The sequence below is a fragment of the Sprattus sprattus genome (genome assembly GCF_963457725.1).
Source record: "Sprattus sprattus genome assembly, chromosome: 8".
NCBI lineage: Eukaryota > Metazoa > Chordata > Actinopteri > Clupeiformes > Clupeidae > Sprattus > Sprattus sprattus.
Genome location: NC_137927.1, coordinates 22,311,021 through 22,382,249, shown reverse-complemented (window position 1 = coordinate 22,382,249; position 71,229 = coordinate 22,311,021). Strand labels below are relative to the sequence as shown.

General features: G+C 43.1%; 4 protein-coding genes across 7 annotated transcripts in view; 3 read left to right on the top strand and 1 right to left on the bottom strand.

Moving 5' to 3' along the window:
* The window catches only part of myo5aa (myosin VAa), a 51,500-nt gene extending 29,092 nt beyond the window's left edge, over positions 1-22,408 (top strand). Inside the window, exons 20-42 of the mRNA XM_080843126.1 lie at positions 604-760; positions 1,880-2,119; positions 3,013-3,261; positions 4,531-4,624; positions 5,364-5,506; positions 5,831-5,944; positions 6,197-6,331; positions 6,455-6,511; positions 6,886-7,113; positions 8,346-8,446; positions 8,877-8,933; positions 9,791-9,871; positions 11,986-12,184; positions 12,587-12,655; positions 13,438-13,531; positions 15,000-15,146; positions 15,488-15,642; positions 15,769-15,858; positions 16,177-16,327; positions 17,169-17,451; positions 18,089-18,263; positions 18,930-19,010; positions 19,104-22,408. Of these exons, the coding sequence (XP_080699252.1) occupies positions 604-760; positions 1,880-2,119; positions 3,013-3,261; positions 4,531-4,624; positions 5,364-5,506; positions 5,831-5,944; positions 6,197-6,331; positions 6,455-6,511; positions 6,886-7,113; positions 8,346-8,446; positions 8,877-8,933; positions 9,791-9,871; positions 11,986-12,184; positions 12,587-12,655; positions 13,438-13,531; positions 15,000-15,146; positions 15,488-15,642; positions 15,769-15,858; positions 16,177-16,327; positions 17,169-17,451; positions 18,089-18,263; positions 18,930-19,010; positions 19,104-19,256 (3,253 nt within the window). The 3' untranslated portion in view covers positions 19,257-22,408. The remainder of the gene's footprint in view (positions 1-603; positions 761-1,879; positions 2,120-3,012; positions 3,262-4,530; positions 4,625-5,363; positions 5,507-5,830; positions 5,945-6,196; positions 6,332-6,454; positions 6,512-6,885; positions 7,114-8,345; positions 8,447-8,876; positions 8,934-9,790; positions 9,872-11,985; positions 12,185-12,586; positions 12,656-13,437; positions 13,532-14,999; positions 15,147-15,487; positions 15,643-15,768; positions 15,859-16,176; positions 16,328-17,168; positions 17,452-18,088; positions 18,264-18,929; positions 19,011-19,103) is intronic.
* gnb5b (guanine nucleotide binding protein (G protein), beta 5b) lies at positions 19,141-31,683 on the top strand. Its single transcript, XM_080843125.1, has 13 exons — positions 19,141-19,252; positions 24,914-25,063; positions 25,830-25,941; positions 26,468-26,604; positions 26,881-26,922; positions 27,204-27,280; positions 27,567-27,699; positions 29,262-29,405; positions 29,609-29,700; positions 29,949-29,997; positions 30,308-30,404; positions 31,215-31,381; positions 31,609-31,683. The coding sequence occupies exons 2-13, from the start codon at positions 24,938-24,940 to the stop codon at positions 31,618-31,620; spliced, it is 1,188 nt and encodes a 395-aa protein (XP_080699251.1). The 5' UTR covers positions 19,141-19,252; positions 24,914-24,937; the 3' UTR covers positions 31,621-31,683.
* A 1,073-nt stretch (positions 31,684-32,756) lies between these two features.
* Positions 32,757-36,603, top strand: bcl2l10 (BCL2 like 10; the record flags this gene model as incomplete). The annotated part of the gene is made up of 3 exons (XM_080844177.1): positions 32,757-32,816; positions 33,761-34,171; positions 35,797-36,603. The coding sequence occupies 3 exons, from the start codon at positions 32,757-32,759 to the stop codon at positions 35,917-35,919; spliced, it is 594 nt and encodes a 197-aa protein (XP_080700303.1). The 3' UTR covers positions 35,920-36,603.
* Positions 36,604-51,160: 14,557 nt separating this feature from the next.
* Positions 51,161-66,086, bottom strand: mapk6 (mitogen-activated protein kinase 6). Of its 4 annotated transcripts, none has more exons than XM_080843807.1 (6): positions 65,983-66,086; positions 59,657-60,843; positions 55,465-55,609; positions 54,835-54,999; positions 54,518-54,719; positions 51,161-53,570 (listed from the first exon to the last, which is right to left on the bottom strand). In XM_080843807.1, exons 2-6 carry the CDS (start codon positions 60,209-60,211, stop codon positions 52,457-52,459), a joined length of 2,181 nt encoding a protein of 726 aa, XP_080699933.1. In that variant the 5' UTR covers positions 60,212-60,843; positions 65,983-66,086; the 3' UTR covers positions 51,161-52,456. The 4 variants fall into 4 exon arrangements, with proteins under 4 accessions (XP_080699933.1, XP_080699934.1, XP_080699932.1 ...); XM_080843808.1 differs by lacking the exon at positions 65,983-66,086 and adding an exon at positions 65,122-65,151; XM_080843806.1 differs by lacking the exon at positions 65,983-66,086 and adding an exon at positions 63,026-63,122.
* Positions 66,087-71,229: the final 5,143 nt, after the last annotated feature.

Below are 71,229 nucleotides of genomic sequence, written 5' to 3'. Positions count from 1 at the left end.
GAGTACAGGGTTAGACACTCACAGGGTTAGTACAGGGTTAGACACTTACAGGGTTAAACAGTCACGGGGTTAGACACTTACAGGGTGAGTACAGGGTTAGACACTCACAGGGTTAGTACAGGGTTAGACACTTACAGGGTTAAACAGTCACGGGGTTAGACACTTACAGGGTGAGTACAGGGTTAGACACTCATAGGGTTAGTACAGGGCTAGTACAGGGTTAGACACTTCTGCAGGGCCCACAGGGGCCTCAACTATTTGCATGAATACAGGTGACGATATGACATCATCCTAGGTTCAATTCTGTCCTATTTTTAAAAATGTCCAGAAATATCACACATTGGAAGAACTGCATTCGGATAACTTTAATAATAAAGATGATTAATCTATCTAATGCATCATGGCATAACGGGGCCATAAACCAAACAGTCCTCATACTTATACTCATACACTTCCATAAGGAACTCACTGCAGTATGAACACAGTTCTCCATGGGTACGTGTCAGAGGGAGAGAGATAATGGGTTCTAAGGACTGATATGCATTTGCAGCATGTAGGTTAAGCTGGCTTCCTATTTCTCTGCGTTTCTCCGGCTTTCTGTAGGCTGGTCAAGTTCATGCGCAGGACTCGTTCAGCCATCATCATTCAGAAGTACCAGCGCATGTACGCCGAGAGGACGCGATTCAAGCGCAAGAAGGCCGCTGCTCTTGCCATGCAGTGCATCCTCAGGGCCTACATGGCCCGCCAGCTCTACAGACGGGTGAGCAGGTCCACACACATACACTACATACATGCATTCTATACTCACACAGTGTCTATGCACACGGAGAGAGACACGTGTGTGTATCCTAAGGGACTCCTTCGCCCACAAGTATATAAAGGGTTAAGAAAATCCACTCTGAGTCACTGTGAGAGTGTCAGAGCCTCCTAGGGATGATTTTGAATGTTTCACAATATTTTAACCAATGTATGTGAATATTATGCTGATTCTGACACAGCCATTGGGTTTATTTGTTATGCCGATGAAGAATATCCCGTCAGGTTCTTTTGAGTAAAGCTAGCTTGTCTTACCCTGAATAGGAATGATCAACTCCAGTGAAATTATTTGGAAGATTTTCTTAGTTTGATTTGACCCATTAAACAGTGGGAAGCATAAAACATGGCAGCCTCATTACCCGTGTTATTATATTAACACCATATAGCCCCTTGATTCATTTCAGGGATGAGTTGAATGAATCAGACCCAAAACCACCCTCATCCTCAGAACTATGGGTGTGTGGTCATTTTTTGCCTAATTTTGGGAACGGTTAGAGTAAACTAGAGTGGTTAGTAAAATGAAATTTACGGACATACGGATCAGATTTCTGACCATGTTTGCCTGGTCTTTCATGGTTCCCTCTGTGCATGACCTGATCTGCACTAAATGGTCATGTGAGCAGGCCCAGGCCAGGTTGTGAGCTTAGGGACTCTCCCACTGACAGACTGAAGCAGCTGCCCCCCCCCCCCCCCCCCCCCCCCCCCCAGTCCTGCCACCAACACTCCCTTTCCCCCTCTCTCTCTCTCTCTCTTTCTCTCTCTCTCTCTCTCTATCTCTCTCACTCTCCCTCCCTCTCCCTCTCTCTCTCTCTATCTCTCTCTCTCTCCCTCCCTCTCCCTCTCTTTTTTCTCTCTTGAGCCCTCCCTCCTTTTCTCTGTTATTTGGGCTGTAGTCTGAACAGAATGAGGATTAGAAGAAAGGTTTGCTACGATCATCTTTTTTACTGTTTTGGTCGCTTGACCAGTTGATCACACTCATGTCTCCTTCTCTTTGTCTGTCCGTCTGTCTGTGTCTGTGTCTGTGTCTGTGTCTGTGTCTGTGTGTGTGTATGTGTGTGTATAGCTTCTGCGGGAGAACAAGGCGGTGCTGATCCAGAAGATGGTGCGAGGCTGGCTGGCCCGGCAGTGGTACAAGCGCTCACTGGAGGCCCTGGTGTACCTGCAGTGCTGCGTGCGGCGCATGCGGGCCCGGCGCGAGCTGAAGAAGCTGAAGATCGAGGCGCGCTCAGTGGAGCACTTCAAGAAGCTCAACGTGGGCATGGAGAACAAGATCATGCAGCTGCAGCGACGCGTCGACGAGCAGGTGAGGCCATGCACACCTGGAGTCAGATGTTCTGCGCTGAGGGAAGCCATAGCTTCAGGTTACATGTTTAGGGTTCTTTTGTGGACACAGGAAGATATACCCTATTATACCCCACTTAAGCTAGAGATCTTGTCAGTCAGTGCGGACACATGTGTCCAGTTTCCGAGCGTAGTCCGATTTCAATCGAAGATCCAATTCATGTAACTCCCCAAATCTAGATTTCCTGTGTCCGACTGAAGAAGTTTTGGTCTCTGATTGCTGGTCATTTGGCAGACTGTATCGGCTCCAAACACTGCGTCTGTGTTGTGGCGATGCGGGTCATATGCCCACAGAGTGATGACTGCTTGACTGAGGCAGTCTGTCAGCTCTGTGTCAGGTGCTCTGGGTAGCGGGTGAGCTCACTCTGTACTGGGGAGTCTCCCCCTCTGCCCCTCCACTCCCCTCCCCTCCTGCTCCGCTCGCTGTGGGAGGACCGGTGTGATGCCAACCCAGTGGGAGCTCGACCCATGACCTTTGGTTGGCCAGAGATAGTGCTGGAGAGGGGAGACATCAGTGTGTCTAGACGCTCACGGCTTGCCCTCTGCTAACTGGGCATTGTCACATATGGGGCAGCATACAGCCCACTCGGTACTGTTCAGATAACACACTCTAGGGGCTGAGTAGGGACCACATGCTGTCCCATTAGTGCTGTCAGCTTGTCAGAATACAAATGCCACTGATGTATCAGAATAAACTAAACTAAACTAAAATAAATTAGAGTTCTGCTACAGAATTTGTATTTGTGTGTGTGTGTGTGTGTGTGTGTGTGTGTGTGTGTGTGTGTGTGTGTGTGTGTGTGTCTGTGTGTGTGTCTTACTTGTGTGGTTAACTTGTGTCTCTGCACGTCTGGTCAGAACAAAGACAACCGTGCGGTCAACGAGCGGCTGGCGGGCCTGGAGAACTCTCACGCAATCGAGAGCGAAAAGATGCGCAAAGAGGTGACTCGCCTGCGCACGGCCGAGGAGGACGCCAAGAACAACTCCAACAAGGTGACCTCCCTGCTGGAGGAGCTGGCCCGCCTTCGCCAGGAGCTGAAGACCACCCAGAGCGAGAAGAAGGTGATCGAGGACTGGGCCGAGACCTACCGCGACGAGATGGAGAAGGTACGACAGGAGGGCGGCCCTCAGCACACACATTTGGTTATATGGACCAATGCTAAGGAAAATGCCAGTCGCCAAACATTGCTATGTTATGCTAGAGACTGCATACTTTACTGTATGCAAAAAGAAATCACACACATTTCAAGGGGAGACATGTCCTGCAATGTGCAACACATGAACGCAGAGCTTTTAAACATGTCTCACACTACAATCATTCAGAACAATATAACAACACACATAAAACAAAGACATGCCATCAGTTTGGATGTATGTGTTGTGCATGTGAGTATGTGGTGTGTCTGTCTGTCTGTCTGTCTGCCTTTGTGTCTGTGTGTGTGTGTGTCAGTGTGTGCACGCGTGTGTGCGTGCGTGTGTGTGTGTGAGAGAGAGAGAGAGTTTGAATACTTCATGTGTTGTACTTAGTTGAGTCATTAGTCACATAGCATCCAGCCCCCAAGAGTCCCACTTTAGATGAAGATCCCTCTTCTAGACGTCCTGAGCTAGATCCTTTCATTCATTCTTCATTCAGAAATATCAGAGCATATGTGTCATGATTTAGGGCCCATGGAAGTCCAATGGGGGGCTGTGGCGTATATGGCCCAGAAACCATGTCTCTGTCACAGGTGAGGAGGAGATGTGCTGTAGTTTAGGTAGACGTAGCCCATATGTAGACCACAGTAGGCTGTGTAGATCTCTGCTCAGAAACAGCGCTCTTGTTTTCAGGCAGCTAGTCATGTGGCATTGATGCTAGTGGAGTTGAATATAATATGGAGGTACACAGATGCCACTACTTTAATTTAACTTTATTATCACTAGGTGGCAGCATTTTCCATTTCTTAAGGATTTGTTGCTACTGTGCTCCTAGTATTGTGTTATTTCTGCTCTAATCTGTCTAATGCTTTCCTATAAACAATAATGAATAATATAATGCAGTCTGAAGTACTTACTCACTTTACTCAAACCTCATTTTTTAGATCTGTTTAACTAGTGTTGTATTGTTTCCTTTTTGTAACTTCAGTGCTGTTAAGAAGTTAAAGAAATCTAAATAATTAAGGAAAAACTTTCCACTTCAAAATTCCTTAAGGTCTATCATCATACAACCTCTTGATTCTAACGTTTTGCAAAGCATAGAGAACTATACCAAAACGTATACTGTATATTATAACACCCCATGTAGGTAAGACAAGCAGATTGGCTTCCTTAGCGAAATTGAAATCTAGTTTCTGTTCATATGTTTTACACTTAAGCTGTGTGTGTGTGTGGCACTTTCAGATGGTGGCAGAGCTAAAAGAACAGAATGGGCTGCTGAAAACCGAAAAAGACGACCTGAACCGCATGATCAAGGAGCAGAGCCAGCAGATGACAGGTTCCTCCACTCATATTTCTCCTCATCACTTAGATTGACTTTATTTACTTCAGTCTTTAAAGCTCAGTACTTGTTCGCACTCAGATCTTCATGTAACTGTCACGACTGCCTGGCTCAAGGCAGCCCTGACATAGAATGGGTAGACCACACTGTAGTGATTTAAATAGTAAAAGGTTTATTTACAAAGAGAAACAATAAGTATAATGAATTAAAAGGAAAGTGTAGTGCAATATGTCCAGAGGGCAGTAAGGTAATCAAACAAAAGTGAAGAACACGACGAGGACGGAGGAAGTATCCATATGGAGTTCGGCGGTCAGGCAGGCTCTCCCCAGGCCCTCACCACTGGATCAAAACCATTCTGAACCAGATCAGCAACACACACACAAAGTGTCAGCCAGACGAGATACGAGAGAGGCTGTCCATTACCAATCCCAGCTCTTATATAGGCCCGCCCATTATCTCCTAGGCACCACCCCTGCAGGAGAGACAAAACGGGCAACACCGTAGCACAGGGGAGCCCCACCGGAGCCCCAGGCCGGATTAGTACGGTCATAACGTAACTAAATCCCATGTGTGTGTCTTCAAACTGTTCATTGTACCGACTAAAGAATCTCATCTAAATGTATTTAAGTGGCTGAATGACCTTTACTGTATGATTCCTGGTGTACTACGTAACCCACCTAGACTAGGCTCTCTCCTATTGATGCTAACGACTTGTGTCTATGCATTCACCCTACAGAGAAGATGCAGCGCGCGCTGCAGGAAGAGACCCACCAGCTGGAGACCGACTTGAACGAGGAGCGTTCACGCTACCAGAACCTCCTGACCGAGCACCTTCGCCTGGAGGAACGCCACGACGACCTGAAAGAGTCCCTCAGCGTGGTGAGTAGCAACGCAATACACCGCCAAAACAACTCACTTCCCAAGGATTTAAATAATTTTTTACAGTTAAAGTGTAGAACCAAATGCAAGTGTTGCTGTCTCCCTGGCTAGATGAACAAATATGGTTGCATGTATGTTACCATGCCAGCAAGGGTGATCTGAAGCTCTGTGTACTTGTAGACTGCTCATAACACTGCTGAGTTCCTCAGAAAGCCTCATGTGATGTTCAAGCTGGGTCTGTGATGATGGAGCCATCAGAGTCCACAGAGCTGGTACTCAGCCTCCATAAATGCCTCTCTCACCTTGTCCCTCCTGCTCCCTCAGAACGTGCCCAAGCCAGGCCACAGGAGAACAGACTCCACTCACAGCAGCAACGAATCCGAGAGCACCTACATCTCGGAGTTTGCAGAGTCCGAGGAAGGATCCCGTGGCGGGGAGGTGAGGGGAGCAACACCACTTCCTGCTCATACTCTTTGTTGAGACATTCAAGTGGCTCATGAGAACAAACCCGTCCTACGTCTCAGCTGAAGAGCCCACTGAAGAGTGTAGTGCTCACAGATATTACCCCAGTGTGGAGAAGATCCGGAAACAGGAACCAGTAGATTATAATATACACTGAGTGTAGTCAAACAGTGTTACCTTTTTAGCGTGTTTGTGTCTCACTGTTATGTGTGTCTTCTCCATGCTCAGGACATGACCAGGGGGGGAGACATGTCCACCTTCTTGAAGATGCAGAAGAGAGTCACAGAGCTGGAAGGGGAAAAGCATGGGCTGCAAAACGAGCTGGACCGCCGGGAGGAGCAGTTTCAGCGGGCTAGAGCTAGGGTGAGTCAGCAACTCACTGTTTCCTTCTACACAGTGTAAGTTGGGAATGTAATAACCTTATTCACATGCACTTGGGTCATTTTACTCTCTCTCTCTTCCTTCCCTCGTCTCCCTTGTCTTTAGGATGATGAGGAACACAAGAAGGCTCGCGGTGCTGAGCTGGAGTACGAGTCTCTTAAGGTAGGAGCAATCACTTCATCCAAACACCTCGTCCACTACTGACTGCGCCCCACCCTCATCTGTGCTCTATGCTGTCTCTGGGCACCTTGACCCTTTGTCACCGCCCATCCTGTCCCATTTGACCGCTTTGAGTTCCTCATCCCTCCATGGGGGTCTTGATACTCATGGGAAAGGGTTGTTCTCCCTTAAGCACATTTTCCTGATATCTAAGAATAGATCATGCAGACACACAGTTTAGAGTGTTTGATCCGTTTGATCACAGCAAAATATGACATGGGAGTAACACTTAAGTGTGTGTGTGTGTGTGTGTGTGTGTGTGTGCGTGTGTGTGTGTGTGTGTGTGTGTGTGTGTGTGTGTGTTTCCCCCCCCTCAGCGCCAGGAGCTGGATTCGGAGAACAAGAAGCTGAAGCACGACCTGAACGAGATGCGCCAGCTGCTGGGTGGCAACGCTGGGGCCAACACGTCAGCGCCAGGCTCGCCCGCCTACAAGGTGCTGCTGGACCAGCTCAACTCCTCCAACGAGGAGCTGGAGGTGCGCAAGGAGGAGGTGCTGATCCTGCGCTCGCAGCTGGTCAGCCAGAAGGAGGCCATGCAGCACAAGGTAGGAAGCCTCCTATCCCCAGAACCTATAACTCCACCAATGGGAAGCCTCCTATCCCCAGAACCTATACCTCCACCAATGGGAAGCCTCCTATCCCCAGAACCTATACCTCTACCAATGGGAAGCCTCCTATCCCCAGAACCTATACCTCCACCAATGGGAAGCCTCCTAGCCCCAGAGCCTATACCTCCACCAATGGGAAGCCTCCTATCCCCAGAACCTATGCCTCCACCAATGGGAAGAGAATAGATAAACCAGTCACTGCAGAAAGACGTTAGATGTTAGTTGTCTGGATGGACACCTGTGACGTTTGACAGAAGGAATAATGAGTTTTTAAATGCTTTGCAACTTTGTTGTCATTCTAATAACATCATGTGTGTGTGTGACGTCTGTCTCTTCACTCCCCTTTCACGCTATGCCTGTGATGCCAGGATGAGAAGGTACTAGTTCTCCTCTCTCAGCACGCTTGTCAGCACGTGTTCACCTTGTCTCCTCTTGCTCTCCTTTCTCACGCTTTCTCCTTCACTCACTTTTAACAATCTCTGTGCTCTGTCAATATCAACCTATCAGTCTGTGTCTGTGTCTATCTCTACCGCTCTCTGCCTCTCTTTCTGTCAATCTGTTTATTTCCCCCCCCTCCCCCATACTTCTGTATGGTCTTACCAGCGTCAGTTTTCCTACATGATAGCCACTCACTGTGGAATGGTTACATGATGCTGATCTTGGGTTGGATCAGGGCTGCATCTTTCCCAAGTTCAGTTATTGTGTGTGTGCAACAGACTGAAGGTGCCATCTGTAAAAAAATAAATAAAAAAAAAAAAAACCTCACAGGATCTGTGTTTTGGAATGGCGATGTTTGTGTGTGTCACCTATGAGTCACTGCCCATCAGATGGCATCTCTGTGGGCATCGTCGCCCACTCTGGCACTACCCCACAGCTCTGGCACCATCAGCTTGTTGCGTGTGTGTATGAGTGTATTTAGCCAACATTGTGTTTCTATACACAATATGAATATGAGGAATATGTTTTAATAGAATGTACCTAGATAAAGCTCTGTCTGTCTGTCTGTGTGTGTGTGTGTGTGTGTGTGTGTGTGTGTGTGTGTGTGTGTGTGTGTGTGTGTGTGTGTGTGTGTGTGTGTGTGTGTGTGTGTGTGTGTGTGTGTGTGTGCTGTTACCATGACTACTTGTGGAATGGCTCTCTGAGTGCTGTGGTTTGCTGTGTCCCCACAGGAGACGATGACCGAACCAGTGGCCTACGCAGTGGACATCCATAAGATGAAGGACGCTGGAGAAATAACTCAGGCTTACATGGGCCTCAAAGACACCAACAGGTACAGGGCCCGTTTTCCACTCTCACTCACTCTTTCACTGAATACACTGACATGGTTTTGATTCAGAGTCAGACCTCTATGTGAAGCTTTTATGCAGAATGCAGCATGACAGACCAACACATGACAGACCAATGCAGGTGCTGGGCAGTTGGTGTGTGGTCTGTTCCTCTGATGGTCACCTCCTACCTCTGAGATGGTCACTTACTGCCCGGAAGTGTCTTCAGTGGCGTGACAGGAGAGAACATAGAGCTCTCTGTCTGTCTGTCTGTCCAGGGGACGCAACTCTTCATCTCCACAACAATATGTTTGCATACACACACACCGATATGCTCAACCACACACACTTGCGTTCTAATGAGCCACTTCTGGTTCTTTGGTTCTGTGGTTGGTTCTGTGGTTCAACATTAAGTGTGCCCCTCTGTCTGTCCAGATCACCCAGGTTTTTACACAAACCGCTCGAAGTGAATGAGCTGGTGAATAGGCTGAGGTAACTCAACCCTGGGCATCTTGCATGACCATGCTGCCCCTGCCGAGAATGTTCCAGCGTGCATGAACAGCACCCTGTATGCTCACCACAGCCAGTCAGAAGGTCAAGGGTCAGCAGCCAGAAGCTTAGGAAGACCCACTAACATGCATGCAGATACACTGCTACTGGCGGAAGCTTTAACCTATTGTACTTATAGGGGGGGAAACAGTGGATAAAACGTGATATTCCCATTAGCTTAAGTAGTTTATTGTGGTTCAGTGATATCATGCATGCTGTGTGCTTACTGAATGGAAAGGTGTAGAAGGTTCTGAACATATGAGGATTAAAAACATGGGCATGGGTGAAACACACAGGGTGGGCTGCAGATTGATGAGTTTTGCCTGCTGAGAGTGAGCTATCTTAGATGGGGACGTCAGTCAGGCGTTGGACTGTCGGGCTAACAGAAGCTTATAGGTGTGTGAAGGCTTGCAGACTGATGGTCTGTATGAACTTCATCAAAGGTGATTGAGCTGTGGGACTGCAGAGCACTAATAAGAGATGTGGTTACCTGTTGGTCCTGTGGGTTTCTATCTTGTTGCCTCACTGCATTGAAAAGCATTTCATGAATATCATTGGATTTATCATTGGACCCATAAACTGAAATCAAGTCATTGTTGCCAACCTTTCATCGCTTTTGTATAACTTTTTAAATGTTGCATTTTCAGAATTATTGTTATATGTTATATTGTCATATTTATTTTCTTATTATTTTCCTGCAGTGTCTGTCAATCCTCAACTACCACACCATCCCACTTCCCTCATCTGTCCTCTTTATTATTTTGCTTTATTTGTCCCGCTCTGTTTGTCCCTCCCATCAGATCCCCTGCACCAGACTACCATAAGATGAATGAGGATGGAGAGCTCTGGCTGGTTTATGAGGGGTTAAAGGAAACCAACAGGTTAAACCTGAAGCGCGCTAGCATGTGTATGTGTGGGATTCTGAGAGAGAGGAGGAGAATGAGGGTGTGTCGTAGCATGTGTGTGTGTGTGGGTATGAGAGAGAGGAGGAGAATGAGGGTGTGTGTCGTAGCATGTGTGTGTGTGTGTGTGTGTGTATGAGAGAGATGAGGAGAATGAGGGTGTGTGTCGTAGCATGTGTGTGTGTGTGTGTGTGTGTGTATGAGAGAGATGAGGAGAATGAGGGTGTGTGTCGTAGCATGTGTGTGTGTGTGTATGAGGGAGAGGAGGAGAATGAGGGTGTGTGTCATAGCATGTGTGTGTGTGTGTGTGTGTGTGTGTATGAGAGAGATGAGGAGAATGAGGGTGTGTGTCGTAGCATGTGTGTGTGTGTATGAGGGAGAGGAGGAGAATGAGGGTGTGTATCGTAGCATGTGTGTGTGTGTGTATGAGGGAGAGGAGGAGAATGAGGGTGTGTGTCGTAGCATGTGTGTGTGTGTGTGTGTGTGTATGAGGGAGAGGAGGAGAATGAGGGTGTGTGTCATAGCATAGGGGCAGCCGTGGCCTACTGGTTAGGGTTTCAGGCTGGGAACCGTAGGGTGGCCAGTTGATCCCCGACCAGTAGGAAAAATGTGTGCGGGGGAAGTGGTAGACCACTGCTCTCCCATGCCCACATCCACGGCTGAATTGCCCTTGAGTGTGTGTGTGTGGGTATGAGAGAGAGAAGGAGAATGACGGTGTGTTTTGTGGCAGGGAGGACAGCGTGTGTGTGTGTGTGTATGAGAGAGAGGAGGAGAATGAAGGTGTGTGTCGTAGCATGTGTGTGTGTATGGGAATGAGAGAGGAGGAGAATGAGGGTGTCTGCCGTAGCATGTGTGTGTGTGTGTGTGTGTGTGTGTGTGTGTATGAGAGAGAGGAGAATGAGGGTGTGTGTCGTAGCATGTGTGTGTGTGTGTGTGTGGGTATGAGAGAGATGAGGAGAATGAGGGTGTGTGTCGTAGCATGTGTGTGTGTGTGTGTGTGTATGAGAGAGAGGAGGAGAATGAGGGGTGTGTCGTAGCATGTGTGTGTGTGTGTATGAGAGAGAGGAGGAGAATGAGGGTGTGTGTCGTAGCATGTGTATGTGTGTGTGTGTATGAGAGAGAGGAGGAGAATGAGGGTGTGTATCGTAGCATGTGTGTGTGTGTGTGTGTGTGCGGGTATGAGAGAGAGGAGGAGAATGAGGGTGTGTGTCGTAGCATGTGTGTGTGTGTGTGTGTATGAGAGAGATGAGGAGAATGAGGTGTGTGTGTGTGTGTGTGTGTGTGTATGAGAGAGAGGAGGAGAATGAGGTTGTGTGTCGTAGCAGGGAGGAGCGCCTCATTTCCATTCCCTCACCCCTATTTTTCAGATGTGTGGTACTAACCATTCCTCCTTTCTCTCTCTAAGCTTTGCCTCTCTAGACTTTTATGCTGCTGCCTCTGCATTATATTTCACTGTAGTGTCATGAAATTAACCCATGAGCTCTCATACTAGAGCCTGTTCTGTCTCCACTCCCAAGCCGTAACGCATACAGTGAAGGTTCACAGTTTATTCAACAATCTTCTGCATTATACTGTGTTGCTTATTCTGTAAGAGTTGGACTTAACTTATACTGCATTTACAGTGCATGTCATGTGCAGTTCCAGAAAGGGTTGATATCTTTCACCAGTCTATAGATATCCCATTCAATATCTTATATCTTTTTGCATGTGTAAGTTGGCTCAATTTGAAGGGTGCACTAGTTTGACTCAACTTGACCTGCTGTAGTCATGGTTACCTCAGCCCTACTCTGTGCTTTTATTAGTCTGTTATAGTAAGTGTGCCTGGACTCCTGACACATGGCTACATGGCTGCTGGTGTGCAGCCACCTATAGTGTGTGTCAAGTGTGAGCGCAATAGTGGCTGGGGTGGATGGTGGCCGCCTCCTTGGGCTGTGGCTTTGACTGGCGTAGAAACCCAGTGATGACTGCCGCCGATATCTCTAAAGGTCACTCTTCACTGCCCTCATTACTGACAGAATCTATACCCTCTCTCTTTTCTTCCTCTGTCTCTCTCGCTCTCTCTCTCGCTCTCTCTTTCTCTCTCTCTCTCTCAGGCTGCTGGAGTCTCAGCTGCAGACGCAGCGGCATAGCCACGATAACGAGGTGGAGGCTCTGCGTGGGGAGCTGCAGGGCATGAAGGAGGAGAACAACCGGCAGCAGCAACTGCTGGCCCAGAACCTGCAGCTGCCCCCCGAGGCCCGCATCGAGGCCAGCCTGCAGCACGAGATCACCCGTCTCACCAACGAGAACCTGGTGGGTACAGCCACAGCCCACCGGCCATGGGGAGGCTTCCTGTGTTCTTCGTTATCAAGCAGTTGGAGCATACACTTACATCAATTATTAAATCCGCCATTAATCTTTAGTTACGTGTTTTTTATTTGATTATCAAAGGTCATTGAATATGTACTGTGTGTGGAAGAAGTTATGAGTATCTCTGTGAATGATGAAAAGTTCTGATAGTATTATAAAAAGTATTGTAAATACTAATACTAATTCATTCTAAAATTAGTATTTTTTGTTGTTGTTTTCATTTGTGTTCAAGAGATTTAATCATTCAGGTAACTTTGTAGAAGTATTCTGTAATGTTTGCCTCATCTAGTACAGGCACTGAGACTCCCTTTGGAGTTCCTCACAGCTGTGGCTCTTACCTCACAGGAAATGCAAAATACAGATGACCCAGCCAAATTTCGGGAGTATCGAATCAACGTTATACGGCGGATGATTGTATGTAGGGAGGACGAAGAAGTCCTGTGTGTGTCTGTGTGTGTGTGTGTGTGTGTACACATGCCTATGCAGGCGTGTGTGTGTGTGAATACTAATACTACAGCGTCGTGTGTGTTGCACAGAGCGATCCTGAATCTGAACTCAGCTCTAACCCTTCACAGCAGTGTGTGCCCTAACCCACAAATGGTCAAATTGAGTGCACTCTCTTTCCCTCTAATACCACAGCACGGGGTGATGGAAGCACAGTTGTACACAGAGGTTGCCACAGTACTAGCCAACTGCACTCTCTTATAGCAAAACAGTAGATGCTCTTAGTGAACCTTGTTTCATTAGCAGCCTCCAGGAGAGGGGGTTTAAAAACCATACATGGATCCATCAACCGCGCTGTAAATAAGCCGATTTGATCCTATATGCTTTTCTAAAACCATCAACTCTGTAATCCCTGTGCAGTTGTTGTTAATGCATATGTGATTAGTTTTTTTACAGTTAGGCAAACAGAATCTATTGCACAGTGATTTTAGTCATTCTACTTTGGGTCTTGTAGACTTTGTTTCCATCAACATCCATATTATTCCCAGATTCCCAGATTCCTCAGAGCGAAGATTGCGGCTAACATGCGTCTGTCCACAAGGCTGATGTGTTCAACTAAAAACCTCTTCTGTTTGTCCCTATTCCAATGCAATCCCCCAAGTGTGAATCAGTTTCTCCACAGTTGCCTTGCTAATGGGTTGTTCTCTTTTCTCGTCCTTTTTCTCTCTCTCCTCATCACCCTCTCCCTGCAGGATCTCATGGAACAGCTGGAGAAACAGGATAAGACTGTCCGCAAGCTGAAAAAGCAGCTCAAGGTCTTTGCCAAGAAGATTGGTGAACTGGAAGGTAATGCTGGAGGAATTGTTTTAACAGGACCAGTTTTGTGGTATAAAAGCGTCTCAGCCCAGCTTTTCACTATGCGTTCACATTAAAAAGATGAATACTTATCGCTACTCCGTTAACTGAACACCAGTTATCTCATAGGCTGGACCAAAATGATAAACCTGATAAATAGCCAATCATGAGGCAGTAGTAAAGGCTCATCAGTATACAGTGCACATTAATCCTTAAAAGAAGTGTTTCATGTTGTGTGTAGAAAGTGTGAAAAAGCCTAACCTGGATCTGGATTCCCCGTCTAATTATAGATCTTTATACTTACACTTTTCGATGCTAACCCAATCGATACATTCTTGAGAAGCATCTTCAAATCAAAATGAATGCTGCCTTTGATACAGTGGACCACAGAGTGTTACTTGAGAGGCTGGAGCATTGCGTTGAGTGGTTTGCCTCACATTTATCAGATAGGACCCTTGTGGTCAGTACTAATGGTGTTCTCCTGAAAGTTGAGTTCTCCAGGGTTTGATTTTTGGTCCTCTTCTGTTTTGTACTCTATTTATTGCCCCTTGGGCAGATATTCAGGAGGCATGGGTTTTTCTGTCATTGATTTGATGATACCCAGATTTATTTCCCTGTAAAGACTGTACGTGACCAGAGCTTACAACCTTATTGGCTGCTTAGACGAGTTTAATGAAAACAGGGCAGAAGTTATTATCTTTGGTTTCCCTACCAATTATTAGTAGATATTAGTACTTTGCTTGGACCACTCGCACCAGACCAAAAGCCTGTCATAAAGAACTTTAGGGTGTTCTTTGACTCAGAATTACAATGTGACAGACAAATAAATGATGTGGTTAGTGCTTCATTTTACCAACTGAGAACAATGCTTCTATTCTTCTGTTTCTATTATTTATATTTCTAATTATTTTCTTCATGGACTATTGTAATGCATAATTTTCAGACATTAGCCAGGTGTCACTTCATAAACTGCAAGTAATCCAGAATGCATCAGCTAGACTTTAAACAATGACCAAGAAGTTTTATAAAATCACACCTCTGTGAAGTTTAGGATTGGTTTTAAGATCTAATTGTTTGTTTTTAAGGCTGTGAATGGTCTAGCTCCTGCTTTATATCAAATCATACTGACCTCTTATGCTCCTACAAGGGCCCCACGATCCTCCAATAAACTTCTACTAGTTTTACTGTGGTCTACATTTAAATCTAAGGGTGAAGCTTTTACTGTGGCTGGTCCTGAGATATGGAATAGTCTGTTTTAGTTGTTTATTTCCTTTAATTCATGTCTATAGTTATTATCAATCTATTCACTTCGACTGGAAAGGACTTTCCCTGTTTGTTTGTTTTATTTTTATGTGCTATACAAATAAAGTTGACTAGACTTGATGAATCATGGCGGATGAGGTGTGTTTGTGCTGAGTAAGAAAGCGCCTGAGCCTCTGTGGTTCTCTGTCCCTCTCAGGGGGCCAGGTGGAGAGCGTGTCCCCGGGGCAGACGGTCGACGAGCCCATCCGGCCGGTCAACATCCCCCGCAGGGAGAAGGACTTCCAGGGCATGCTGGAGTACAAGAAGGAGGATGAGCTGAAGCTGGTCAAGAACCTCATCCTGGGTGAGTCTCAAGGATGGGCCTAAAGGCCTCCCTCTAAAACATATGCAAAACGTGAGGATAGCAGAGGAACCTTTCCACTCTCAATTCAGCCAAACTCCTCTTTAGTTCTCCACAAGTGAATATTTTACAGTTGCTGCCACTGCTAGCCAACCTTTTAGGTTTAATAAATATATGAAGCAACAAAGCATACCAAACATGCATTTAAACTCTTCACCATTCATACGTGTATATTTCTGCATGGAGGTGATTGTTTTGTTAAATCTTTGAACTAAGATTGTAATGAACAGAGAATGTAATGCTCCTGTGTGTGTTTGTGTGTGTGTTTGTGTGCGCTCATACAGAGCTGAAGCCACGAGGTGTGGCTGTGAACCTGATCCCAGGCCTGCCGGCCTACATCCTCTTCATGTGTCTGCGACATGCTGACTATGTGAACGATGACCAGAGGGTCCGCTCCCTGCTCACCTGCACTATCAACAGCATCAAGAAGATTCTGAAGGTGCTTGCCAATGGCAAGATGGGCTGCAGAAGACACTTTTTTCATAAGACACGTTTTTTTTCTATCTAATAAATGCTTGAGAAGTGTGGTGTTGGCTCTGACTATGCTTTAAACCTTCTGTTACAGAAACGAGGAGATGACTTTGAGACGGTTTCATTTTGGCTCTCTAACACATGCCGCTTCCTACACTGCTTGAAGCAGTACAGTGGTGATGATGTAAGTCTGGAACCACACTCACACTCACACTCACACTCACACTCACACTCACACTCACACTCACACTCACACTCACACTCACTCACTCACGCTCACACGCACACACACACACACACACACACACACACACACACACACACACACACACACACACACACACACACACACACACACACACACACACACACACACACACACACACACACTCACACACACACACTGTGAATCTGCTTCTGGTAAAAGAAAAAACACACACACAGATAGCTAATAACCTCCAAACCCCTAAACCCTCTCCTCTTTTGAAATCTCTCACATCAGCAATTCATGAAGCATAACTCAACTAAGCAGAATGACCACTGCCTGTCCAACTTTGATCTGGCGGAGTACCGGCAGGTGCTGAGTGACCTGGCCATCCAGATCTACCAGCAGCTCATCAAGTGCATGGAGAACATTCTGCAGCCCATGATCGGTTAGTGCCACTCCCCACGGTCACTACCCCCTACCCTGCCCTGCAGCCTTAGCCTGGCCATTACCAGCCTGTGACTCCATTTCTTTTCGTCAGTCAGTCTGGCACAACCCCATGCATTTTCGTTTCCGAGATGGGCGGGTGCTTAGCTTGAGGTTTAAAATCATTGGAGTTCCCTTAACCAATCAGCAACGTTTGGTAAGCATTCGGTCTGTCTCTCCATTACTAACGGGGCCATCTGTTAGATTAAACTCTTCCCAAAGCCAGTTGGGAGAAGAGCTACGACATCCTTTCCAATCATAAAACTTACAAGACAATCCTCTTGTTCTCCTTTTAATTTTCTGATGTTCTCGAGAGTTGAGACAATGCTGGTAAACTACAAACTCCGCAGGACTACATGCACCTCGGCAAGGCGAGTTTTGCGTCACAGCTCTGAACTGTTCGCTGATTGGTGCGGTTGTAGGGTGAAGCCTGGAAACGATGTTAGGTGGGGTTAGGCCAGACTGAGTATGAGCTTGAAATCAATTCAGGCGGAAATACGTAGGCTGGTGTCACCAGGCTACTGCAGCCTCATTGGTTTGTCGAAATGCAGTGACTTTGTTTGGTCACTTTACTGTCAGTGATAAGAGCCACATGGACAAGAGAGCAATAACTTTAATGTAATGTCATTATTTTGTTTGTGATTTGTTGTTATGCTTGCGTTCAAGCCCTACAGTATATCTACTGAAGATGGTAGCAAGTGGATATGTAGACTGAATCTGTCATTGGGTTCACAAATCCTTTTTGTGTGCATGTGCGTGTGTGTGCGCGTGCGTGCGTGTGTCTCTCTGTGTACCCACGTCAGTCTCTGGTATGTTGGAGCATGAGACCATCCAGGGTGTATCGGGGGTGAAGCCCACTGGTCTGCGCAAGCGCACCTCCAGCATCGCGGACGAGGGCACCTACACGCTGGAATCCATCCTGCGGCAGCTCAACGCGTTTCACTCCATCATGTGCCAGCACGGCACAGACCCCGAGCTCATCAAGCAGGTGGTCAAGCAGCAGTTCTACATCATCGGCGCCGTCACCCTCAACAACCTGCTGCTGCGCAAGGACATGTGCTCCTGGAGCAAGGGCATGCAGATCAGGTGCGCTACCCCAACACCACACCAACACAGCACCAAACAGCACCAACACAGCACCAACACAGCACCAATTAGCACCAACACAGCACCAGCACAGCACCAAACAGCACCAACACTGCACACCGAGTGCGTTTCCCGAAAGTGTAGTTGAGTAACTACTGTAGTTAAATGATAGAGAGACTATAGTATTTAACACTCTCTCTCTATAGTTACCACAGTGGTTGCTCCACGATGCGTTCGGGAAACACTGCGTCCAGGCTGCAACAATAAACCAATTTGAATTTAAAATCCTGCCTATGATTGTAGATAGACAGAGAGATTGATTTAAAATCTTTTAAATTCATTATACATTTAGAAGATAAATAGAGTGGTCCTACATCGATGCCTTTGTCTGATGACTATTAGATCTGTTCATTGCTTTTGTTTGATTTCATTCTGGGTTCTCATTGCATCCTAGGGGTGGGTGGTATATACCTCTATATTTTTAAAAAGCAAGAAATTAAGCATAAAGGTGGGTTTTGGTGGTAGAACTACATTTTTTCAGCGACAGTTAGTATGGTGGTATAGCTTAGTGGGCTAAACAGCAGCTGCTGTATTATTTCATCATTGAAGAGTTCTGCTGTGTTGTGACGTGCTTTAGGTATAATGTGAGTCAGCTGGAGGAGTGGCTCCGGGAGAAGAACCTGATGAACTGTGGGGCCAAGGAGACCCTGGAGCCTCTGATCCAGGCAGCTCAGCTCCTGCAGGTCAAGAAGAAGACGGACGAGGACGCCGAGGCCATCTGCTCCATGTGCAAGGCTCTCAGCACTGCACAGGTGCGCTGACATCTCACACACACACTCAAGGCTCTCAGCACTGCACAGGTGCGCTGACATCTCACACACACACTCAAGGCTCTCAGCACTGCACAGGTGCGCTGACATCTCACACACACTCAATGCTCTCAGCACTGCACAGGTGCGCTGACATCTCACACACACACTCAATGCTCTCAGCACTGCACAGGTGCGCTGACATCTCACACACACTCAATGCTCTCACGACTGCACAGGTGCGCTGACATCTCACACACACTCAATGCTCTCACGACTGCACAGGTGCACTGACATCTCACACACACTCAACGCTCTCAGCACTGCACAGGTGCACTGACATCTCACACACACTCAATGCTCTCACGACTGCACAGGTGCACTGACATCTCACACACACTCAATGCTCTCACCACTGCACAGGTGCGCTGACATCTCACACACACTCAATGCTCTCAGCACTGCACAGGTGCACTGACATCTCACACACACTTAGGGCTCTCAGCACTGCACAGGTGCGCTGACATTTCACACACATTCTAACACAGAAACACAGGTCACACAATTTTGAAGTCGTTATCCAACTGTCTTGATGTTGTAGGTTTGGGTAACCAGGCTGGGTTAATGAGGTTCTGATGAGTAAGTTTATTTTCCTCTTCCCTTCCACAGATTGTGAAGGTACTCAACCTGTACACTCCTCTCAATGAGTTTGAGGAGAGAGTGTCTGTGACCTTCATACGAACCATTCAGGTAAGCCCCTTGTCAAAGCCTTGACCACTGAATGGCAAACAGGTTGCACCAATTCACTCTTTTTTTTCCTCACATGCTCTCCTTCTTCCACAGACCCGTTTACGAGACCGCATGGAGTCGCCGCAGCTCCTGATGGACACCAAGATGATCTACCCGGTCACATTCCCCTTCAACCCGTCCTCCCTGGCCCTGGAGACCATCCAGATCCCTACCAGCCTGAACCTGAACTTCCTGACCCGCGTGTAAGAGCTCCCCCATGGCCCCCACACCCCCACGCCTCAGCCACACCTCACACACACACCCCAGCACAGCTACTGTCCTCCCCATCCAGCCAAATAAATTCTCATTTATTTAGCTTCTGTCTTTTTTTTTTTTAATCTTTTTTTTCTTTTACCAGAAGCAGATTCAGATGTGTGTGTGTGTGTGTGTGTGTGTGTGTGTGTGTGTGTGCGTGTGAGTCCTCAGTGGAGGTGTGGTTGTTGCGCTCTGGATTTTTATCTTGTTTCTGGAATGTATCGATCCAGCAGTGCAGGTCTTCGATCTCTCTCTTTCTCTCTCTTGCTCACTCAATGTTAGCATCATGCTCTAGTGCCCATGGTCTGTATCATAATTAATTGCATAGAAATATATATCATGCTTTGTTTTATTTATTGCTTCTAATCTTTCCCTCTGGATATTATTCTCAGAGCACTGATATAAATAGAAATATCCAGGACCACAATGTCACTTTTCAATGACTGGAGAGAAGCCATGTCATTTGCAGAACTGAATTAGGCGTAATGTTCATATCAAACAAAGGATGTGCTTTCAAATCCTCTCCTTGCAGTCAGTAATTTACTGTAGTCGTTTTTTTGTTAGTAAGTGTATTGTGATTGGAAAGTAGCATATTTAGCTAGATGTGACATGTGCAACTGGCATACTGAAGGAGGTCCCCTGCTCAAAGGCTGCAATGCTTCCTCTTCTCAATATCAATATTGTTTACAGCTCCAGAGCTTGGTTGTCACAGGTGACACTGAAGTAGCACTCTTGAGCTCTTGTAGTTCTATGGACAAGGCACAGGCCATGGTAAAATCCCTGCTTTGGGTGTAGTGTTTGTGAAGGCTATGATTGTGTATGATTGTGTGCATATGGAGGGCATAAACACTCCTGCCCAAGTTCATGCCCTTTTAAAAGGAGTGGCATGCTAGACAGGGTATTGGGGTTGATCATCTGATTGATGCCACACATACAGTCTATGGTCTTGATCTCTGGTTGCTCTGGGGACCTCCGCTGAACTTTTGTGTATGCACAAAAGCACACTGGATATTCCATGTATTCTACTGACTACAGTCTCTCTGCAGATAGCATAGATTATGTTTGTAAGCAGCAGGTAGCTTTATGAATTTCAGTATTAAAGCTTTCCAACCCCAAGACTGACATTGGTTAAGAGAATGTTCCGTTAGCAGACTGTTTTCTTTTTTTTTTTTTGGCTTTTTCTTTTGGTTTATTTTGCTCATCATCTTGCAGATGATGTATGTCATGCAGTTTGTATCAGTGTGTTGACAGCTTTATCCCAAGACTCTTAAGTATCATAAGCCAATATACCCTAACCTCACCCGTCCACACCCAAAGCTCTAGATGCTACTTCACAACTTTGACAATTGTAAAAATACATCTTCACAGAAAGGTCTGTGGTTGCTTGTGCTTTTCTTCTTCTTACCAACCAAAAATCCAGCTATCAGTGGGTAGCGGCCATCTGCATGTATAGCGCTGTCCCTTCTCAAGTTGACCTGCATGCAAGCTCTGGGTGTCAATGGGTAGTAACACAACAACCGCACCTGTGGCCTGGACACAAGATAGCGCGCTAGCTGTTCCATGGAAACCCCACGTGTCCACATGCCTTACTCCTAGTACTCGTACTTCTAGCAGGATAGAATCCAACATGCATCACTGCTATGGTAGAACTTCTCTCTTCCCCACGCCCAACATGACCTTGATCTCAACCAATCATCTCACTGTTTAAACATGCCCATGGAGCTTCATGTAGACTTCACCCATACGAATGAGCAGTTGAGAACAGACACACAACAGCTAGTGAAGTTGCCATGTCTCAGGTTGTTTCTTGGAACTGTTTTGTGTTCTGAATCCAGGGTGATTCCAAATTCATTTCCATTTTACTGGGACCATAACTTTTATGTTTTATGTACGTCTGCCTTCTAAATTGTCATGATCAACATTTGTGTTGTGTTGAAAACTAATACATTTTACATTTAAAAGTGTATAAAATAATATATGAAGTGAAATGGATTAGATGATGCATAACTGGAAAAGTTTATTCTACATCTGTAGCATTTGATTTGGTTATGTTTATATGCCACAGAATTGGATTAAGCCTTACTTGAAAAATAAATATATTGTGCCCAATATAAGCATGATTTGGTTTTTCCATCCAGTATATTTTTGTTTTGTTTTGCCCCTATTCTGGACTTAATATATACATGTAGAACAGGTTGTATTGTAACTTATTGTGTTCTTGCACTTTTTCAGTATCACTGAATCATATTCATAAACATAAACCAGGATGACGGCCCACGCATGTTATTTGCCATACATTTTGAAGAGAGCATTCATGTTCATCTGGGTACAGGTTTCATAAATCACAGGTGTACCATAGTGCTGGTGCTGGGAGGTGTAATGTATTCTGGTTGTGTAATGTGTCTTGGTCACCGCATGGCCCGCGAGCCATAGTATGAGAAGCTAAGCTATTTTCAGGATGTCCTATAGCTGTTATTCATCACAGATACAGTCAGGAAGAGTGTGACAAAGAATACAGTATGTATAGCAGTAGATATGATAACTTCAAATACGAGTCATGTTGAAACATGCTGTTTTCTTTTGTTTTTATCCTGGGATATCCTTTGCTTCTTATTCAACATTACAAATGTGTTGCACTATGAAGAACTTGTTGTTCTTTAACTTACCGTGAGATGAAATAATCATGTTTGGGTATCTTAGTCAGGAGGTTTTCTGTGGTGTTAAGCATATCGGTTGTATCATTTTACTTGAAGGATTAGAATAAAGCCATTTCATCTCTTCCACGCTCTGTGGACAGCGGCTTGCTGTACGGTCTCCATTTCTGCTTGTCACTGTTTGATGATGCTGTTCCCTCATCTGTTTTTGTAACACTGCAAAAATACTGGAAAGTTACTTTGTTTGAATACTGTTCCCTCACTTAGGTCAGATGAAAATGCTGTTCATGTTTGAAACGGAATCATCCAAAGGTCCAGTATGTAAATTTGAAAAGATCTCAACTGTTTGTAGTCCCTGTTAGCTATAATTATTATATGTCCTTACCATTGGAAAAACAACATGGAGTAAGGTTCAAATGTCATACTTGTAAAAGATTATGAATAAATTAATTCAGCACCATCCGTTCAAGCTGTTGTGTGGTTGATGTGTGGTTGCTGGTGAATTGATATATACACTGCTTAAAATGTCTTTGCCCTCAAGGTCTGTTTTCTTATTTGAGTTAATTTCAGAACTTCAAGTATGAGTTGCCCAAATCCCCCTCAGATTCTCAGGCATTCTAGTACAAAAATAAATCAAATTAATTGATTTGTCATCATCTCATTATTTGGGGGGAGGCATTACACTTGGGAGAACACTATAAACTTTAAACAGTGCTATATTTATACACTACACCTTCATCACTCTTGAACCTAGGGTCTGGAGGCCTTTGTCTTCTGATTCAGGATTCAGAGAGCTCCCTCTTGTGGATCCGGAGGTTCCTCCATTTTTACACGTATCCAACAAACAGGATTATAGGCTGCTATGAAATGAAAAGCACCTTCCTGCTCCTCGGTGATTAAGTCCCTTTCCATCCATACAAATGAGTAAATAGTAAACTTCTACATCCTGAAGGCTCTTGAAGGCACTTACCTGTTGGGACCAATGGTTAGCCCTTACACTTGACTCTTGTCTGTGAGTGGGCCGTCCACCTTAAACTAATACCTAGGGCGGTGTAAAAACGTTAATGCTGTTAAGAAGCTTAGTGCAGCCCTTCAGGTTAAATCCTCTTGTGCCTGAGGAGAGTGAGCACAGTACTTCCGTCGCTGAACACCTTGTGAAAACTTCTTTCATAGGTAAGCGCTGCCTTTTATTGTATTTTGTTCAGTTATGTATTGAGTTGTATGTTTGTATTGTAATTGATGGCGCTATGGCATGAAAAAATACACCGGATGGCACAATAACTTTGCCTTGGATGACTAGATGAAAACATTTGGTGGACCATTTGAAACACTGTGACTTATTGTCACTTATTAAATCATTTTTAGACACTGGTCTAATTTTGTGTGAATTGTGTTGTATAATAATAGTATAGTAGTTAAATATTCATAATAATCCATTACCTTGTAGAGTGTAGTATTCATTTTAAAAGTATAAGTTCACCCCCAGCTCTGAGCCTAACCCATCCGCTGCATAATTTTGAAAAATTGTAAAAAAGCGAGCAAGGGCCTGAGAGTTTACTAGACTGATAGTCTATGAGTTTCATGATGTAGAGAAGTCCCGAAAGGTTTACTCTTCTACTACTACTACTACTACTACTCTGTCTGCATCGGCTTTGCAAGGTTCAAGATTACTTTAAACAGTGGATGGTATGCTGAGCCAGTTTCATCCCATAACATACATATTTTTAAAATCTAATAATTTAATATTTGTGTTTGCAAGCAAACTGTACTGCAATGATTCATTAATTGCAAGCCAATCAACATAGAATGGAGAGCATATTGTATTAATTGCGATACATACATTCCTGTGTTATGAGTGCTAAAACATTGACTGACGGTTCAACTGAAGTTTGACTAGTCCTGAGGTTGCTCACATGAAACAGGTTAAGTGTCTTTAATCATCTAGTATGTTTACAGACCTTCAATTGTCAGGTGGCCATGTTAATACACATTCCCCAGAAATAGATATGACTGTGGGTTTGTGTGCTTCTTACTGGATCAGTGTGAGGAAGATTACTCACTGCTTATCCTTCACACAGCTGGTAGTGCACCTTCAGGACAGCAGGTGCCAATGCAAGCCACACAGTAACACAAAATGGCTCCTGCGGAAATAAAATGTGTTGAACGTGATAGTTAGACATTAGACCATTCTAGCAGAGATGGGTATGTTTAGTCATGGCAGTGCTCCGTCTTATTCTCAACTGACTGATCCTGTCAAATGTGAGGAGACCAATGCTGTACGTGGGTCATGGTAGGGCCCTGGTTGTATGACTGAAAGGACTAAAGAACTGCACATTTCCAAAGCTATCTAGGTTTTACTGTTAAAGGCACCCAGTGCAACTTTATGTAAACATTCAATGAAAAATAAACATTCAATTTCTAGTCTTTTTTACACGTAGTAAGTTTCAATAACTCCATACCATTACATATCGACATTCAAGGAGCAAAGATGAGACGTCGTTGTGTGGTGAGAACTGATAGAAAATCGTAAACAACAACAATCGCCGGTGAGGAGAGGCCATTTTTCCATTGACTGGAATCCTGCTTTATTTATTGTAGGTAACAAAAAATAAAGAAAATGGCGGCGATTGTTGTTGTTATCGATTTTCTATCAGTTCTCACCACACAACGACGTCTCATCTTTGCTCCTTGAATGTCGATATGTAATGGTATGGAGTTATTGAAACTTACTACGTGTAAAAAAGACTAGAAATTGAATGTTTATTTTTAAGCCTCGAAAGTTGCACTGGGTGCCTTTAATGATTTGCTATGTTTTTGATTTAAATGTTTTTATTTTGCACATTGCACATTTTAAAAAGCATCGTTTTGTACAATGCATATTTACATCAAGTATGGACAACCAATTATGTGAGTTTTAGGGTTTACCTAAATTCTATGTTTTTCTCTCATTTATAGGCTTATCTTTAATCATTTGCCAAGATGTGTGACCAGACTTTTGTGGCCATCACTTTTGGCCCCTGTGACAACTGCACCAAGACAAAGCCTCTGATGAACATCTACCTGAACAATGAGGCCATCAACTACTGCTCGCTTTGTGTGGAGCTGGTAGGAGACAATGCCTATCACACCATACAACCGCCACACTATTCAGTTCCAATGCCAATCACACCATACAACCGCTACACTATTCAGTTCCAATGCCTATCACACCATACAACCGCCACACTATTCAGTTCCAATGCCAAATCCACCACAGTGCCACTTAAAATTGGTGTTCACGGGTGAAATGTTGAGAACTGTTCATGGATGCGAGTAAATGAAGTCTCTCCAACCGAAGTCAATGATCAGATGTGCTGCAGTATAAGTGAAGTACTTTGCTTTCTAGAGGTGGCCATTATTGATTTGAAGGGTTGTCATCAGTGGACTACAATAAGTCTCCAGAGCCCTCTTTAACAAGGCCCAAATGTACTGATAGTAGTTGTGGGTGAAATTCCAGATTAAAGTGTTATGGTTGCTTTGGCAGTTTTCACTTGTGCAGTAGGAACAGTAGGTTGCTCAGAAGTTCTCTATTTTGGGAATCACTGCTGTGTATCTGAAATCAAACTAAACAAAAAGGCTATATTGCTCCGTGTGTTAATGTATTACACAATATCTAGGTACAATGAAATTCAGATGTATTCAAACTATGTTTCCTGATTTTTTTAAATTAATTTGTATAAGTTTGTGTTGGTATGCTATCGTGTTCATAAAAGGCATTTTAGGCGTGACGTCACGGAAGCTGGATCAGCTGTGAGGGCTGGATAGTTTCTCTCCATGCGCAGGGGAAGACCACCATCTGATATTTGTTTTGTCCCCTTACCGTCTTTTAAAGATGGCCTGTCAGGGACTGGAGAAGGGAGAGACCGTGGCCAAACTGAAGAAGGAAACGGAGGCTCTGAAGGTCAAGCTCGAGGTGGAGAGAGCCAAACTCCACGACACTGAATGTGAGTGTAGTAGTGGATGAAAGAGGGGCATCGTAAAACAGAACGTGCTATCGATGCTTTGCAGAGTAGTAGGCCTGTGGAGGATCTTAACTGACAATTCTTATGCTAAACACCGTTGTTCACATGGTTGTTAAATTCCACCATAAATTCTGATTGTGTCCATTTTTCAAGTAGCCGAAGCGCTGTCGTAAATCGATAAATTCAGATAGTAGATGGGTTACTCGTTTTTTCGGCGATATATTTTTATTTAATAAGCTACACATTCTTCGGTTGTTTAGAAATAATCAAGACAGCTTGCATCTCTATTTTCTATGTCTATTTATGTAAACCATTTGTGGCAAATGTCGTTGTGCACACTGTTGCATTCGGTTACTTTCTGTTCGGATGGGAAAATGTGCGCTTCTAATCTGTCTTTTCTTCAATGTTGTTATTCCGAATAAGTGTATCAAATATTATTATCGTGTTATAGCCTAGCCTACTATATCTATCCACGCTTGCGGTTGAGATGCAATTTCACTTTCAACAGTGCACAAGCTTGCAGAGAAGGTCGAAGCTGTGGGACAGCTCAACATAAAAGCAAGAAGAGTTCTGAAGGGCCATGCGAACAAAGTGTTGTGCATGGATTGGTGCACAGACAAGCGCAGGCTGGTTAGCTCTTCGCAGGTATGAGGTTGTATGTATCCTACAAACACCAACTTTCTCAATTGCTTGGTAGTACAGTAAAGACGTGGTTGCGTTTTTGTTTTTAGTGCATTCATTAAAATGTAGGCAAAGACTGTCATTTAAGCTTCCCTAAAAGAGCGGGTGTAACCTCTCAACTGAGCACAATACCCGATATATGTTTGATTGGATACTGAACAGTCTTCGTAAATAATAAATAATCAAGTCACAACGGTCAATACTGTTTGCACCCCCCTAATGGGAAATTCTCTCCTTCAGGATGGCAAGCTCATTGTTTGGGACGCATTCACAACTAACAAGGTAAGTGAAATATCGAACACTCAAATGAGAAGGAACTCTACGCCTTTAAGTAGATTCATGCTGTTATCAGTTGACATAAACATTAAGAGGATATTCGTTTGCAAAAGCCTAATGGAAGCTGGACTCAGTGGTGTGCTAAGCCTTTCTGCTAGTAAAAATTAACCACATTTTAATGGCAGCTTCCATTTACTGGCTCAGCTTGTTTCCTTAATAGCATCCTCTCTCTCTCTCTCTCTTACACACACTCTTTGTCTTTCTATCCCTTTCTGTATATTTCCCAGGAGCATGCGGTGTCTATGCCTTCCACCTGGGTTATGGCGTGTGCCTATTCCCCCTCAGGCTGTGCCGTGGCCGCAGGGTGAGTCCTGTTCCAAACTTCCACAGCCTCGTTCAGTGCAGAACCAGCCAGCCAACTCTCTAGAGAGATTACAGAAAGCTGCAGATAAGGAACTTTCTCTAATGACTAAAGCCCAAAAGTCACTCCCCCAGATTGTCCTGACTTAAAGGACAGGCTTTAATAAACAACAGTGGGTATCCATAACAGACCATGTTTACTATAATCTCATGAGCTACCTCACTTCCTTGCATTATTATGTTTGGAAAAAATACACACTGAATATGACATGTGTTTCTACTCTTCATAGTGGCTTGGACAACAAGTGCTCGGTATACCCACTATCCCTGGATAAGAATGAAAACCTTGCCGCTAAGAGGAAGCCGGTGGCGATGCACACCAACTATGTTTCTCACTGCACCTTCACCAACTCCGACTTGCAGGTGGGTGCATGACTAGTTGTATGAGATGTGGTGAAGTGTTATGTTGCCATATTGTTCATATAAGCTATTAAACACGTCATTTTTTTCTTCGAACAAGCAAACTAGCATATCAGTGCCTTGCATTATATCAGTCATACATCTGGAATCTGTCTGCCGTAGTTTTTGCTCTAGCATAATAAGCTCCATTGTCATGGTTTTTAAATGGCCCAGGCAGAGAAAGTCAATAGAAATACTGTATTATGGACAACGTTACACAGTGTTATACCAGTTATACTGGTGTCTGCTGTAGCCAAGGAAGAGATAGCGGTGCTTTAATAATTCACATGCACCCCCCTACACCTCTCCTCTCAGGCAGGCAGCAGTAGGGGGGTATGTAATGGACTACTATTAAGCATCTATTTATAGTCTAAACAGCCTTTATCAGCTGAAGGGGCTGGAGATGGGGATGTGGCTGAAAGTGCAGACCTCCAACGTAAGGACTGATATAGAATCCCTTTCTCTTCTCTCCCCTTAAGGGTGATGTATGCTCTGTTTTAGTCGCAACGCGTAAGCACGTAAGATACACAAGAGCCCCTTGCGCAGTAAAATACCCCCCCTTACGTGCTTAAGTGCGTCGCCCAAAATTTCTGACTATCCGACAAAAACACTCCGGCCTTACGCAGCTCGCAAAGACAGAGATTGGACGGCTAACCACAGCCTTTCACAGAGTCTCACGTTTTCGGTTTCATAGCATACTACAGTCTTTTTTAGACCCAGAATTTTTTTTAATCATGAATACCCTGCAGACCGTCTCACAAGCCCTTTCTTGTGGAATATGAACAAACATAACAGAAGAGGTCCGAAGACATGAACTCCTTTACAAACCCTCTTTAAACACTTATAAGGACGCTCAAATGACCGCGAATTTATGGAGAGAATATCCCATTCTCACCCGCGATTGTTTGGAGAGAATGTGCTAATTCACCAAACAAATACTTTCATATTAATTTTGCACCACTTGTGAGTCATGGTGATATCATTCATTGAGTTCATATTGACGTGAATCAATCAATTGCACCCGCGAGTTTGATAGAATGAGCCCGGTCTGCTCATAAACAAAAGCTACACCTGGCGATTCTCTCGCTGTTAACCTCTCTTCTTTGAATAATGTTACTCATAAACACATAATTTTAAAGTGCTGCGGCCGTCATTAAAGATGTGTCACTAATATGTGTAAATAACATAAATATGGTATCATAATCTACTCTCTGCTCAGTGATGTGGAAGAGACTACGTCAAGCCTCAAACTATGACCAGAATGTTAATACCAATGTGAAACAGAAGGTGGATTTGTGTGTAAAAACTAAATGTCTGTCAGATCCTCTGGTGAGATCTCCAAATGTCATGTTTGATAATTCTGTGTTCTTTTCTGTAGCCTCACAAGCTTACCACTAGGGAGCAGTAACACCATCACATTGACTCCTGCTCCTGAACTTCCTCTATTCAGTGTGTTTAACACTCTGTGTGTGTGTCTGTGTGTGTGTGTGTGTGTGTGTGTGTGTGTTTGTGTGTGTGTGTATCAGGTCTTGACCTCCAGTGGTGATGGTACCTGTGCCCTGTGGGACGTGGAGAGTGCACAACTGCTGATGAGTTTCCATAGTCACACAGCAGATGTGCTCAGCTTGGATATGGGCCCCTCTGAGACCAGCAACACTTTTGTGTCAGGGGTAAAGTCTCTTCCACAGCGCCTCCCTAAAGCTCTATCATTTAGAATGGAGATAGTACGGCACTGAATCCACTGCTTAATGCTTTACATATATTATCATGTCTTTCAGTCTTAATAAATAATAAATAAAGTCAACTAAATGGTAAATTATATATATACTGAATTGTACTATGTGGGCCTGCTTTTTTGGTTGATGTTATCTAGGGTTGTGACAAGAAGGCCAAGCTGTGGGATATGCGCTCAGGACAGAACGTCCAGTCCTTTGAGACTCATGAATCAGATATCAATTGTGTTAAGTGAGTCCATCACAAAGTGTATAACACCTCCTTCATTGAATAGGATGTGGCAAGACACTATCTGTTTCAATTTTAGATGTGCCACAACCACATGCATGAAGTGCTTCAATATTACCACTTTGTTCTCTTACAATTACATTCCTATAGTTCCTCATAATACACACTAAAATAAGTCATCAGTCAAATATTCTACACAGAGCACTGCTGGGCTGAATTACGCTACATTATTTTTAACCTCTTGTTCTCAGGTTCTATCCCAATGGGGACGCATTTGCCACAGCCTCGGATGATGCCTCAGTAAGTACAATATTCAGAGCACATTTGAATAATACACAATGTTGGCACTGTTTTGCTAAAGCAATCATTACCTGTTGGGAGAAAATTGATTCAATTGATTGGGTCAATGGGTCAATGACTCATCAAACCTAATATCACAGAGCAAAGAACATGTCGGTGTCTCTGCATGGCCTGTCCCAATCATTCAGAAGTGATTAAATATAAACACAAGACACATAGATATTTAAACACGTCTATCATGCATGAGTGTCGATTTCTGAATAATAGTGATTTCTGCACATGAGTGTTTTTGTCTGTGTTTCGTTTGCAGTGTCGGTTTTATGATTTGCGAGCTGATCGTGAGGTGGCTGTGTTTACCAAAGATAGTGTCATGTTTGGCGCATCCAGTGTGGACTTCTCTATGAGTGGTAAGCTTTCCACCAGCCTTTATTTCATTGGAACACTAAACTGAACCCAAAGACTTCAGAAGAGCTGTAATCATTTCAGGTCAAAGTTCATGTTGTGTTGGATGAGCTATCACATCACACACATGTCATGTGTCTGGATAGAAGTAGCTCTTGTTTCTGAGATAGACAGTAGCGCACAGTCATCAGCACACCAAAAGACATGGTGAGGAAGAGAGGGAGTGAGGAGAGGAGGGGAGGGGAGGGAGAGCCACATGTGCACATGACTTTTGGGGCAGTGAGGATATGATGATGTTATACACCACTTCCTCTTCCTGTGTGTTATGTGCATGGAGCTGCTATGAGCTCATGCAGGCATGTAAAGGACTTCATTAAAAGCTTGTAAGAATTTGTTTTACTGTATGGGCTTGTGCTGGACCATTATCCCATGTAACAACAATTACATATTTGTGTACATGTTTGTTTATACCTAATTACTAACCTAATTTCATTAAAAGATCAGGCACAAAACTAATAGTCTATGCAAAAAACAGAAGTCCTGTCCAGCTTTTATCTGACCAAAGGAGTATTATGCCACATCACCATTCCATCAGGATTGACATGGTGTTTTTCACATTATAATTCAAGCCGCCTTACGTGGTTAATGGTCAGTTAGTTCCATCAACTTTTAAAGTAATTGTGATTGTAGTACAGAGGAAACACCAATAAAGTGTTTGGAAGGGAAGGTGATTCACGTATACGTACAATATATGACTAAGTGGCACAATGTCATGTGGTGTTTGTGGTGATGTCCCAACCTTTCCTTCTCTGCAGGCCGCTTGCTGTTTGCCGGCTATAATGACTACACCGTCAACATCTGGGATGTGCTGAAAGCTGAAAGAGTGTCTATCCTCTTCGGACATGAGAATCGTGTCAGTAGAGTGCGTGTGTCTCCCGACGGTTCAGCCTTCTGCTCAGCATCATGGGACAACACACTGAGGGTGAGAGATCTGGGGCGTGCCCATACCAACCACTGGACCTTTCCCTCTGGGCCGCATCCCTGGAAAGCACCAAAGTTTCATCTAGAGCCCTGCCCTTCTAGTTTAAGACAACAATTTGTCCAATTTGACATCATGCGGAAATACATTTTCCCTCTTTTGTTTCACATCCTCATGCTATGAGTTTATATTTTTTTTACAATGAGAATTCTTTTTTTCTTGTGTTTCAGGTGTGGGCCTAAAGCGTCATTCACCCTCAGCGTGATAAAGGAGATGAATTTAATGGAAGAGAGTGCGGCCACTTCCATGGCCATCACAGTGCACGTGTTTGAGGATCTCTGGACCTTGTGACACGTTAAATCAATGGGTCTGGGGTGGAGACTGTTTAGAGCTCTGGCATTCAGGAGTTACATACAGCACTGTTACAGTTAGCAGCACACAGGAGTCAATCTGTTTCAGCTTCTCTCCCTACCTCAACTGACTATCATTACACCATTATAAGTGTATTCATAAAGTAATACAAAAGGTAGTGTTGTTGCTGCCACTGTTAATAGGAATAAGTAAATAAATACATAATACATTATGTATTTTCCCTTTTCAACAACATGAATAAGCATATTGACATTTCCCAGACATAGAGAGACTGTAACCACACTATAACTTGTGCCATGTATTTTAAGGCTCTGACACAGTTTTTATTCCCAGTATTAACATTCAATACACCACTTACATATTCCTTTGCTAAAATGTAGACTAGAATATGTTGTCATACATTTTGCCAGTTGTAAACTATATATATTTTTTCAGCTATAGCAGTAAAGTTACTTGGCAAGAATTGTAGGCCTAATTCTCAGGACCCCTTTCAGATGATAAGCACAACCCAACTGTGATTTATTACTTAGCCAGTTTTAAAAGTGTAAGGGAAAGTTAAAACACTTGCAATGTTGGGGTTATTGATGAAATTTCAACGTTCAGTATTTCAAATTACTACTACCTACCAACTTTGTAATTTCTGTACACAGACAGTCCAATTTAAATAAAATCTATTTAACTAATGACTCGTTTTACTGTTGAAAGTTATCCGAAATAGCCACACTCTTAAAGGTTTTCTTAGCTTTGCCATTGACTGCTTAATTCTGGGCCCTGTCTCTCTCACCTTTGTCGTCTTATTCAGATGTGCATGCTCTTTACTCGTCTTTACATTTTTAACAACATCAGCCTTATCTTGCGGCAAGAAATATGTTGTACGTTGTTTTCTAATGTATAACAGCTAGAGACGTATGTCACATATGCTAATGTTTGATGACGCATGGCTGGGAGGAGTCAAAAATGAATAAAGTGACAAAAATGGGTAACGTTGAAGAACGGGAAGTGCTTTATGAAGAGGCTGTCCATTCGCTCGTCCGTACGTGGAGAGAAGTCTGACGTCGCTGGGAGGGTGAGATTTTATGTTGTAATAAAAAATATATTTCGTTTTTATTGGTATTTAGTATTTGAGGTTTCGTTACTACGTTGGGGGAGTCTAATGGACATTTTAAATGCAAAAAACACTCAAGTCCTCGTCTTATAAAACCTTTCTTTGTAGGTATCTTTTCTTTGTGTCTGGCTTGGCGGAGGCCTGTAGCTAGAATTCATTGATAGATTCAGTGTAACATATCCTTGTTAGCGAGTTAGCCTTAATTTTTGTTGAGGTTAGCTAGCTACATTGCTTGAGACTAGAGCGCACATATTTTTATAACAACATTGCATACCACTTCAGGAATAGCAAATCATCTTTGTGTGCGACCAAGCATTTCCTTCTATGCCATTCAAACATTTCCTTCTATTGGTGGGTAGCTGAGAAAGCTACACCCGTTGACAGGTTGGTGAATGAGACCAGACGTTTGCTAACGTTAGGAAAGCTAACGGTCGCTAGTTAGCTGACGTTATCTAGCCAAGGATGGTTGCTATCAACGATTGTATACTCTATATACAGTAAATAGTTGGTATCATATATGATATTGGACTGACAGATAGCGCACACCAGTTTATACAAGATGATTCAAGATTACATGTCAATGTTAATTGAAAGCCAGAGATGGGACATAGCCATTAGAGACATGAAGACTACACAATAATATATATGAACCGGTCTATTCTTGTTTGAAGTAGTATAGCTAAATATTAAGTATTAACGTTTTGTTTTTTGCAAACACTCTGCCTTCCAAGATGGTCTGTGAATTGATATTTAAACTCGTATAACAGAAACGGATATCCCCCCCTAGTGCATAGTCACAACCCTTAACGTTATGTAGCTAGAAATACTTGGATAAAACCTGCTCCTTTTGACAGCATATTTTTGGACAGAGGACAACGCACCAAATTGTATTTATGTTGTTACAGAAAATGTCCTGTTGGTTGTGGAATGAAACTCTGGAGCTGGCAGAAGATTACATCGGTTTCTGCAGCGGAATCCAACGGACACCTCCCAGCGAGTCAGCTGTAGCGATGAGACATCTAGCCAAAGAGCTTGAGCAGCAGCACCGCTCTAAATTCCAGTCCCTATCCCAAACATTCCTGAGTTCCTGCGGATCCGACCCAAGCAACAGTCTGAGGAGTGTGATGGAAGAGCTTGTTGGGGATGGAAAATTGAACTGGGGAAGGGTGGTTTCCTTATTCACATTTACGGGAGTGCTGGCCACTGAACTGTATACCAGAGAAGAGGGCAGAGACTGTTGCCAGAGATTAGCACACACTATAGCCGACTACCTGGGAGAGGAAAAGCGCGATTGGCTGATGGAGAATAAAGGCTGGGTAAGGACCAAATCGTTGACAGTAACTGACATGAGATGTAAACTTTGTACATCAGTTGTTGATCGTTTTTTGAAATAATGCCCTCTGATCCTCATCAGTCGCCCATTTTCCCTCTCACATCACTTGAAATTCAGAAAAGGGACTTTACACACTCATTTGACAAAGCATTCACTGTTGATTTAAGCATCTGAAACTTTGAAGAGTTAGTCTGTCATCGTTTACCACATGTTATATTGTGGAATATGTTAGTTGTTGCTCTTTTTGAGACTTCTGAACATCTTCAAAGTTTGTAATGCTTTTCATTCTTAATACTTACTTGCAGCTCCACCTAAATTAATACCCTGCCAGAGAACAGAGAGGAGCTTTGCAGATACCTTCTTGTGGCTTCTGTGTTTGAGTCAATTAGAGAGTGATGGAAGCAAAGAATCTAAGGAATGTCTGTGGTTCCCAGATGCTCTGAGCATTGAATTTGACAGTTTGGGACGTTGAATGCTAACAGAATAGGGCTGTCCCAAACAAAGGAAAAGTAAAAGCTTTGCCACCATATATTAAGGAGGAATTATGTGTTAACAAATAAAGTCAGTGTATTCCCAACAAAGCCTATTTGTCAATTAGCACTAACAGGGAATTTAACACAAATTAGTTTCTTCAGCTGAAACTCCAACATAGCCATACCTGATTTTTGGTATAGCCCATCCTTGGATTTGAGAGAAATATGGTTACAGATGAGAAACACCATTGTTGGTGACCTGGATGTTTTACAGATTTCACTAAAGACACAATCAATGGGTTGTTTGCTATAGTTGATGGAGTGCAGGATGACTTATGTGCTAGCAACCGTAGAGCTCATGCCCACTTAGCAGCTGTTCAAGAAAATTCACCACGGCACAATTGGCCATGAGATGTTTGTTTTTTTGTGATGTTGACACACTGTTGATTTTCATGGTTCATGCGTGAAGCTTCCGTGAATACTGGCCCAAGAGCTTTGTCTTAAGGCAGAAAACAATAATAATGCAACACCTGGTCCTTTCAGGCCGATGTAGCAGGTGGCCTTCCAGAGGCAGCTGCTTCAGTACTGAACCAGAGTGGGGTGGAGTTCCCATTGTGCTCTTGGTTGAGCTTGAACAGCACTCTTATTCTGATCTCTTGAAAGATGAGCTAATTGATGAAGTAAAACTGCTGAACTTTCTAAACCTGTATGAGCGAATTCATTCATGTATGTAGAGAATCGCTTGGTTAATAGCTTTTGGCTATCAGTGATATTCACTGCATTAACTTAGTGAGGGGAAGTGCTGTTGTGTAGTGTCTGCTCTACATGGAACGATGTCATGTAGGGGCGATGTTCATAACTGAACCTACCCAGTATATTTCAAGCACAAAGCCAACTATTACCTGGGTAAATCCCCTGAGCACATTGGTGTTTCATGTCATGGACCACTCGTCCATGAACATCAAAGGTGCCAAAGGACCATGTGACTCAAAGCCTGATGATTACACTCCTGTGTTTTTCTTGACACATACCCAAGGTGTCTTGAAATTTGCCAAGTACAGTTCTAACAGTTTTGGGAAAAAAGACATGACATTGTGAGTAAAGGATTTTTCAACTGCTTTTCTGTCCCTTACAGGAAGGTTTCTGCAAATTCTCTCGCACTGCCAGAGAGGTCAACCAGGAGTCGTCCATGAAGACAGCGTTGTTTGCAGCCGCTGGTGTGGGCATCGCAGGGCTAACCTTTCTGCTTGTGCGCTGAACGAGGTCCAGATAGCATTTCTCATCTGCCATTAAACTTTCATCCCTCCCAGTAGGGGTCATCTTAAAAAGGACCTTATCTCATCAGGTGAATGTTTCATATGACTATTTTACCTTTACTTTTAAATTATGACAGAAAATTAATTTTACTAGATGGTGATTGTAAAATTGACACATGGCCTTCTGAAATATTTGAAATTTTACATATCTTTACATATCTACTGTCAAAGTATATTTTGTAATTGACACACTTGATGTAGCACAGGTTTCAGTTGTCACCCATTCACCTCTGTGTTGTGTACTATCTTAATGGTCTTGTTTTGGGGTGGGGTTTTCTTTGGATCATGTGATCACAACAGAAAGAAGCAGCCTCAGTTCTATTTTCCTTTATTGACTACCATTGTTTAAGGGAATGGAACCATAGAGAATTTGAAAAGTAATATATTTATATGAATCGCAAACTGTATTCAATTAGCAGACATCATAACGTTTTGTTTTGTTTGCCCATTTCGACTGAAACACTCTTTTATAAATCATTTCAAGTTTGTCCATTCTTTCGAAGAGCATAAAAAAAACTCTGTAAGGTGCTAGCTTGCCAGCATTAATTCTCTATTCCACTAAACTCTTAAGTGACCAACATTTCAAATGTATTTATTTAGCATTTAAGAACAAAACATTTCAATGTCCCAACATTTGCAAAAAAGTCATTATATTTTTACATCATTTTATTTATTTAACACTTTCTTAATAAAAAAGGTACATAAAAATTGATCAATGTGGTATGACTGTATGTGGTATGGAGTACAAGTATTAAGAAATAGTATAATCTTGAAAAGTATTTGACTCTAATCCAATATCTTTCGATTCATGGACACCTGAATAGGTCGAATGAAAATACCTCCATTCAATCCTAACCAGTGTGAAAAGCCAATTATGCCACCCCCTCAAATTAAGTCCTTAAAGGGGCTTTACGTCTTTTCCTCTTTTCTGTTTCCAGTTCTAGTGAACCTTGACATTTTGATGCTGTTTTGGTTCCACTTCTATCTTTGCACTTTCAATCGAATGGGAAAATACCCAATATGCCCTCTAAGTCTCAGGTGACGACATGCTAAGCATGCCTGAAATCACCTAATAGTTCTGTGGAACATCTAGTGTCATTACATGTCCCCTAACACGATGAGTCCCAGGCCCACACAGCAGGTCTCCTCTGTAGTGTGCATACATTCTTCTGTCATTCTGTTATTTATTTGTAACCTTTTTAGTTTTGTGGGTGTGCAATGACCGTACATAAGCCATGGAAGGGAAACTGACCCACTGACCTGGAAACACGAAGACGTGGACACTGACGTGGCCACAGCGCACACCACTTCACTTTATGTGGTCTTGGTTTCCCCAGTCTCTGCCTTGCTGACGCTCAAGCTCAGCCGCTTGCGTCTAAAAGAGTAGGGAACATGCTAAGAGGCCGTATCAGTGCCAGCACGTGTGCGGTAATGGAGCCTTTGTGGAAGGTTTCTTGTGACGAGCTTTCTGTAGGAAAATGCTTGTGGTGTGTCATCATGAGATAGCTTGGTCAGCAGGACACAACAGGTGTCAACAGGTAACTCGGGTATACATCAATGCCATTTTGCATGTAGATAATAGATGAGAACTTAATTTGATTAACTACATATTCTACAGAATATGATCCTTACAGTAAAAAAAATATTTTTTGATCAGCAGTCAGCAGCAATGTTTAACCTTTATTCAATCAAACGCTTTTAATGCGTTTCACCTTGGATCTGCCCAATCAAAAATATCATGGTGATCCAATTTCCTTCTTCCTACTCCTGTCATGGCAATATTCATCACAGCAATCGCTAATTTCATCTCCTTATCTCATTCCCGGCCATTTTACATATCAGATTGTAAAATCTCACTTTTTAGTGGTTTGAACTGTGTTAGGTCCATTCAAAAACAAGAGAAACATAGCATGGTCTGAGCTGTGTTGGGTCATTTAAAAAATAAGAGAAACATAGCATGGTCTGATGTAATGTGCTGGGTCCTTTGAAAAACAAGAGAAACATAGCATGGTCTGATCTGTGTTGGGTCCTTTGCTTGTGGCAAGTGAAGCCCTTAATAACCACTGGTGTTTTCTGCAGGTCTTGTCTGTCAGCTGCTTTTGCTCTCTGAATCTACAGCAGCAGCCTTTAGCGCTGGCATAGAGACTGGCCTGTTGAGGCAAGCCTCTCTACTCTGTTTCCTCTTGGCCTTTTTATACATTTCTGAGAATTGATATCAACAAAAAACGCTGACTTATATCCTGCCACGCTCCCACAGAAGCGGCTCTATTTTGCCATGTAGACAAAGTTTTTTTTCGCTCCTCAGAGCAGAAGAGAAGATGAGTCTTTCTTTTTTTGGCCACAACCGAATAGCCTTACCAGCAAACACAGAGAAAAAAATACCTGCCAAACTTGTCAGTGTATTTCAGGGTCTTAGCGTAATGTTCTGTGAGAACTGTTTGTTTTACGCTGGTAGTGCCGCCCGTGGCAGGTTTGTGTAATGTAACTTCTAAGAATGTTAACTCTTAATGTAACATCTGCTTCTACTCCGTCTTGTATATCCTCATTTTTGTGTTTGTTTAGAATTTGCATGGTAACCAACGGAGAATGACTCACTTGGACAATGCGCACCATTCTGCAGTGGAGCCAGTCTGTAAATAAACCATGTAAAGTGAGGCTCAAACAACATGCAGCAGGAAGTACTAAAAACAAACATGGCTGATATGATTGTCCCTCTAATGCTTAAAGCTTAAGAATAGAAACACCAATAGGGAGATTCAACAGCTAGCTCCCAAAGGGGGATAAGAGTCCCCACTAACACAATGGAGCAAAGACCAGCAGCATCAATGTCTGCTCAGAATCCAAGCTTTAGCAGTGTTCACACCAAAGTCTGGAAGTGGGCAGGGGACTCCTCCCTGACATTCCTGGTTTCTATCTGAAAAAGCCTCTGTTCCCATGCCATTCAAACGCCCATTTATGGCTGTTATCGTGTGTGTGGGCTTCAGTTTAGCCTCTTCTGGGAACAGAGGAAGCCAGTGGCTGGGTGATTGGCTCTGGTGGAAGTACACCATTTGTATTCATGTGTTGCATTACTGATACATATTGAAGTGTTGTGATAGATTTCCCATTAGGTGGGGGTTAATTACTGAATAGGACAGTGGGAACGGCCTGTGCTCAGGTGAGGTTGGCCATCTTGTCCGCCTTGCCCTGTGATACTTCCTCTCGTAAGGAAAGCACAGTCACTAGCTTGTGTTTCTCTCCGAGGGTGGCTTCTGTTGACCTCCATGTCAGTCACAGGCTCACTCCTTGCCTGTGCCATGAGAGAGATATGGAGCTGCAATTATTAATCCTCCGCAGGGCAGATTGTAATCTCTGCCCCTCTTCAAGCGGCAGGACTGATATAGCCTTGGCATATTTGAACAGACATTTGAATCTGAGTGACAGGCTGATGCTGCCTTGAACGTCACTGGTGCTGGAGGCCTCTCCCCCTGAGGCATGATGTCACCTTGCATTGAATACCCCCCCCCCCCCACACACACACACACACACACACACGCACACACACACACACACACACACCTGTCGGACACAGCTTTACATCCATGTGTACTATGAGGTAAGATGTCCACAATGTGGACACTTTGAAAGCAAGAAATGTAATGGATATTTTATTAAAGGAATAGCCCTTCTCTGAACAAAGGATTCAACAATAGCAGACGCATCAGATTAACAATCTGCATACACAGCCTCTGGAGATTATGTCTTTGACCTCAATCCCATTATCAAAAGCAGCAGATGCCATGTTTTGGGAGACACTACTGCTCTAATTTTGTCTCTGTTGTTTATTTTAGATCTCTGTTTCTTTGTGTGTGTTAGAGAGAAAGAGAGAGGGGTAAAGTGAGAGAAAGAGAATGCTTCTACCCTGTGTTTTCAGATATCATGAGGTCTGGGAGTGAGTGTAAGAGATGACTATTGACCTGAGCAATGTTGCAAAACAAGTGGGGTTTTTTAAAACCAAGGCTCATATAGCAGTGCAGTGATAAGGGCAAGGGATTTGCTGAATCAATGCTGAGACTAGCTGACTTGGAGGGGGAAAATGCTGGCCTACGCAGAGGAGGATGAAATAACACCTGGCGATACGGTCAGCTTGCTGAGCCTATTCCCATCTTTTATGAGACTGGAAGAAGCACACGTGTTGTGCGGCCCAGCCATCAGCACTTGATTCACGCCCAAATAAAGGCTTGCCTAAAGGCTGGCTCAGATCCTTTACATGTATGTGCTGACCGCCTGTGGCTTCCACTGGCAAGGGAGTTTAGGTTCAACCAGTATTGATCCAGATCTGCTCAGTCAAGTGATTTACTTGTTTATCAGTTAAGACATTTTCTTGTCATAAACAAAATCAGTTTCAAAGATTAAATTAAATTCTCTAACTAATACACCAAAACAAGTGAAAGCTTGAGTGTTTGTTCGCCACACTGAGTTAAACTATCTGTCATTAGTACTGAAGGCACTAAGAGCATAGGTGCTTTTAAAACTGCCTATTGCGATTATGATTACATTTTTGTGTGATAATTTATACAATGAAGTCTAATATTAAAGATTACACAATATAGGAAAAATACATACGGAGTATGCTCAATGTCCCAAACAGCAATTGGACACCACAAGGTGTTTGGAATGATTGGTGACTGAAGACAGTCTGTTTGCTAGACATTTATAATTTGGAACTACCAGAGAGACCATGTTCCGTTGGGCAGATAAGACTTAAACTGATCTTTTGCCAACAATTGGCAGACATGAGTTGAATTTAAAGGTGAGTGTTTCAATTAAGTATTCCATCCACATGTTTGGGACTAGATGGCTAATGTGTCCTCCAAAGACCTCGGACAACCTCTACATTGCACCAAAGGTCGCCAGCAATTACGAAATCTAAATCTTCGCTGAATAAAATTAAAAGTTATCAATAATTCACGTTAAGAATGAATTCATTCAAGCACCCAAAGGTTGAATAAATCTAAATCTAAAAAAGATCTAAATGAAAGATAAAGAATATGGCCAAGGAAGGCAGTACAATGGTAGGGAACTGTACCTGCCTGGTGGTACAGGAAAGGCTTCATCCCATCTCTGTATCAATAAAGTGTCTGCTTCTGCTTCTTCTCTTCACACAGTCTGACTCGAAGGATAGCCTTATTTGTACCAAGACACCACTTTTCTCAGCCTGAGGAATAGTTCATGAGTGAATGGCCAGTGTCATACTATTGTTTGTAAGAACACAATAGCTTGCAAACAAAGGGTCCATGTTGGACACTCACAAAGGCCATCACAGAATAAGACTGACCTCATTTCCTTACGTGGTGGATTCCAGGCTAAGGCCATATATTGTCTGACATTATATTCTTAACGTAGCCTTATTTTCTATGGACCATTTCCTGTTGACATACAGTATTTATTCTCATGAAAATAACATCAAAATATCAGGCATGTTTCTAATTGTGCTTAAACTGGGCCTGTTTTTGTCGTGGATTATGGAGATTACTAAAATAGGGGAATTTGTGGACTCCAAAAGCCGGTCCCACTCAGTCTCATAGCCATGCTGGATATGAGAAGTCAACAGCTGCCTTAATTATGTTTTAAGCTGATTTACATCCTGCCCGAGACATCCGACCAAAGTATGCCTGTGTTTTAATATGACAGTCAGCTGTTGGAACTGGTGGTGGTTGGCAGAACGGGGGTAGACCTGACATGAAAAGGGTAACACGTGGGGTGGGGGGTAAGGTACTCCAGATGGAATAAGCAAAGACTGACGCTCATAAAAAAACAAGCCTGTGCAGGACCAGTCTGGTCCCAGTGACATCACTCATCCCACAGTGCTTGTGAGGTCACTCCTTCAACTCATCTTGTTTTCCCGGCATCAGCTGAAAGCTGCCCAACAACACCCCCACATGCCCTGTGGTCACTGGATCATGGAACTGGGTTCACATACACTCAAGACAACAAACCGTCTGGGATTGGAATGTAAAGGCATGTGAAAACATAATCATGAGGTTGCTTCATTGGACTGCACTTTGGGTTGTGTTTTTTGACAGTGACTGTTGTTGTTGACACAGTTAGCAGCCTTAAACTGAGTCTGTCGACTTTTACAGTTAAATAAAAATATATCCAAAGCAGTCCCCTATAAAGTAAAACTCATATTTATCTGTCCTGTTCTGACAGGTGACAATTAATGGTTACCTGTCAGATAGTTTCATTGACACAGAGGAATCATGGTACACTGTATTATGTAAAATGATGTATCAGTGTGTTTTTGTTGATTCTAATGACTTAATGTGAGGCTAAAGGACACAATATGTGCTATGAATGGAACATGTAGTGTGTGTCTGTTAGCCAAGGGATTTACATATCTAAGTGCTATTTATATTTTGATCCTTTGATGCGACAGTGTTTTATCTTCAGTCAGGATATAACTAGATTGAAATCTGGACGGGACATTTTCTTAATGATTGCCTGCTCAGATGGCGAGCCCTGCGTGATGCTATCAGTTTGATGTGCACACACTATGTTCTCTGCAGCGCTCACCAGATGTTCATGCTGCCTTTAACGCCAAGGGTGTCACCTGGTACCTGCTAACTACCTCTCTAAAAAAAAAACCCACTTCTCCCTCTTTCATTTCTCTCTCTCTCTTTACTCTTATCAATCTCTCGTTCTCTCTCTCTCTCTCTCTCTTTCTAAGTCTTACTCTCCCTGGGTAGATCATTGTCTTTGTCTCTCTACATCCTCCATTTCTGCTAGCCTTATTTTCTGATCTGATCTAATTTTTCTAATTTTATATAATTCTGTTAGTTTCTCAGCATTTTAATAGCATATAAATGGCAGCCAGTTTTGTTGACTACAACAATGGATTTTCTTTTTGTTGTTTAAATCATGTAGTTCTGTTTTATGGCACTAGGGGGTGCAAAAGTCAAAAAGGTGCACTGTTCTTTCCCCTCTGCCTCCATGGAAGAGAGCTTGTGAGGTTGTCTCGAAGGTCTCGAAGCAATAGGTCCGTGTGTCAATGAGATTTTTTCATACTGTATGTATAATGTACTACAATCTAATTAGCAGCCTGTGGTGAAGTCACACAGCATTTCAGCCAACTTTATTATAGAAATATATTCCCGTCACATGGCCGGTTGTTTTTGTAGCTGAAACCACTGAAATGATTCCTCTGTTAATGACATAAGACTACTATTGATGCATTCCTAGTGACTGAGCTTACCAGGAGCAGTTCAGATAGGACTTCAGGTATTTTACTGGCTCCAGGGCCATTATACTTCACATGCGAAGCCAATCTAACTAAATATATAAGAAATATTCTCATGCCTTATGACTGTTTGGCAGGTGTTGTTCTTTACAGTGTGTTGGTTGATCACTCATTATCACTTTGTAAAAAGTGAAGGTAGGGGAAACACGAGCACGAGACATGAATGAGAGTTCTCATTGTCTAATGCAATGTGCTGACCCAGACTTCACTCACTGGGTGGATTCAGCCAGCGGCCACAGGCTCATTAAAGCATCCGCACAAAGGATTGTGAGGTAGTGTTCTAATAAAAGCTCTGTGTGTGGTTTAATTTTCCTTGGCCACAGAAGGGCTGGTATGTGTGGGTTGCCAGGTCTCCCGTTACATGACATCGAACATAGAATGTTGCCAGGTTTCCCGTTACATGACATCTCACATAGAATGGCCCAGATCTCTCCTCATGTCTAGACAGGTCCATCACGAGAGTGAAAGCACTTTTTTAGGTGTCGTCATGCTAACTCAACTCAATTGAACTACTTCTGTTGTCTGTTCACCTGTAACATTGAGAGGAGGGCTGAGAGTGCTGTCCGTGGAGTGAAGACAGGCACTGCACGCTGACACGTGTGGGGGCGTCTGCTTCTGGCGTGCCCTGTGTTATGTGCAGAGGCCTGTGGCTATACTTGGGTGCAGCTCACTTGACCAGAAACTGAAAACGTGCAGTGAAGCGGGGGGAGGGGTCGTGTGCTCTCTCACCTTCCCCATCCACCACTCTTATCCATATGCACACACACACACACACACACACACACACACACACACACACACACACACACACACACACACACACACACACACACACACACACACACACGCCACTGATGTCACCCTCTCATGAAGAGGAGTGATGCTGTGTGCATTTGCACAGCCACCATGGATTTGGCATTTCCCTTTTAATATTACAGCGAGCTGATTGGCTAAAAATACAGCTTGGCCTTCCTCCCTGGCATGATGCTAGATGATTTACTCAAGCCTGGTAATGGAGAGTGGGCGACTGCAGAGGATGCGTGACAGTTTTTTTTACCCCTAATATAAATTCTCACATGGCTTAAATCCGCTGAGTGCTTCATATGCTGAGCATTTGAATGCTAAGCAGGTTGAGGGTATGTTTAATATTCAATAGGTTTTTTTTCAGCCATTCATGCTGTCCTCCTCACTTCAGAAATCCCGTAAGGGGTTAATTCTCTGAACCTTTGGTTGTTTTGCCTGCTGGAGGTGGAATAAACAACACGGACATCATGGAATGAAAAAGCAGTGAGTCAGGCCTCAGAGTATCTGGTGTATGAGGACCCTGTCACAAGGTTGAGATAGAGAGACTGAGAGAATAACAGAGAGAGAGAGAGAGAGAGAGAGAGAGAAAGCAATTATAACAGAAAAAGGATTTGAGAGACAAGGGAAAAAAAGAAAAGGGGTAATGAAAGAAAACTCTGAGAAAAATGCAGCTTTTCAGCCTGTGTGGTTCAAACGTGAGAGACACATTTATGTGAATGGATCAAGAAATAAATCTCCCATAATCCGTTTTTTTTTCTAAATGGATATTGAAAATTCTCAAAGGAGCACACTGCTGGCCTTTGATGTCAGGGTCCGTCACATGGCATGGAAACACAGCCTCAGTCATGAGGCAGCCATGGAGCAGGCACATGCTTCCTCCACCTGCTGCCACAGAGTAGGACTCAAGCCACCAAGCTCTCTCTCTCTCTCTTTTAGAGGAAAGGTTGCAAAAGAGCCGGCTTTTTGACAATGAGGAGAACAGTTCATAACACCTGTTGTGTCCAGTTAGTCACTATTCTGCTGACCTTTGATTCAATGTATATGTGTGTAACTAAGGAAGAAAATGGTTCAAATATACAATGGTTTTCTGTGTATTTGTTCAAGCTTAAGATTTCATAGTGTGCTTCACACAGACAGTGGTAATCTTGCTATTATAACCCTTTTATGAAGAGGCTCTTCTTCAGTAAACAAAAGTTGACAGTATGGAGCCATCTTCCCAAACTTGATGTACAAAAAACAGTTAAATACTTATTTTAAAAATTGTAACGGTGTTATTTACTTGAGCCTTGGCCTTCAGAGTCAGCCCATCTACAACAGGAGTGAATGGTTACCTGATAGGCCAATCTTTGTGTCCGGCCCACCCCCACCCCCACCCCCAGCCACACCCACACACATACACTTTATGGTCTGAATTCTAGGTCAAGCTTGTAGTAATATAATTGTCCAAAACTGCTGTATTATGCGCTCTGTCTTCCAAAAGACACTGTCGTGTCTCTTTCTATCCAGCTCTATAGGTATTTGAGGGAGATTTGAGATACCTAATTGGGTCTGACATTGGATTTATGCTCTATGGAAAATAAGTCTCCTGTGACCAGCCGGTTATGGAAAAAGGTGTTCCATCAACAGCAGCAGTCTCATACTGTGTCAGCGGTGTCAATGTCAGCATCTCGGTATCTCAGAGATCTCATGAACAACAGAGAAGAACTCGTCTACAACTTTCAGTGAGACAAAGCCAACAGCAGAGAAACCTTATATAAGAAAAAGACATTGAGACATCAGGGAAAGCAATCAAATACAGAGAAGGATTTGGTTTTACTGGTGAAACCTGGTGGAAACTTGACTATAGTGTATTATGAGTACCATGATTACAGTTTTTTACAATTGCTAAAACACATTCTTGAAACAGTCACTCATTTTCTCTAAACTCTAAACACAAAACCTCATCTTCAAGCACTATTTACAAAACCCCTGAATTCTCTTGCAAAATGAAACTTTCGCCTCAAAACAGTTTTACCTGTGCTCAAAATCAAACACTGCTGTCAAATCATGAACAAAGTGTTCAAAATTGTATACACTTTCAAGCAGTCAGTAAACAATACACAAAAAAATAGAAAACACACTGTTCAAAACATATAGTTCTCAGGGAGAAGTACATTTTTTTTTTTACCTCAAAACAAATTTCATATTTATCTATCATTGACTTTTGATGAATGAAAACATGTTCTCTCATAGTAGCTATACAAATGTATCAGAAATTACTTCTTTGCTTTGCTCTAATTTGTGTTGGTTCTTTCTCCTTCTTGTACCCCTATAGTACTGTACCCTGCATCTCACTACTCACAACTCACTCTTGTTCTTTGTTGATATGAACCTGCAACCAGTCAAAATCTATTGAGCAATCAGTACTGTTACTGTACCAAATAGAAAGCACAATGTTCAGGGCCATACAACATGTTTACGTATTGTCCTTATACAGCCTACAATGCACTGTAGGCCTACTACAATATACACTACCACAGTAAAAGGGACACAAATCAAAGGAGTCACTGTGGTGTTTACTTGTCCTCCTCCCCTCACATTGATATTGGACACATGTGACTCCCCAGAACTAGATTCATTGTGTCCAGCTTGAGTCCGACTGGACTCCGATGTAAACCCCTGGACACACGATTCGATTCCGCTGGGAATTGGACTGGGCGCGCATGTGTCTCTCGAAACTAGATTGAAATTGGACAACAACAACTTTTGCACGTGCTTGAGATCGTGCCCACAGACATATACATGCATCATATATGTCTATGATATGATAATCGCTGCTAGACGCTCAGTTCTTGTGCTCCCTCTCATTCACGTTGAAATACTGAAAGCGAAACTGAAACTTATAAACTGCAACGCAACTGTTTGGGACAGAATGCGCTAATTCAGTGAACAAATATTTTCATATTACTTTTTCACCAGTTGTTAGTCATGTAATCCTTTCATATCGATGTGAATCAATCAATACTAATACAAATTTAACTGTGGTGTGTTTTTGTTTCATTTCACAACGTATTTACTGTATAATCAACGGTAGCAGATGTAAACATTCCGCATTTGATTTGAACTGACACGGCCAAGAACTAGTTGTGTCACTGCCATGTGCTTAGAGATAGAGCAGTTAACCCCCCATGGAGACCCCATGGAGAGAATTGAATGGGATCGAAGTGCTGCCATCATGTGCCCGCACTGATTGTTTCTTCTATTCATTCTCAGACTTTCTCCTTCCCACCTTCAACAACCTGTTTGCTCCCTAAACTGGCTCATATTGGTTGTGTCACATCATTTGATACAAGTTAAATCAATTTTGAGTGGTTGTGTTCAATCAATGACGTTTGTTCTCTATTTGTATTTGATTGTTGCAACTTGTGTTTACCAGTATGGATGACATGTGAATTAGAGTGCAGAATGTGTTTTAAGACTGAGAATGTGTTTAGAGTTTTGCTGAAAAGTCTAAGTGAGACCCGAAAAATTGTGTTTTACCATGAGAAATAGTTTAAGGTATTGACAACAGACTGCACAATTAGCTTCATGAGTTCAGGCAACTGAGAACTTTGTTCAGCCAGTGGGTTTTAGTGTTTTAGCAATTGTAAAAAACTGTAAAAAGAACATTATAAGACAAAGATAGAAAATCGTTGCAATTTTGCTTACAAATACCAATTCCAATGAAACTTGCAAAAATACCTTAGAAGTATGACTTCGGTTACCTTTAAAGTAATTTGTATAGTTTGTAAGTTTTGTATACCACAGACTTACAGTAAAAAAAAAAAAGACAAGCAACTGCGGTGTGTCTGTAAGTGTAACAGAACAGAAAACAATGAAACCCATTGTGACACACTCTGAATGTCAGTGTTAGTATTCCACCGCCTCTGTGAATGATGGTCCTCAGTGGTGTTGCTGAGAGTGTTGAAATTCACCCTCACAGAGCCCACATGAGACGCATCAGTCACTGTCTTAGAGCCAGACGGCTCAAGTTTTTTCACTAATTAGCTGAATGACATCCACTGTCATCATTGATGTCATCAGTGATGTCCACCTGTTTCATAGGACAAAACTAACCAGCCCTGGGTAAAAACAATGACTGTAATGCAATCAGTGGAAGTTGAGGGACTCATTTGACAATTTGGCTGTATATTACCCATATTTTCTTTTTGGAGAGTGAATGTGTTAAATGTTGATGTAAACTGCTAAGTGATGAGAATGATCATACTTAAGAGTCTGTGATACGTTTTAAATGTTGACGTAAACTGCTTGATGATGAGAATGATCATACTAAAGAGTCTGTGATGTGCTTTGGCAGCCCACATAGGAAGCTCTGACGTCTGTTGCTCTGGCCTGTTTGATTGATGTCGTAATAAGTTGATTATGAGCCCTTTGAAGAAATATTAACCAGGTGGACATGGTGTAATGTTGGTGTGGTACGATGTGTATCTAAGTACACAGTGATTTGGAGTCCAGACCCCGTGTCCCCAGCTCACTGGGACATTGCTTTTAATACCAGGGCTGTCTGCTTTTTATCAACACCTTTCAGCTCAGACCTGCTGTATGAGCACAGAATGACACTCCTGCTGTTTTCAAATAGCACAGAAGTGTAGGGGCATAATGGCACTACTAGCTGCTTGACTAATAATATACTTCTGGAAATGTATAATCTTTTTCTTTTTAGACAGCTTCCCCTGTCCAGTGTCCACCCAGTCATTGAGGCTGCTGTTATTTTAATTTAATTACATTCTTTTTTTTCAACCGTAGGACAAAAAGTTATTTTCATGTGCTAGCTAAGTCTCTCACATTGTGTTTTAATTGGCATTCCAGGAAGGAGGACTTTGATGACCTTGAATTAACAAGTGCCCGGTTAAGCTGCTATCAGCTGACTTGCTTTAGAAGCAGCTTATCTTTTGTCCCGGGTGCTGGCGCTAGTATTTTTAACTTGATGGCACCTGACAAAGTCACACAAGGTCAGTAACCACTTCACCAAGATGAATATGAGAATGTTTGGGTTACACGTTTTGGAAACAGGCCATGAGTGACGTTTGCCGCTCCTCCATGGTTGGCACAGTTAAGGTGGTGTCATGTCAGCTGATAGGTGCTCATCAAGGCCTGATGAATGTCAACCTGGCCCTGTGAGATGTAAGCTGTCCTGCCAACAGGTTTCAGCAAGAGCTCCCCCTGGATCTGTTTACAAACAGACCCGTGGTGATGTTGAAAGAGGGCGCTTTTAATGCCATCAGGATGGATACCAGTGGATCGAGATGCATATTTCACAATTATAATTGGGGGTTTGGATTACTTCTCCATACACACAAGCCATATATAAGCCAAAGGTGAACATTTCAAGTTTGACCACCACCACCTTTACTATTAATACCATTGTGGTTATGCTAGTCCTCAGCTAACTTGAAAATGTTAAGATGGTATTAATATGCATAACTTTCACCTCCCGTTGTGGTTGTAACCACATTTGGTTGAGAAAACTCAAAATTAGGTGTTTATTCTTTGCACCAACACCAACACATTGTACTTGAGTAGGTGGAGACTACTTAGTGGACTTTATTTGGGCCATCTAGAGTAGAATGAGCCCAAGTCAAAAAGAGCCTTGTCCATCAGTGCCCTTAGGGCACCATGCTATGACCACATACTGTAACCTTTCAATGTTAAATTGGTATAAAAAAATTGAGTTTGAGTAAAGAGCTTGAGGGAATGCTGAGTTGGAATCATACAAAGTTCTACTGAGTCAACATCTGTGTGCTAACTTCTCCGTTTGTGTGGCCTTGTAGAGTAGTGTGAACAGCTGATCCTTGTAGAATCACAGTGGGCTGTGAGATTGAACTGTGCCATGTTAGAATAATATTCTTCCCAAAACATTAACACCCATTTTCCTCTAGAGATGTTGAAATGTATAGGCGTGATTCTGGAGCTCCACCAGTACAGCAGGTTATCGCCATATTGTTGTATACAAACTGCATCTCCAGACCCATACTGCATGACTTTGATGGCAGTGTCTGCCTTTATGTCAGTCTAAATAGAAAGGTTTACTAGTGGCCTGGCCTACGTGCATGGCACACAGGAGGCTGTAGTGAGGCCAATGTGCTGGGATGTGCATATTATTGCTCCCAGGGCTATCCGTTTTCATGCCTATGTCTGTTCTGCCATCCAGGCAGGATTGTTTTGTTTCTGGCTTAGGTTTGTCCATTGGCCGAAGTCCAGGTATTCAGCTCTTCCAGGCTACCAGAGGTCATCAACAACCACCTACCAACAGCTCCAACAGGACCCTGTTCCACTTCCCCACACACACACACACACACACACCACCTACCCCCAACCTGGGCCTAGAAGATAGAATGTCTTTCAGGACCCAGACAGAACAAGCCAACTGAAAACATGGCCTTCTGCACTTGGTAAATAAGATCACAGTATTTGCCAGCATTAAAACGCAATGGATGTTCTTGTGACGTTTTTTTTTAATCCTTGGCTAAAGTGTAATGAGCCCAACATTAGCATGCAGCAGTCAACTGCAAGGCAGGTGGGAGGCAGTTTGAAAACTGGACCTTGAAAGACATGAAATGCAAGTCAGCATTTTTGGGTCTAGAGGTAGACAGGTTTGGGCAGTCAGGGTAGGGGTGTAAAACTACACCAAACTTTCCGGTCCCCTTTCACACTAGTATTTATGGAGGCTTAGGTATCATAGGAAATAAGTCCCAGTATGCTATTTAAACATTAAATCATGTAAATTAACGCCGCTATTTTGAGTGTCCTGTAGTAGTGATCAAGCTGAATTTTTCTATAGTCCCTATGATAGACCTTACATGGACTAATAGTCATTATTCCAACAACCTTTGACTAAATGACATGATGCAAACTAGTATTTGCTGGCAATTTTTATTAAATTACTGTTTTCTTATAACAGGGGGAACGGATGATCAAATCTGAGTACCAGTTTTAAAGGCGAAAATGTTCTACATGCTACACCATAACCTAATTTACTCATGCTTGCTTGGAAAAAAAATATATAAACTTTTTTTCATAAAAACATACAATTGAAATCAAATGAATGATAAACAATATACTTCACCGTTAACTTCGTTTTAATGTACCTTCTGTTGGTTTCTTCCATGCACATGATTTAAACAATACATTTATATATAGCATTGTGTGAATGCATGTGTGTAATGTGTGTGTTATTTATATACATATTATAGATATATACTTACACACACACACACAGGTAAACACACACACACACACGTTTAGAAAAACAAAAATACAATTAAGACTTTTAGGCGCAATAAAAAAAACAAACGAACAAACAAAACAAAAAACTCATGTATTCCTTTGAAACACAGACAGCACCTATAAATTAAAAAAAGGGAAGAATTTTTCCTTAAGGAGACAAAAGATGGAAAATGGAAAGCTTCTCCAAATAACAAAAGAATCCTACAATTAAAAATGAACAAACATATCATCGTGCCAAAAGGAAAATGGAAGTCCAATGTCTCAGTTTCCAACAGTCACATTGAATTTACAGGTTGGTTTGTTTTCCTTTCAAAATAAATATCTCACATCTGCTAAAAATAAATAATGATCTTAACACTTCACTATGGCAAATGAAAATGTTTAAAAAAAAAAAAAAATGGTTATCAGGATGAACACGAGTAAAGCACTAGTGTGGCTCTGAGCGTCTACTCTCTGTTGTTACCTTGAGGTAGATAACACATTTACAAAGTTCTACATTTAATGGTTGCTGCTGGCATCATGTCAAATAAATGGTAATAATATTAAAGAATTTTGAAGATTCTGGGAAAATACATCAATAATTTAGACTTCGTAAAAAAAAAAAAAAAAATGGAAATAGATACAAGCTGGAAAATTGACCCACCACCCTTGTCTGTCTCTAATGGGCTGACTTGCTCAAGGGCGGTAATGTCAATCGCCAAATCTCCCACGTTCTTTTAGTGCAGTTACCTCATCATCCTGCTTGCAACTGATTACTTTCTGTGCTCCTTCTCCCTCTTCATTTCCACAACTCGGTCCCTCACTGGCCCTACCCAATGCACTCTTTCACATGCCTCTACAGTACACTGTGTGCAAATGACATGCCAGTTTAAAAAAATAAAAATAAAATAAAAGCATGATCATACACATGTGTGGGTCTAACAGGATGTTTCAGGCTGCTACGAAACCTTTTTTTTGCTAATGTTTGAGGTTGCCTCATTTAACAAAATAGAAACAAGAACCCATACATAAAATGGTATGAAATGATTCAAGTAAAATAATGTACTACCACAAATAAACAATAATAATAATAAAAAAAAAAAAAAGAGAGATAAAAACCAAGAAGTAGTCTAAATGCTGCACTGGGACTTTTAATTCAAATGCTTCAAAATGCTGCTGTATGTTTTATGGGCAATCTGAGGGGAGCATTTGACAGTGGAGGGGGTTAATGTAGCCTGGATGGACTTGAGAGGCAAATCGGTGGGGCCATCAAAACCGGGCAGGGTCAGGGTCTCCATCTGCATGTTGAAGACGAGCTCTCCATTCTCAGCCAGGAAGCCGTCATCTACCACCGCGCTCACCACCTCTGGCTGCGGATCGAGCACTTCAACCACCTCTTCGCGCCTACTGAAGAGCCGGTCCAGGTAGCTGGTGTAGGCCGTCTCCTTCTGCACCTGCTCATCCTTGCGCACGTCCCAGCACATCCCCGCCTCGTCTATCAGGCAGCTTTCTTCGCATGCAGCATCCACATAGCTCCCGAAGCACTCCCATGGGTTGGGTGCCCGACCTCCGAGTTGGGCCAGGTTCACCAGGCACTTCTCTTCCTTCTCCTGGCTGATGGACTTCGACATGGAGCTGCGCGTCTCCAGCTGGGACACAGAACTGTTGAGCTCATTGAGGAGGCCGACCTCGCTGGGCTCAGGCTGAAGGCTCAGCTTGATGGTACCTGCGATGAAGGAGTCAAAATCAAAGGCATGGCCCTGACTCTGGTTCAAGTCCTTTTCCTGCTCACTGTCCTTCTCAGGGACCTGGTTCTGGGTGGCTTCACGAAGGGCAATCTGTGCCTTGACCAGGCCATTCTTCTCACACTTGGTCTTGCCTTTCTTGTCAAGCTTGTCTTTGCTCTGCTGCTCCTTCCAGTTCGACAGGTCGATGATGAGCTTGGGCTCGTAGTAGTGGTTGACTTCGCTCTCACGCCAGATTAGGTTGTCCAGGTACGAATGGGACACGGCTTTGTAGTTGCAAGTATGGCCGCACTCCAGGTCACAGTATTTGTTCTCGTGATGGTCCTCATGCTGCCAGGAATCATACGAGGGGTCATCCAGGAACTTCTCCCGCTCACCATCCATATACTTGCGGGGGTCGACCTGTACCTCCTCCTCATCGGTGACGTCAGACATGGCGCGGGGATCCCGCTGCACTTCCTCAGCCTCATGGGTGCTGTGAAGGTGCCAATCTTGGTCCGAAAACTGGCTATCATGATACCTGAATGAAGCCCCAGAGAAACAAAACTTAATTAGCATTGAAGTTTCATGGATTAAAGAGGTAGCATTCCTTGACTGTACTTTATGGTATGATGGTATAGTGCTGTACTTTATGGTATGATGGTAGCTTGCTGTACTTTATGGTATGATGGTAGCTTTCTGTACTTTATGGTCTGATGGTATAGTGCTGTACTTTATGGTATGATGGTATAGTGCTGTACTTTATGGTATGATGGTAAAGTGCTGTACTTTATGGTATGATGGTAGCTTGCTGTACTTTATGGTATGATGGTATAGTGCTGTACTTTATGGTATGATGGTATAGTGCTGTACTTTATGGTATGATGGTATAGTGCTGTACTTTATGGTATGATGGTATAGTGCTGTACTTTATGGTATGATGGTAACTTGCTGTACTTTATGGTATGATGGTAGCTTGCTGTACTTTATGGTATGATGGTATAGTGCTGTACTTTATGGTATGATGGTAGCTTGCTGTACTTTATGGTATGATGGTAGCTTGCTGTACTTTATGGTATGATGGTATAGTGCTGTACTTTATGGTATGATGGTATAGTGCTGTACTTTATGGTATGATGGTATAGTGCTGTACTTTCTGGTATGATGGTATAGTGCTGTACTTTCTGGTATGATGGTATAGTGCTGTACTTTATGGTATGATGGTAACTTGCTGTACTTTATGGTATGATGGTAGCTTGCTGTACTTTATGGTATGATGGTATAGTGCTGTACTTTATGGTATGATGGTATAGTGCTGTACTTTATGGTATGATGGTATAGTGCTGAACTTTATGGTATGATGGTATAGTGCTGTACTTTATGGTATGATGGTATAGTGCTGTACTTTATGGTATGATGGTAGCTTGCTGTACTTTATGGTATGATGGTATAGTGCTGTACTTTATGGTATGATGGTATAGTGCCTACCTGTCCCAGTTGTAGACATGGCTTTGGCTCTGGTCCATCAGTAGGATGTCATCCACCTCATCCTCAATGTGGAACGGGTGGCTGGAAATGGGTTCGTCCAGGGGGAAAGAGTAATCACTCATGTAGGGGTGTGATAGGGCCTCCTCTGCGGTTAACCGATCCATGGGATTGAAAGTCAAGATCTTCTCCAGAAAATCTAGGGCTGTTGAAATGAGTGTTAAATGATCAGTAGGCACACTTTTTTTTTTAGAAACTTTGAGTGTTTCACCTAATGAGCAGACTGAGGAGTGAGGCCTTTCTAGAGGTAGTGGACTGACCTTCAGAACTGACGCCGGGCAGCAGCTTAGCAAGGGGGTTCTGAGGTTCTGACATGTCGCTCTTGATGAAAACTGGGATGACGCCCTGCAGCTCCTGCCGATCCTCCTCATGGATCACAGGAATGGACTCCAGAATCAGCTGCATCTGCTCTAATTCATGGGCCCCTACATAGGACAGATACATCACTGGATTTAATGCTTTGGAATGGATAACCTCTGCAAGAAGTCCAAGCTCACAGTGTTTTTCCACCCCATTAAAACGGGTGAGCCAGACACTTGGTAATGTAGCTTATGTGTGCCGCTAAGTTCAACTAGCTTGTGTGTTGAGCAAGGGACTGGTATCTGGTTACTTTTGCTAGGCAACCTTGCAAAGAGTGGGAGGCCAGAGCGCTCTGACAAGCTATGCCATTGACATTTTCTTGAGGTGTAGAGTGTTTGTATTTGTTTGCACAAAAGGGTGAGGGTTGGTTCATCATTTCCTGATGCAACACTATATGAACAGCATGCAATAATACTGTACTTGAGACATTTCCTGAATGCCTTTTCATCTGGGGGTACTTCCAGAAGCCCTGACCTACTTTTCACTGTTCGCTGATATTATTAAACCATTAAACTCAGTTTAACAGTCACCTGCAAAGAGGGTCTTCCCAGTCAACATCTCAGCAAAGATGCAGCCAGCTGCCCACATATCGATTGCTTTGGTGTAGTTGTTTGGGGAGAGCAGCAGGCGAGGAGATCGGTACCATTTCGTCACCAGTCCCTCAGAGAGATGACCCTGCAGACAGAGAGTTAAGAAAGGAGGTCAAACACGATATCCTGAGTGATCACTTTCATGATGGCATGAGAAAGAGAGAGAGAGGGGGCACGTAAGCAGATGCCTAGTCTGCCCTATATCTATAAGTGTGGGACATCTGGAAAGACCATACAAAGCCCTCCCATTGCTAAAAGAGTAACCAGCGGGCTCGAGTGTGTCCCTCTCTGGCATTCAGGGCAGCCCAAACCAGATGGGGCACGTGCGACCTCTGTCAGCAGCTCCAGCGGCAGCCTCATAGAGCTAGATAATCCACTCGTGCCGGTCCCGAATGCCAGACAGACAGATCAGTGACACCTATCTGCACCTCGGGGCCACTGTCAACAACACAGCACAGGGTTCAGGGCTGGCGCTGTGGAACCTCAGTGATCCCCATGTAGGTGGATGGGCAAAGGGTATGGCTGTCATGATACACATGTCTTTCTATGGTTTTATGGTGTCTGACCAACATTATTGTCAACGCAGCATAATCATGGTGATTGCTTCTTCCTCACAACAGGCTACCTGCCAATAAGAGTGGGCTTAACACTGGATTCTAAGGCTTAAAATTGAAACCCAAAGATAGAGTCAGTCAAACGTTGAACAACTACATGGACAAAGTAGTGCTTGTGTATAATACCAAGACTGTGCTGCATAATGGGCAGGACTTTGGGAAATTCAGAGGGTGGAAAAGAAAGTCTACAACGGGGAAAAAGTTGTGGCGTTTTGGTCTTTTCATCTATGTGACATTGGCATATTTTAGAAAAGGGTTGAGACAGAGTGGAGACTTTAAAACACAGCCCTTGTATCGCCATGTGGACAATGACAACACAGGCCCAATATTATCCAATCACCTTTCATTCTCAGAGAGGCTTCAGGCCTTCAAAGCCCCCCCATATTTTCAATGGAAAATGGACTGCATTTATATTGCACTTTTTTTACCCATAAAGCACTCAAAGTGCTTTACAGATGAATGCCTCAGACATCTACCCATTCACACATAGATGGCGGAGGCTACTTTCTAAGGTGCCAACCTGCGCATCAGGAGCGGTTGGGGGTTCCGTGTCTTGCTTAAGGACACTTCGACACTTGGTCAGGAGGCTTACGGATCAAGCTAGCAACTTCTATGAATGGCAATGAATAGAAAAACATTTTTTTGGTAGAACAAGTAGTGACGAGACAATGTCCGGTAACACATCTTTATATGCAGTACAGCCACGTCCATATGCAACTTAACAAATACCATGATAATGTTCACCTATTCGTGATCCATTGGGGACTTGTTAGATAAGCATGTTCCTGATGGGTTTATTCATACAGACATGCATTAACATGGGTAAATGTGAGGTAATGAGGGTGGATGTGTGTTGATGAGGGAGCTCTAGGTGAGTGGTAAACTCTACTGAAAGGAATGACTCACTCCCTCTCGCCTGACTCTACCCCTCTCATTTCACGGAAACAACAAGTGCAATGACAAATGAATCACATTATCTTAACACCTGTAGGGACCGAGACAAAGAGAGAAGAAAAAAAAAACAATTTTCAGACTGAAAGACAAGCACAAGGATGGTGATTCACACCAGCACGTGTTGGGGACAAAAAATTATAATAAAAAACACACACAACACACTAAAACACTAAAAACAGTCAGGGTTTAAGCGTGGCAGCTGACTGTGGCACCATGTGTATTTATAAACAAACTCAGACATGGTATGGATTAGCAGTCAAACATCTGTAGTGAAAGGGGACTAAACTTATGATCATGTGCCACACACACACACACACACACACACACACAGGGGCAAGATTTTGGCACCACTGCTCAAAGAAAAGGGCTCTTTCATCCACACTACCACAGCAGCTCCTACTCATTATTGCAGCTCTTATTGGTGCCTATGTGCTCTGATTTAATGGCTTGTTGACAAGTTTGCAGTTCTCCAAATGAAATAATTTGGACGCAAGACCACCTGTATCCAAGTAGGCCCCTCTATACCTCGTGCCGGTAAACCTGCTTTTGCTCTGCTGATGAATCTTTGTCCAACACATTTTTACCAAGTTAATATGTGACTTCTTTATCCTGTGTGCCAGATCCAACCACAGAAAGCCACAGGGCTGCAGGGAAACCATCACAGATGCCCACACCGCCTTGAACTAAATATCAAGAGCCAATGCAAGAAGATCAGCAGACCCCGTGCTCTCCCCAACCCCCAATCCGAAAATGGCACAGACAAAGGCTGCCTGGGAAAGAGGAGAGCAGGAAGGGGGGAGGGGCAAGGGTTGTTTGATCAGAGCTGCACGTGAATTCCTGAGATTCTAGAGTCTGGGCCGATTTTCACCGCCAACAGAAACTTAGCCGTCTCACAAAGCCTGTGCATGCACTCAGTGGCCTGAAACAGAATGACTCATAAAAAAAATACGCCACAGCAGTTAAACCAAAGATGGCTATATATTTAGATATAGACAACTATTTATTTCAATGCATGTTATGCTCTGTGTCATACAAGCAGGCCAAGTTTTACCTTCTCAGGTAGAGGAAGATTCTCATCAGCCTATTTAGACCTTTTCCAAACTGCCCTTCAGAAGTCCAGACCTTTATGACAAAGCACTGAACTTTTGTACCCACAAGCCAAGCATGACACATGGGTTCTTGAAGCCAGCATCAATGTGTTGCACAGGTTAACTCTAAGGCAAATAGGCTATCTTTATTTAGAAACTCCTGACATTCAAATAGTTTCGGGTTGAGACCTGCAACTATTTGCGAAAGGCCAACTGTCACACGTGCACAGACACAGCTGCCTGTTCCATTATTGGGTTGAACTTAATGAAGAAATGGGCACTACTAGACATCATGATATTTCTTGTAAAACCGCCACAGAAGCCAAAGAGCATGACTAATCAGCGCCGGTGCCCAGTAGGACGAGGGGTGTCGCCCTAAGTCACGATGGTTTTCACAGCAGAGACAGACAAAAGCCACCGAGTCTGACCCACATGTGCGGTTCTCACAGTCGTCTGCGGTCTTAGCGCAACATGGAAATGCTGACGGCAGAGGAAGAGGAGTATTCGTCTCCAGCAAGGCTTCACTTATCTTTCCATCAATAGAAACAATAAATGCCAAACAGACTGCTTATATCAGGGCAGACACCCAGGAGCCCAAAATCAAGCAGCAAATTATCCCTGCCCGGGCAGAGGCATCCTTCATGCTAGGGACAGGGTGCAAGAGCAAAAAAAGGCACCAACCTTCAAAGCAAACCTCACAACACACCCCCAGCTGCTCTCTCTTTTCACCTGTAGTAGGCATTCAGCAAGGCTTCTAAAAAACCCATAGGTGGCTAAATGCATAAACTTTAAGTTGCTGGGAAACTGACAGCTCAGCCCAATTTAAAGTGAGGCCCATCTGGCAGGCAGAGGGTAATTTGCTGCTGCCAGCTGCATGGTAAAACTTGACTCACTGGTGAATAATCTTAGACATCTACTTAAGTCCACTAGCCTATGGTGTGACCTACTTTCCACAACCAGCCCCTATCTCAGTCTTTTAAGACGTCTATCTAGACATGAATGCCAAAAGAAAAGAAAAGCCAATACACAAATCAGCAATGAGGGGGAAACACACACACACACACACAATAAAAAGAAAACTACTTTGTCAACAACCTATGGACCTTGCCCTGACATTTTATAGATAGATATTACACCAAGGTGACAGGAGGTCAGATCTGAAAAAATGGGATGTGAACAGACCGACCCACAGATCCACAAAGGCCTCAACTAGGACAGGAAGGCAAGGCATCAGTATGGGATCTAAGGCAGAAACTTACATCCTCTTAAGTCCCAAGACATCATTTCTAAAGAGGACTAGCAAGAGCCAGATGGCGACTCAGTCAAAAGCAACAGTTGGTGAGGTAAATACAGCCATCGGAAAAACACACCCTTTGTCACACCTTCCATTGAGTAGTCACTGCACACGACAGAAAAGCAACAACCAAAGCGGGGGGGGGGGGGGGGGGCGGTTAAACCCTTTAACAATCACCTTACCTTATGAGAGTAGTGTGGGTCCATGATGCGAGCCAGGCCGAAATCTCCTATCTTGACCACCAAATCTTCTGTATTGACAAAGAGGTTGGCGGGCTTGAGGTCGCGGTGCAGGACGTTGGCCGAGTGGATGTACTTGAGGCCACGCAGAAGCTGGTACATGAAGAGCCGGGCGTGTTCCTCGGAGAGCAGGCCCTGCTCCAGCAGCTTGCACAGGTCTGTCTCCATGTACTCCTGCACAATGTAGACGGAGTTCACCTCGGTCAGGGAGCTCACGTCCTCCGTTAGATGCCGCCCGCTTGGCCCCAGGGTTTCAAACACTTTGACAATATTATCATGATCCAGCCTTCGGATGATCTTGATCTCACGCAGGGCATGCTTCACACTCTGTGGGTCAGTCAGCACAATCTTCTTCACCGCCACCCTCTTGTCACAGTCCGTGTCCACAGCAGAGAACACCAGACCATTGCCACCGTAGCCTAGTGGCTTTAGGTCCATGTAGCGTGGACCCAGGTCAAAGCCATGAATGTTCATCAGGCTCTCAAACTTCTCAGCCATGTTTGGTTCTCCTCTTCAGGCAAAACACTCAGCTTCTATGGTTGTCAAGGATGAGGAAGTGTTGGACTTTTATGAAGCCAACCGTGAAATGAAAAATCTTGGCTTTCCCTCGCCAATATTGAAATACCTAAGTCTGTGTTATTTTCCTGGACCAACAAGCCACAGTGGATCACTCTGTTCCCCCTTTCTAGCCCTCAGTGTGGTCTCAGTGTATGATAGAGTGAGATCTTGGATATGTAATCATACTGTGAAGTCATTTCACAATGTGTTTTAAGAACCTTTGCCTCTAATGGGATTCCTTTACAAACTTGACTACAATAATGGAATGGATTATTGAGGCCAATTAAAAAATATCAAACAAAAGCTAAATTACTAAAGTATCTTGTACCATCCTCACAGTGCAGATACATTCAGTGTATGACTGGTCCTGAGCAGCATTGTTCAATTTAAGTAGAACTTAATTAAATATTCTTTTTATGTGTGTTTTTTTTTTATTATCAATTCAAATTAACCACCTGACTGAAAACTAAACTGGCAGCTGACTTACACAGATCTCTTTCCCTCAGTGATCGGGTGGCTCAAGCTCACCACAGTCGCAATCAAAACTATCCTCCATCTTACATCGGGGTAACCTGAAACAAACAAACAACAAAAAAACACACATGAGTTCCAAGTAGCAAGAACAAAAGTGAGTCTATGTGGTGTGACACAAATAAAGGAAAAGATCCCTCGCGCTACCTCGGTTTTCACTCGAGTGGTATCTCATGGAAATACCGTTTTTAGTTTGATGTACCGAGGTAAATTAGATAATGCTGCTACAAGGAAAGTGAACCCTACCCCCAACACATACATAAATACATAACCGTGCCTCGAAATATAAACATTATGACTAAAGCTTGACTGGCAAGTTGCAAGTTTTCCAAAAATGTAACTCATATTCTGGCGTCTGCTTCACAATACCGTCACAGCAGGAAAACTAGCACATTAGCTGCGTTCCGGCCACGTTGCAATATGCCGGGAGGGAACTTTTCTTTTTTCTCAGACATTAGGAAAGACATATAAGCTACACTGTAACGCCGAAACACTTACAGACTTTTAACTATACACCATGTTAACTTAAGCCGTTATTTTAAACATGAATATTTTGTTCCATTTGCATGGGAATCTAAATGCCTATGCCATATGGATTTGTATTGTATAGCTATGCTACTTAGCAACGTTGCGTCAGAATTTAATAAAATGTGACTAATAGTAATTATATATAAAGATGGCAGTAACCTCAGTTATCAATATGTGAACTTGAAAGTGAACTAGGCCACCTTGAGAATCACTGTGTTATTCGGCACTGTCGTAGAGTTAACTTAACTAAAAATACACGTCTAATCCAAGACACATCTTTACATCCCAAATCAGGCACATAATCGTGTAATGCAAATAAAAGGTAGTGAGTTATGTGGCACACATATAATGTCTGTGATTTAAGTCACAGAAACCCAACTTACTGAGTAACAGTAAGACTGAAGTAACGATACCTTTCACCGACTACTGTAAACCGTCTCAATCCTTGGCTACGATGCATTGGAACTTAACGGTGGCAGCCATTTCCGATGTTAATTCGAGTTGGGGTCAGTAAGGATTTGGATATAAATGGGTACGTTACCCCATGTTATTTGACAGGTGAGTTCACGTTAAAAAAAAATATGTTACCAGCTCTGCCTAATGTTACCCCGAAATACCGTAGTAAGTAAAACATAGTAATCAAAAGGTTTGTTAGCTAGTTAGTCAGCCAATGATGTTAATGTAACGTTTTATTCTAAGTAATCTAGCACGTTCACGTTAAAACGTCTTATTAACAACAAAAAGTGGGAAAACATAACTTTGCTTCAATCCCGACATCAAAATGAACCACACATCACTCCCCAAAATGCAAGAGACGGGGCATTTCCAGTCAGCTGGGGTGTCACGTAACGAAGCTTATGCTAACGGTATCATATCGATAGCTTACAAAGACAAAACCAAAACGTTTTAGGTATTAGTTGACATTGTCATACCTGTTCTTCAGAAGCATATCTAGACATCTTATTCTATCACAAGTTTTGCAACGTTAATCAGTTACCGTAACCTTAGGTATCATTTTAGAATAATGACATCTCAATGTTAACACGATATCATAACGTTGGTAATAAGACCGCGCCACGAACACCACCGTCGACGGTGACATTAGGCGTTAAATAGCACTAGTATTGGATACATTCACGATCTGTTTGTGGCTGTAAAGTCAACTTTAAATGAGTGTTGTATTAGCTTCATGGTTAGATATGTACTAAATAGATATATTCACATTAACCGAGCCAACATACAATGTCATAATATTAGCCAGCTAGCTAGGTTTCTGTAAAGGTCCAGGTTTCTTTCGGCATGATATGCCGTGCTGATTTAGCTGGGCAAAATGTTATAAAATCACTCAAGTTACACTGCGAATTTCCCGTGGATGGATATCCGACTATATTAATGTCACTTATATATGATACATGTATATCTAACGCTTGATGCTAATGTTAATTAGCCAAATATCCCATGACCTGAACAAAGAATTCATCTGCCAGCTAGCTTGCAAGCTAACCTCAGTACATTTAGAATTACTCGAGTCCAGACAATCATGCTAGCTAGCTAGCTATCCGTAGTTAGCCGTTTACTGGCTAGAATTCCGAACACAAAGGGCGATGTCGAAAAATTAGCCATACGTGAAAATAACATCATTCACGGCTTCTCTAAACACTGTCAAATAATTGTAAATATAACAGAATAACTTACTATTCTCATCCGTCTCATTTGATATTTTCTTTACTGGGTAAAGGATCGCGCAGTGCTCCGCTCCTGCTCGACCGACTCCGAGTCTGTTGCAATCGCCATTTAGACCATTGTAACTATGTTGGCTGAGCAGCTGCGTCAGTCACTCAGAATCGGGGGAGGTGATGATGGAACTGTGGCGGTAAATTCAAAAACCTTACACAAATATTTTGTGTCATGATTATGGATAAGCGTTCTCATTTAATGTTGTCTTTTAGTATATATATATTTTGTTTTACTTTTACTTGTTTTACTGATTCCACAGCATTTTACTGTAGGCCACGGCACTACCTGAAACAGTTCCATAGTCCTATTGACACATGGAAAGCGAGGAAAGGACACCCCTCTTTTACCTAGGCCACAAAAAGGACCAAAGTTTGCAACCTTATGAGTCTCAGTAAATGTGTGATCTAAAATTGGTCACGATTGCAATTTAAGCCGTAAACCTAATATAAGTTAGCTTAAAGGCCCTGTACACATGCTTTTCGCGTGTGGAACGTTGTGGTTATGTCTGCAATTTAACTAATAATTATCTGATATCTTATTTAATTCGACGTTACCTACCCGACATTCTGGTGTGTTTTGGAGTCTTTTTTTCATACGAATAATTTAGTTGCAGTTAGAAAATGCAATAGCCCAGCAGGCTATATTAAAACCTCATCGTTCTGGGTCCCGGTAGCCTACCTTTTGACGTCTCACCGTTGAGTGCTGACCTCCAGGCTTGTAATTTAGCCACAAAATAGTCAAACGTCTGGGCTATTCTCTTTGGGATGTCTCGTATTTTTATTTTGCCTAATGTTGGGCAGTGTTTTGATCCTGCGTATATGGGGAGATTTGGTCAATATTAGCCCACTCTAAGTCGTCCCTCGCTTGTGGTTCTCTGGGCAGACGGAGAGCCTGCGACGTTTAACGTTAGCTGTTCAGGACTCGGTCAGTGTCTTCTTGGGGACAGACTGTTTAGGCTGTTGCAGCAGTATGAATCCCTTGCAGCCTGCACAGCAGCAATCGATGGACGCCCTGGTTTCCAAGTTGCAGTCTAAGAATTCTTCAAATGTTAACCTACTCGACGTATCATTATTCGAAAACAAATGGCAAATTTTTAGCGAAAAAAGCATAGTCATCTATGGGGCAGAATATCACAATTGTGGTCTTTCGATCCAAACATGCGACGGGATCCCAGGCAGGAGTGATGAATGGGCTGAAGAAACGTCAGCCCTGCGTGTAGGCTATGCGGGACTGTAATGCAGTGCATCAGCAGCAGAGGCGGACCATGTGAACAACCATGTGCTCCAGAATGCAGCAGCAAAGAGCTCCACACAGTATACGAGTTTGGACTACAATAATTATTTTGGTTCAGAAAGGAAAGGACAGAAAGGAAAGAACATTCCTGGACCTAGGCTAAAACCTAACTGTAATGCAGGAATTATCTCACAGATAAATTAAAATGGAACAATACATATGAATGGGATGATTATTAAAAACAGCACTTTGGTCAACGTGAGTGGTTTTCAAATGTGCTTTATAAATACATTTGACGTCAATTTAAGCTATTTGGAGAGCAGAGGGCAGTTGGTGAAGCGTCTGTCAGTGAAGCATTTTCTCAATGGATTCATTCTTAAAGGCTCAAGTTGAATGCGTCATTATGTTATTACATGTAATTTATACATCCCTTTTACTAGTTAGCTGCAACCCAAAATATATTATTCCCACGCAGGGTGACTGCCCCTGGACTGTTTAGCTCATCATGGCAACCTGGCCTATCTTCAGGCACTCCGCCTTGCACAATCAAGGCAGGTGTGTGCTTTTAGGCTAAGAGGCCAGGTTTTCTATTTTACTCTTGTGCATAAATTCAGATGGTCTGGCTTACTTTGTGAACATTCAACTGTAAAAAAAAAAAAAAAAAAAAAAAAAAAGATTTGAAAGTACAGTGTGTTGATGTCACCATAGCGATTTCGTAAAAGTATGGCAATAGGCCTGTCTTGCCTGCTGAGGGTAAACATCAGATTCCACGTACATGGACATTAGTCACAATTACAAAAACAAATCAAAAAGTCTCCTACCATCCACATTTCAAGAAGGTGTAATATCGGTTAAGATTAATGTTGAAGCTGCTTGACAGGTAAAAGTGATGTCAGATAGCCTCAAAGTGAAAGGCAGAAATACACCCTGCACTGTATACAAAAGCTGTAAAAAAAAATAAAAAGTTAGAGTTCTGTTATACTGTTACAAACTGTTGTCTCACAACAGACGTTCCATATAAATTGTTCTTGTATCTTTGCAGGCTGAGGCATGGTATAATGAAATCAGTAATCAAAACTCTTGATGGAATGTTTCCTAATCTATGGTTTACATAAGACTGAATAGGAGACCTCCATGATGACTTCCAGTCCAAACGCCACACATTCATTTTCTTTCTTGTATTTGTCTTTGAGAAGTACAGCGGGAAACATGACCACTGTATGGTTAATACAAGGGCAAGGGTTAATTCAAGGGCAGTGTTTTAATGGTGCCTCTGCATCACATGTGTTAAGTCCTCTAAAGCACCTCTTATCAATGTGTTATTACATGGACCTTATTAAGTCCACCTGAGAAACTCCATATTATACCACAATGTTTGTCTCTCATGTAGCCAAACTAAAAGGGGGTATTTCTTGTTCTGTTTTGTAAGGAGACTTAACTGATCTGTGGCTTGCTAGCTGAACAGACTGTTCCTACTGGCAAGTCAGCCCGGCGTACCACTATGAAATGGACCTGAACTTTCTGAAGCACTTGAAGTAGCAAGTAAGTGAAACAGATGCAATTATGAAAGTTTCTGACTGCTGGTATAACTGTTACAATAAAGTAGCTATATTCTCGGTGTGGAATAATAACCGCATTGTTGTCAGTGGGAAGAAAGTTTAGCAAAGTCTCCATTCACTTACCATGGTTGATAGTGTTCATGTTTTTCAGAACCAACATGTTTTATTTAATAATCCATGTATATGTCCAAAAGGAAAGACGAATCTGTGACTCAGTATCCACAAGAATCAGTGTGCAGAATAGCCAATTGAAGAGATGTAGCTAGTTGGTGTGGTCTTGATCACCATGTGCAGCTGTTTCTGTGGTGAGGCTCCATGGGGAGCTAATATAGGCCAGCATAGAAGGGGAGGAGATTTCACTCTGTATGGCTTGGCCTGTCAGTGATGGTCACAGTCCTACTGCAGACCACTCAACACCTCTTTGACATGCGCTCTCTCTCTCCCTCCCTCTCTGTTTCTCTCTCTCCCTCTCTCTTCTCTCTCCCTCTCTCTTCCCTCTCTCTTCTCTCTCCCTCTCTCTTCTCTCTCCCTCTCTCTCACTCACTTCTCCTGCTGTCACATACACTCACTCACTAGCAGACTTTCACTCCTTGATTGTTCTCAACAAGTACCTTGAGCACAGTCTTAAGAACATCTGTTGACTGATTATGCAGTTTAAGTGGTTATAAGGTCAAACAGACAATTACATAATTTTCTGTCCATTCATAATGAGGGAAACGGTGTCAGATTTGGTGATGTATGCACTACTAAGACCCTTATACTTTGAATGGTCTTATGTGATGTTGAAATTGTATCCAGCATGAGAAATGGCACAGTAACAGAGAGACGCACATCTTGGTCATACTAATTATATTAAAGACTCATGTCTTTCTGGCTAGTCTTCAATCTGAATATAGATCTGCTGACAAGCTCTGCACAAAATAGAATTTAACTAGGATCATTAGACCTGATTAATCTTTCTGCAGTAAAGCACCTCATTGTCCACGAGTCAAACTTTAAATAAAATGTCTGCTATGACCGCTGTTGTAATCTACCAACATGAGGGTACATCCACACAAGTCAATAGCACTTCATGTTTTGAGTGTACATCAGGGAACTGTTTTCTGTGGGCCAAGATATGCTAGTGGCATTTAAGCTAGCCACAGCAATCAAACCGCTCTTGTTATCAAAACAGAACTCCACATGCAAGGGTGTCACATGGGAATGCAGAAGGCGGGAGCCCCTTGCGGAATGATCCAGAACCCCAGTGAGTGAGGTGGTAGTTCTGACCTCATTAAATGTGAGAAAGCTCTGTTCTCCCATACCTATGGGACTCTACTCTCTATTCAAACAATGCGTGGATTAGAGACAGCCTGTTTGTGAGCTCGGCAGGGGGACCCAAAGTAGATTTAAGTCATGGGCTTCTGTGCCTATGGACTGCTGTCCTATAAACCAGTTCAGTCCCTTGCCACAAATTTGCTGCAGCAGCAAACATCTTAAGGTCATATTGGGAACCAACTTCATTTCAGGAGCATCAGGGTATCAGGAGTACCAGGCTCATACTTGTACAGAGTGTATGTCATGTTATGTTTTGTAATACTATGTTATGGTAGGTTGCTGTATGGGGCCTTGTCCTAAGAATTTCAGTGCCCAGTCTGATCCTGTGTCATTTTTGTGCATCTGACAATAAAAGACTTGTAACTTGTAACTTGTATTCAGTGCTGCTTCAAATCACAGAAGATGTTTTGAGAACCATTTTCTTTGGCTTAGTGGTGTAACCATAACCATTAACTTGGCAGTTAGTGGTTTCTTTTAACAGAATGTCCTGTTCTACGATCCCTGCGTGTCACAGTGATGAAAGCCGCCACACTTGATTACCCCCGTGGCCGGCAGGTCTGATGTTTGTGCTTACTCTGCTGGCATATCTGAAAAATGTTCAACAGAGTCTGGATCTGTCTGGGAACCACAGCTGTCTCTCTCAAGCAAGCAGGCCTAATCAGGGCTGTGACCAGATGTGACAGTGTGTCCTCTCTTCCCTCAGGTCAAGGGCTCCAATAGATGTTTATCCAGTCCTTATGTTTCACTCAAACATGGTGGGTTTATTTTCCTTTTAGGTTAACTTGTGGATCTCTGTCTTTGGTGTAAATCCCTAGTTAGCCTCTTCACCACACGCAGAGATGACTCTCATTCACTAGTCTCTGCACTACGGCCCTTGTTTACAATGGCTGAGCTGCTCATTAGGTAAGAGCCGCTTCACTGCCATCTGTCAGTATCCTTTCACCATCTGGATCCTCTCAAAGAACCTAGATCATGAAGCTGAAGCAAACTTTCAGACTCTTCACGGAGGCTGCTGGTGCACTGAGGCTAGGAGCCACAGCAGCCATGTCTCTTCCTGTCGGAGGGCAAATAGGGCTCTATGATGTAACTGTGTCCCTGCTGTCTTTGCCCCTAGGACAATTGTCAGTGTCTGCTCTGCGAATATCCCCCTCCAAATTTGCCATTTGTGCGCATGCTTCTGTAAGTGTGTGTGTGTGTGTGCTGGTCTGTGTGAATCGGCCAGAGTAGAAACTGGGTTCTTGGTGATATAAGGGGATTTGTCGACTTGGTGCAATTTCAAAACAGCACGAACAGCAGAAGTAGGGGCCTTTACAAAGTGATCAGTTTGGGTTTATTTAACCTTATTTAACAAACAATCCGCTCTTATTCAGCACTGTGAGGCTGGGATCATTCGGCTTGTTTGCTGCACCGGATTTAGTGGGCTGAGTTCCTTCAGACCTGCAATAGGCTTGTTTGTTGTTGAGTGGTGTTGGGAACATTGTGTTACTCCACAGGCTTTCATGTGCAGAGTAGCCATGTGATGGAATGAGCTCACCAAACTTGGCCCAGACCGCTATTTGCTCATAGTGTTGAACCACATTCATCAGCACAATGCATCAGTCTTACCTGATTCATTTTCCATTATTAATATTCTAACCTATTTCATTTATCTCTTTGAAACGTATGACTGATTTCAGTGGCATCACATCACATCAATGAACAAACCGATGAACTAGTAAACTGATTGATGAAGAATCCCCTAATGTATCTAGTTGTTAGTTTGGATTTCGCCTGTATATCTTGGGCTTTGAATGAAGCAACACAGAACGTAGTTGTGAGTGGAAGATTTCTTAAAACCATAAAGATAAAGATGGAGCAAAGTTTGCACAGCCCTATGAGTTCTGGCAGCACCGATTCAGAGTCGTTTTTTTCCACACCAGTCAAGAAGAGTGCCATAAACTCCCCATAATCAGAGAGAGCACACATGATGTACTCCAATAAAATTGGCCGGCGGAAAACATTATTGTACCACATTGTCCTGCTGACCTCACTGCAGTCATTGGACAACAGCCCTGATTGTGTATCGGGGCAGGTAGACAATCTTTATATGGATAAATGCCATTCATGCCTTTCATGATGTATTGTGCTTGACAACACAATTTGCACTGAAAATATTTGTATCTCAAACAATATGAAAAGTGCATCTTGTTTCATAATCAACGGTAGTCTGTGCTGTGCATTTACCAGTTACATAACATCTGTTTTCACAGCAAAAACTTTTGTTGTCAGGGTGGCATTAATCTGATGGCAGTCTGTTTTGGGGCTGGAGGTTGGAAGAGTAGAAGTGATGCCAGCAGGTATCCTGCGGCTAAGACCAAAGACGCGAGTCAGGAGCTGTTACATAACCCCCCTCCTCTCGCACTATCTCAGCCGTGCACACAGCACATCCAGCGCTGCAAATTTCCATTCACCGACCTTCACCTCACACTACACAGTTAGCTCCAGCAGGACAACACCAGCCTTATCACCCATCAGACCTCTTCCCAATGGTGATGATAAGATTAATTGTGCTGTCTGAAGTAAGGGCTACCAGCCAAAGGGATTCATAAAGCTCTGTTACCATGGTGGACGAGGGTTCTTACTTTGTCACTAAGTCAGTTCTTGGGCCCTAATTGCATTGACGGGCAACCTGCAGTGAGCAACGTGCAAAGTTCGCCGCGCAAAAACTAAAGCTCATTTAATAACTTGGGAAAAGAATTAAGACCATGAGCAAGATCGTAAATGCAGATATGGGTGGGTCAGTGCAGTGCTCCCACACGGCACACAATAGCTTTAGTTCATGTGCGACCGGACTTTGCTCACTGCTTCTCTCGTTGCACGTCAATGAAATTAGGGTGAAATTTGTGTGTCTGTGTGTCACTGTGGGTGTGTGGGGAAGGGGTGCATACCTGGGCAAAGGCAAGTCAGTCAATGTTATCTGGGAATAAGGTCATATGGTCATATGGTCAACTCTCAGACTCTCCCTTCGGCTCCATACTGCACCATAACATCAGTGTGGATCAATGTGTTGCCAGACAGACGAAGAGCACACAGCATTCTTTCCTGAGAGCTAGTCACAATTGATTTAATGACAGACAAATGCAGTATGGTCCTGTCCTGTATCGGATACATCAGACGGACACAGAGAGAAGTCTGGCAGAGCTGGGCACACCACACCACAAACTCACCAGATGCTGCTCTGTCACCTGCATCACATGGAGATGTCAACAGCTGCTCATTACCCCCTCGGGTACCTCCAGGGACAGCACATCTTCATCCTCACATCAGAGTTTGAGTGCATAACATCTGCAAATGGTGAAAAGGTCTAGTTGTTTATTATCCTGGCCAAGGGGGACAGCTTTGTTCTTGCCTGTGGGACAGCACTCCTGCCTGTTTATATGTCCCGTGTAATACAGTCTGTTGAAATACCACAGGCACCTGCCTATCTGGGTTGAAGGTTTCTACTGGCAGAGCTCACAGATGCCTGCGGTGTGTTGTGTTTCCAGCTGTGCCCCATTGTACTGGAGTGGAAGGATGGGCTGTTCCATGGGGCCTCTGTCAGGACATGGGATCTATTACCAGTTTACTGAAGTTCACCTCGGCACCACCTCCAACTCAAATAGGCCCTGCCCACAATCTGTTCTGTACACCATACATTTATTGCCTCACAGCAACCTTGGTATAATCAATAATATCAGTTTTCAGACTGTATCTTAAAGGTGGATGTCAGGTGAAAGACAAAAACATGTCTTTTGAACAAACTCTTGAGGAAAGATTGTAACTTTGGTGTATTACATAACCACAGCCCATCCAGGATACAGAATTGAACATGCTGTTCTCACTGTGGGTGTCGGCAGTGATTGTGGTGTCACAGTCATTAAAGTTAAAGATAGTCTCGTCCATAATGAAAAGGGGTTTGTGTTCTATTTTTAGACAGTCATGAAGTTAACTTACCCTGTTAACTGACCCTGTTAACTGACCGCCTTGTTGACCAGCAGTGTAGACCAGGTTTTCCAAAATGAAAAAAAAAATGAA

What these genes read in the sequence shown, in the direction of transcription:
- gnb5b (XM_080843125.1), top strand. Translation starts at nt 24,938, where the DNA reads ATGTGTGACCAGACTTTTGTGGCCATCACTTTTGGCCCCTGTGACAAC. An exon ending in GCTCGCTTTGTGTGGAGCTG is followed by an intron (nt 25,064 to 25,829) that starts GTAGGAGACAAT and finishes CGTCTTTTAAAG; the next exon opens with ATGGCCTGTCAGGGACTGGA. An exon ending in TCAGATATCAATTGTGTTAA is followed by an intron (nt 29,701 to 29,948) that starts GTGAGTCCATCA and finishes TCTTGTTCTCAG; the next exon opens with GTTCTATCCCAATGGGGACG.
- mapk6 (XM_080843807.1), bottom strand. Translation starts at nt 60,211, where the DNA reads ATGGCTGAGAAGTTTGAGAGCCTGATGAACATTCATGGCTTTGACCTG. An exon ending in TGGGAAGACCCTCTTTGCAG is followed by an intron (nt 55,000 to 55,464) that starts GTGACTGTTAAA and finishes TGTCCTATGTAG; the next exon opens with GGGCCCATGAATTAGAGCAG. An exon ending in CATGTCTACAACTGGGACAG is followed by an intron (nt 53,571 to 54,517) that starts GTAGGCACTATA and finishes GGCTTCATTCAG; the next exon opens with GTATCATGATAGCCAGTTTT.